The sequence below is a fragment of the Zootoca vivipara genome, chromosome 1 (genome assembly GCF_963506605.1).
Source record: "Zootoca vivipara chromosome 1, rZooViv1.1, whole genome shotgun sequence".
In the NCBI taxonomy this organism is placed as follows: domain Eukaryota; kingdom Metazoa; phylum Chordata; class Lepidosauria; order Squamata; family Lacertidae; genus Zootoca; species Zootoca vivipara.
In genome coordinates, this window is record NC_083276.1 from 34,488,191 (window position 1) to 34,560,279 (window position 72,089).

Below are 72,089 nucleotides of genomic sequence, written 5' to 3' on the forward strand. Positions count from 1 at the left end.
TTTCGCAACTTTATGAAGAATGGTTTTTTCATGTTTTTATGAGACCAGATAGGGGTTCCAACGAATAGCTCTTAACTATCAACAAGAAAACTACCATGAGGTAATTTAGTCCACATGCATTTTCCAGTTGCTTGGGTCTGCACCCACTGTTGGCAACTACCAGGAAGTTGCAGACAAACCTGAGTGCCCTGGGTCCAACCAAAGCAATAATTCATTCCTTCTGTCCATTCAGATGAGTGAACTTTTGATATTACATAATATGAGTGAGGGTACCAAACACGAAAGTAATAACCCAGCGAAAGTCATAACTAGGAAACTTGAGACTGATTTTCCTACTCAAAAAGACAAAGAGGGTAGGTCAGATTTGAAGGGACAGCCCTCCCCATTCCAGCCAATGTCAATTTGCAGCTTTCCAATTCCGGAGAAGGAAAAGCTGCCAAAGACAAGTGCATTTCTGCCATGAAAATTTGGGGGAAATAGCATGAGTTAGGCTAACACAGAATGCCAGAGAAAAATAAATAAATAGTGGCTAAACATGCAGAACCTCATAAGCCCATGAGCTCTAACTACAAATGTTAAAAAATGACATTTTTGCTTTATGTATCTATCAATGAAGCCACTACTTGCTTTGTGTATAAAAATTTCAATTATAAAAGTGAAATTATCTTCAAAGGTCTGCTGATTTTTGTATCACGGTTATTTCACGAATTAAAATTAAATGAGTGGAAATAATTTCTTTTTGGTGGACGCCTCACATATTGCAGCCTTAACAGAAAACAAATCTTCAGCAATGTGAAGTTTCAGTAGAAGTGTAAGAAACACAATCTAAAGTTTACATGAACAGAAATCCTATCCTAGTTAACAAGAATGGCAAATTTAAGGGATTTGTGTCATGTTTTTTCAACAAGTTATCAGGGTTGCATATACCCAAATAAATCATATTTAGCCTGTAACCTATTGGGTTGGATCCAGACTTACATGGAGCAAAAACAGGTGTTTCTGTGGGTCAAATGCAATTTTCTGGCTCTTCTGCAGGGACCTTGTATCTGCTAAAAGCATGCTATGGAGGGTTGGGGAACACTCAATAAAGTATGCGAGAGGGTGCTGGTAGCAGCTATAAGGAAGTGATTTCACAAATAGCAGCCCCTTTCCTCCAGTGGCAGGAAGATCCACTAGATCTCAAATGCTTTTATTTGTGGAACGGCAAGTCTGGATACACCCACTGTGTTCTCCTCTTCATTAACGTACGTATAATATACTGTAAATCTTGCTCATCTATATTAAAAAGTAGATATTCCTTTCTCCCCAAATTGTCATACTACATTTAAATAAAGTAGCCTAAAACTGTATTGGAAATGCTTTACAATTTGTTAAAAGTGAATTTCAAAAATACCCATTGCAGAATTTCACCATTGTTTGCCCTTCAGAAGTTGAATATGGAACTAAACATTATACACAGTAGGCATCTTAATGTTTTATTCATTGCATTCTGCATACAGATAAGCTTCACCGATATTTAATTCACTGTAGCATTCTGTAGGTGATGTGACAAGATTACATGAATTATAAAGAACTTTAAAAGTATATATATAGTCAGCTGATATAGCATCACAGTTACTGTAAAAAAAAATCACCATGGAAGCTAAGGCCTAATTTTTAAAGTTCTCCAATTAGTTCATTTCTTTACCATTTTAAAGAGAGATTAGAAACTAAACTCCAGTACAGTACCTCAAAAATAAACAAGTCAATGGTAGTTTCTAGCAACCAGTATTCAAGTAATGCAGAAAACATACAATGAGAAAAATTGTTGCTCTTCATTAAAGTTGTATACTTATTTACACTATGTTAAAATCCTTAAAGTTGAGTGTAATGTAAAAATAATCTGAAAACATCATTTAATATAAAATACCACTTATAATGTATTGTGTGAGACTAAACATACTCATAAAATGTTCAAATATGCATTAGACACACAACAGCATGAAGCTAAGCACAGCTATTTAGAAATAAGTCCCACCAACTTCAATGGGCCTTACTCCCTAGTAACTAAGCTCAGGATCATAGACTAAGGCTATAATCCATGTCACTGATTCTCAATGGAATTTGCTCAAGCACAACTGTGCCAAGGACTGTAGCCTAAACTGTTTATTTCAGAAACACACAGAAAATAACAAAGGTCAGTATGAAGCATGAGGAAATCAAACTGACAACTGTTGAGCACTGTTCACATTACTGTAACTGACCAAATTCACAATATCAACAAATTTTCTAGGACCTGAAACATGGGGGCACAGGGGGCGAAGAGTAAGCTATAAAGGATTGCTTCACTAGCCAAAATGAGCAAGCCAAACTGCGGGATGAGTAATCATTCTGTGTAGGTCAGCTGTTTATAACATCTATGACATGCATAGAATTCTCACAGAGTATGAGGGGCACTTGGCCTCCAAAGACCATGTGTGTCTGATTTGCCTCCTGTTTTCACTTAACAACCAAATGTTTTAAGCGGGTATGTGTGTATGAAAAGCTGCTAAAGCAAAAACGACAGGCAAAAGAAAAGTGGGTTGCTGAAAGCCTTCTGAGTGGCATCCTTAGCACTTTAATTTCAATGTAAAGATCACAGAAGGAAGAGCAAGTAGGTGACACGTGCAAGTATTTTCTGAAGTGTTAACAAAGCTTGCAACCTAAGGGCACCATTGAGTTTTACGTAGCAGCAGGGAGTGCTAAAGTTGCCTTCAGATTATGGGATATGCAGATACAGACATACTTGTGCATTGTTGTGTGCCCTGTGCATTGCTGTAAGGCTACCTTCTCCACCCCAATGCCCTGCAGGTATTTTGGACTACAGCTCCCACCATCCCTCATCGTGCTGGATGGGGCTAGTGGAAACTGGAACCCAAAACATCCTGGCAGGCACAAGGTTGCGAAAGGCTGCTTTGATGTGACAGCCATGACGGTGGATCATATTCTAGGCCAACTAAAGAGCAGCATTCTAACTGGTTATAGGATAAGCAGAAGTTCCTAACAAAAATAGGTTGTTTCAAATAGTTGTCTATAACGACTTGAAAACAAGTTCTGCAAACCTATCTGATAGGTAATAAAATAGTATAAGAACACGGTGAACTAAATTACACTAGCTTACAAAAAATGGAATTCTAAGTGGAAAAACAAATCTCAACTCTCATTCTGTTAGACAAATTCTTTAAATGGATATGAATGAAAAATGTAAGCCTACTTGAAATAGAAATAAGCTTTCTCTGTACAGTTTGATGCTTTTGTTTAAACCATCTATAGTAGAAAAATAAATTCTTTAGCAACCTAGAAACAGTTTATAAAACTCTTGAAGTTTAATTATTTTTTCTTAACATGCCTATGTTAAACTGATAGCTATAAATAAAAGCTATTTAGACAACAGATGTAATGTAAAACAAGTTAATGCTACTATGTTTATAGGACAAAATTTTATTCTTGTATTTATATCCTGTGTGCTTTGAATTTGAATAGAGGGTTTTTGTGGTGGTTGTTTAAAAAAGATAGTTGCAAGAATATAACACAAATATCAAGATAATTTATAATATACAAATACTTAACAGCAGCCTGTTTAAGGAGTCTTAGCTAGAATGATAAGCCAAGTCAAAATTGGAAGTACAATACCTAGGACATAACAATTGAAAAAGGCAATTTTTATTTTTGAGAAATGGAGCAAAACTCTTAAGAAACTTAATTCTTAAAATGAAAATGCAGACCAATTCTTAAGAAGCTTGAAATTCAAAACTGTTCTACTTGCTATATTAGATAGCAAACTGAATGAAAATTACAATAGTGTCTATAAGGTTTTCCCATCTACTCAAGATATCTCAGCAGCTGAAGAAATCAAGGGTTGTTGATTTTTTGAGCAAGAAAGAAACTCAAAAAAATATTTTTAGGATCTGCAATAATTTGTTGCATGACAAGTAGCCTTCTATCACATTTACTGAACACCAAAGATTAACCAAGGATGTTTAAATTAAGCAGCATTCTTTTACAGCAAAACTTGTACCAATGTAAAAGAAAAATAATTTTAAAATGGTGCAAAAACAGTAATTTTGAATTTTAGTACAACAGATCACAGAAAGAAAACCACATGAATACAAGTATCATTTTATGTACATATTAAGATGCTTCAGTACCCAAAGTATTTATTGCTATATATTAGCAATGCTTTTTATACCTTTAAAGGGCCACAGAAAAATATATATAGTGTATATGTTAAATTTAAGTCCTAAATCGTTTGGTTTAGCAAGTTTACACTACAACAAAATTTTCATTTATGTATGAAAAGTTATATAGCCTTATATGAAAATGGCAAACTATTTTCTATATACTAGATGAATTCCCAGTGGGAAAAATTAAAATTTCTAAAATATATTAGATTAAGTTTACAAGACCATCAATGATCTTTGAAACATGCAGCTGTTTACAGAATTAACAGTATTACAAAATAAGGGAAAAGTAGGTAATAGCAACATTTTTGCACAATGGTTAAACTCACTTTTACAATAAGCATGTCCTTGGTATTGTGCTGTAAGAAAAAATAATTTTATCAACCCCTCAAACAAAAATGTTCACAGGTTTCAGAAATGGAAGGTACAAGAATGTGGTATTTATAACAGTACAGCTTATGTTCTTTCTGAAACAAATTGTACTGTAGCATAAGTAGTTTGGAATTTACAAATAAGATACAACTCTATTTTAGCTGTCCACAGCAAAGGGTTAAATGGGAATGAAACTGCCAGGGAAAAAGGACATTAAATAACAAAAACAGCCCTAAAGCAGGCTGTAAGCATTGAATGTTCCATAAATGATTTATTTAATCATTACATTTCTATAGAAAAGTTTTATTCACAATATATTGTGACAAACCGTCACAGGAATGATAGTGATTGCAATAAATGTTCATGCAACAGCAGCTTTGCACTTTAGTTATTTCTGGTTTTGTTTTTTTAAATTAAACCGCTCCAGTCATGCTAATCAGATAATTTTGACCTGCAGTGTTTAAGAAACAAGGAGTATAGTATGACTACAACAGAAAGGTCTGAGTTGAATCCAGATGTTGTCATAAGTACTATCGTTGCTTTTGTATCTTGAAACATGCATGTCTAGTTTTCCTTTTCTATCCAGTGCCAAGCTGCCTACAATCATCTTCTTTTTGATATCAGTTGTTATATTTAAATAATCCCAAGAGGATCTGCTTGCAACTGTGGTTGTATCAACTGAGGTTGTAGAGGTGGCGGTAACTGTAGTGGTATGATAGGATCCACCATCTGCACTGGGTTGGAAGGTGGAGGCTGGTGTGCCAAAGTGTCAGAGGTTTCTAAAATTTCTCCACTATAGAAGAAAAACTGGCACTGTTGAATGAATGTCTCTATTACGGATTGAAGGATCTTGGTGGTTGATAGAAACTCTCTGTTTTCAAAATCAGGTCTCATTAATGTTGGCCAGAAACAGATAGATAAGTTATCTGCCGTCATAAGATTGGTTCTGCTTTGTTGACTAACCCTACAACAAGAATAAAAATGTTGAAAGCATTAATCACTCATAAATCAAAGTTAAGAAGATAAAAATAAGTGCATTTAAAAATATTCCACACAATTGCCTTAAAACATCCAGCAGCAGCAGCAACTTTTAGATATAGGATCTGGTTAAACATTACATCCAGAATGCAGGATGAAAGAGAACTAGTCTTGGACTTGTGTCTACCCACACCCATTCTCCCCAAGTGCACATTACTACCACATACAGTTTTACACAAGAACTCCATGGATCTGCTTTGTATCTGCTTTGTATCTATTAACATCTACCCAGAAAGAATGGGCTGGTGTTAATAAAACATGGAAATGTTTTTACCATGCATGCAAGTTTACACATCTAAACCCATAGCTCACAAATAGAAGTACACATCCACATACATCCATACAGAACACTAGTCACTAACAATGTGTTACAGGAGTACTGCAGACAAGGCTTTCTTGTGGCGTTATCAGTTTTCAAACCAATGTCGCATGTGGACATGGGTGTCATTGACGTAGACACAATCACAGAACAGCAGTTTAAACAGGGGGAAATGGCATAAATAACTATTCCTTATAGATATCAACAAACAGTGCAATCCTCTGCATGTATATTCAAAAGTAAGGTATTCACAACAAGGTATATGTGTAAAGGACTGCATCTTAAATTCTATTAGCAATCATTTAAATGGAAAATTTGAAAAACTAATACCTGTTCAGATGAGTTATTACATATCTGAAGACATCGTAGTTCACTGGATGGAATTTCTTCACAATTTCTTTTAATTCATAGAGCCTCTCTGTTTTATCAAGGATTTCTGTAGAAGAAAGGATTTTTTTGCCAAATATTGAAAAAGGCTTTGAATGTGAACAGTATTAACAACACTGTGAAGTCAACAATGGCCCTCTGCTGATCAAGCATTCTATGCTGTCAGTTTCTCACCCTCCTTCCTCAGACAGTGGTACCTTGGTCTAAGAACAGCCCTGTTTACGAACAATTCAGGATACAAGCGCCGCAAAACCGGAAGTAGTGTTCCGTTTAGCGAACATTACCTTAGTCTACGAACAGAAGCCGAATGGTGGAAGGCCACCAGTGGTGGGAGGCCTCATTAGCGAAAGCGCGCCTCAGTTTAAGAATGGCTTTGGTTTAAGAACAGACTTCCGGAACGGATTAAGTCCGTAAACCGAGGTACCATTGTATAGGCTAGTTTTGAGAGAGAAAGAGGGGCAGCAAGAAATGTTGTTTCAATTTGAAAAAGGTCAAAAATAGAGTCCCTCTCTCAGCTACTTCTAAAAACACAGCAAAGCAGTGTACACCATACAGAAGATACAATGAAATCAAAATATCAATAAAACATTTTAAAAATGCTTAAGTACTGGTTGCTGTAAAAGAAATTCACTTTTCAAAGGCAAACACTGCTTTTAGATACTGGTAATTCCTTTAAAAAAGGCAGGAATGATTCGTGTTCAATCTGTACTAGCAGGGAGTTTGACAGTAAAGGGCTTGCCACATTATAGGTCCTTAAAAGTATTTTGGGCCCAAGTTGTTTGGGGTTTTGTGTATTAACACAAGAACTTTGAACCCGGCCCAGTAGCAAATTGGCAACCAGGGGCAGCTTCTGTAATAGATACAAGGATAGTCCCACATAAAGAGCACTACAGTAGTCAATTTTGAGATTACAAATGCATGAATGAACATGTATTAAATGCTTTTATTCATTTACAGGAAGGCAATACTGAAGCCAGAAAATATTGTTACAGCATATATATTTTAGAGAACAAGCATATAGACAAGCAGGTGGATTTTCAAATGCAGGTAGCAACCGGGGTTCTTGCCTAGGGATTGGTGGGGCTGAGAAATAAGATGCTTGATTGGTACTCCAAATAATGTTGATAGGTTTTTGTGGGTACATCCAGGCAAGGGGGCAGGCAAGTTTCATAAAGTTTGAAACTATGTGTTACAGAATTTTAGAACATTTATTCACAGTGGAAAGTTCCACAAATGTGATTCTTATTCATGGATTAATGTATTAATTTCTTCAGATGATAAAAACTACAAAGCCTATTAGAAATCTCTCTAATTACTACACTCACTATTATAAAATGGCTGCATAAGTTATCTTTACAAATAAATTACAGGGAATTGTAAAATTCAGCTTTCTGGAAGAGCTGCTAGTGATGTTCTTAAATGCTTTAGTAGGTTGTGTTTTACTAACTCTTATTTTCAGTAAAATTCCTGTAAATGAAATCAGCAGTAAGTTATTCAGGAAGTTGCTTCCTCATGTACAGTAATTCTACATTTAGCTATAAAATGGCAAAGATCTGTGCTTTTAAACAGCAGGCATGGTTTTTTGCATGGGTGACAGAAGTTTTCACCAATCTTTGCTTTTCATAGAAGACAGCTGGGAATGCTACATGCTTATGGTTTTCTGAAGCGCAACCACTATGTTTTTATATAGCCGTAATAGAGAGACAAGGGACCCAGGTGGCGCTGTGGGTTAAACCACTGAGCCTAGGGCTTGCTGATCAGAAGTCAGCGGTTCGAATCCCTGTGAGGGGGCGAGCTCCCGTTGCTCGGTCCCAGCTCCTGCCAACCTAGCAGTTTGAAAGCATGTTAAAATGCAAGTAGATAAATAGGAACCGCTACAGCGGGAACCGCTACATGCTGGCCACATGACCTGGAAGCTATACGCCGGCTCCCTCGGCCAATAATGCGAGATGAGCGCACAACCCCAGAGTCAGTCACGACTGGACCTAATGGTTAGGGGTCCCTTTACCTTTTAATAGAGAGACAGCCATCACCAATAAATTTTACTTCAATATTTATCACTATAAACAGATTTTTCTATTTATTGGAATTTTCCAAAGATATTCAGAAACAAAATATATTCCAGAAGACTGGGAGTGGGTTCCAATCACTAACACTCCTGATAATGGACAGATAATTTTTACCAATTTGTGTTTCCCTCATGAGCTACTTGCACCCACAGAAGTAAAAAAAATCTGCTCTGCAGTGTGGTGGGGGCCTTTGGAACAACATGGGAGGTGGCTTGGAAGACTGCCAAGTGAATAGAAATCAGCAAAAATAAATCCCTGACTTCTATGAGCAGATCCCTCTACTGCATTGCTACTTCTTTAGCAAACAGCATGTTCAGAGACAACAAACAGGTTATCACAGTTATCTGAAGCAGCATAACACATTATTCTTAGAAAGTGATCAGCATAAAATCTTACATTTATTTCAATTATTTACATTTTCCCATACTTGGATTTAATGTTTTAACCAGTAATCTACAAAACACATGCCACGAAAGAAAAAAGAGAATTGCTTACTTGATGCTTCAACTAATTCTGGATGTAGTGAATAAGGAATTAAAGGATCTGGTAGATCTGCAAAGAAAGCTTTCAGAGCTCCTGCCACAGCATTTACTGTCACATCCATAGATTCCAGACTGATGTTATGATCTGTAAAACAACACAAAACAGTATTTTATTAATGAGAGCCATAACTACACATTTCTAAAAATGACGTGCTGAAATATAAATACAAATCAGCCACTGACCATTCAATTTAAATTACCCTGGAATAATGGGCTATTGTAGACTTGTCTGCCATAAGCACTAATCATAATTATCAATATTATAAATCATCTGTTCAGATGCTATGAAAATGACAGACTGCCCTGGGTTTTATACACTCACATACCAACCATAAGCGGCATTACAGTATTTCTCCAAAAATAAGACACTGCCTTATCTTTATTTTTCCTCAAAAAACACACACACAGTGGCTTATTTTCAGGGGATGTCTTTTTTTAAAATTAAGTATCACTATGGCTTATTTTTGGCGTATGGCTTATTTTCGGAGTATTGCATATTTTCGGGGTATGGCTTATTTTCGGAGAAACACGGTATCAGAATTTATCCCCCTTTCAGACTTAGGAATAGGGAATATATTCTTACACCATGCTATCAGCAGCCAAGATTATTCCCACAAGAGAACTGTACAGACTAAGGCTGAAATCCAACATTGTGCAAGCAGACATCTGCTTATGCGATGATACTTTGCATATAGATTGCTGTTCCACAACCCTACTGGATCTAATTTTGCGGGGAGGGGGCATGGGAGGGAGGCAGAGAGGAACACTAACTCCCATCATTTTGCTGAGGCATGTGTTAGGATTTTAGCTGTCCTTTGCTGCTTCAACAAGGATTGGTGTGTTTGGTATAAATCACATGAGAGTCTGAGAGTGTGAGAACGGAAGAAAGCATGGACACCACTGGATATTAGCCTAATTTATTTCCAAAGTTACACACTCTATTTATTTATTTATTGTGCAAGTAAACTCTAATCTGGTACTTGAGAAGAAAAACCTTGTGTTAAGAGAAAGGTGGCAATGGATTTATCACATCATCAAACTTCACACTTAAAACTGGTGAAGGAGGAGGAACCCACATATTCCAAAGTTATAGGATAACTTTTAAATAAATAATAAAGTATACAAGACTAAAGCACTGCCTTCTCTCCAATTCAAACCTTCTCCTTCTCCAAATATAAAAAGTGTATTTGTGCTAAGTTGCAAAAAATAATAATCACTTTTTCAAAATGTGACACTGTTACTAATTTTTTGATACCAGAACTGTTGCATCAGCAAAGTAAAATGTTTAGGATAACACATATTTGGTGGAGAGTTAAACCACAAACCTGTGCATCATTAGTAGAAGTGCAAGGTTTTGAGACAACATTAAAGAATTATCATTTTTTTGTAAAATGGAAAATCTGGAATAAATTACTGATTTACTCATCAAATCAGGAGTCCACAAATTAAATGTCCCTGACAGCCAACTATGATTTGCATTAACTAAAAACTGTGCCCCACTCCATATTCAAGGGTGGAAGTTTTGACTGAAACACTTAAATAAAGTTCAAAACAAATCTAATGTCATGCTAAGTTTTGTAGGCACTCAGAAGCAGAAAGTCTTCCTAATCTTCTGAGCTCAGTAACAGAGAACAATGGTTTGAATGCAGAAGGTTCCATGCCCAATTTCTAGCATTTTGAGGGAGGCCTTGGAAAAACTCCTGTCTGAAAGTTTGGAAATCTCATTTCCATAGAATGAATCTATTTCACTGTTAGAACCAAATTGACAGTTGTTACAGTAAAATTATGCTTTACTGCCTGTACAGCTCAGTTACAGATCAACCACTCTTTTTTGGGGGGGGGGGCAAGTAGGAAACGGAAGGAGTGGGGGTTTATTTAGATGCTGCTGTTTTTGATAAATTATTGTGACTTTCAAATTGAATTGGCTTATTTTACTGTAATCAACTTTGCTGTAATCAACTTGTAGAAAAGCAGGCTACAGATATAAACAGTAAATGAACAAATTATACAATTACCACACTGTTTACCACTGCATGTTATCTATACATTAACACGCAAATCGTAATTTGTACTTCATATAACTATATAAATGCACACTCTCCAGCTTCTATGATTATTTGTTTGGAATGCAAAAATTAGATTGCAGGGTTTTAAACAGTGTATACAAATCCAAGAGGAGACAATCAAATACACCAAAAATTATTTGTGATGTGCATCATGTTTTCCCTTACCTTGATCAAATTGCTTCTGAATGTTGTCTTGATCAGTTTTATTCCCACTAACACGATAGAGACCTTCAGTACATAGACCTTTGAGGGTGGAAAGCAAATGTCACATAGTTATATTTTGCTAACAAGAAGTTATTATTTCAGCATAAGTAAAATTCGTATTAAAATATTTAACTCTATCACAAACCTGAACATGGGTTCAACAAGTAGCCTGCCAAATGCTTTAATAGACTGCCTCTGCTATAGAGCAGCATTTCTATTCTGATACAGAGGAGGGGTCCATTTGGCTATTATGCCAGATGCAGATGAGAGATAGAACACTCCATTCCTCTTAGAGCACTCTACTCACGTGCCTGCATGAAACTCCATGTTCATATTTGCATGCAATTCCTTGTTGCCTACAGCTAACAGGCTAGGGTTTAAATACAAGATTTGCACCATTGATTTCTTCAGTTAATATGGTTTGGTTTCTTGTTTATTTGCAATCCTAAGAATGCTTTAAGGAAAGCAACCCTCAGCTTCAATTCAGTGGGGATTACTTCAAAGTAAACAATGGTTGTAAAAATAGTAAGCTAATTCTAATTCATACTGCGATTAATCATCAGACTCTTTTAAAAATAAAACATGCTATACTACTTGCTCTCACAGTTTTATATTTTAATCACCATTTAAAAAGAAAATGCATAAATAATTTACAGTATTAACGACTGTTATGAATAAGCCCTCGTGTCAATGTATGTGATTTGAATTCCCATAATCCCTCTTCACTTCTTCAATCCCACCCACACCCTCACTCATATAAACCTAGTCAAAGGTTTGATATTAGAAAAAATAATTGTCAGCATTTACTGGAATCTACAAAATCTTTTTTAGCAAAAACTTAACTAATACTGACAGGTGCTGGCATTGTAATGCCCCACAGGCAACACTCTTGTCACATGATTTGGTCTTCTCCTAAAGCCACAGTCTTTTGGTCAGAGGTCAGCAGCCACTTAAATATGGCTTTTGATACCTCCTTGCAATTTACAGGTGTTAATGTTCTATTGAATCATGTGTACCAGTCCTTTGGATCCTGACAAACAGACAATTTAGCTGGCTTGTAAGGGCACTCATGGTGACTAAATGTCTAATGCAGGGGTTCCCAACAAAATTTTCTCGAGGACCCCTAATCGAGCCGCTATTGTGACAAGGACCCCCATTAATTCCTAATCCTAAAATTAAAAAGTGAGAGCCAAATTAAGAGTCTTTTTATATTTTATATTTATACGTTTTTTACAGTTACAACAGAGTACTCCATCAGTATACAGTTAGTTTTAATTTTCAGTTATTAATGAGATGAACCACTTTTTAACTAACGGTCCATTTTTAACTACGCGAACTGTAGCTTCCGTGGAAAACAACGCTTTGTTTACAAACACTACTGTTTTGCAAAGAGGCAGCGCGCGCCAGGGAGGAGGGAGGGGAATGGAGAAGACAGAGTACCTGCGCAGTAGCGCACAAATGAAGCCGACGCGCGCAAAGCATCTTGGGGAGGTGAACGTTAGTAGAATGCGCGCGCTGCCTCTTTGCAAAACAGTAGTGTTTGTAAAGCGCCACCTAACGGCATACAGCAGAACTACTGCCTCTATCTAATTCTAGTTTTGCGCTAGACTCTGCTCATGCAGGAAGCGGCCAAAACAAAAAATCTGTTATCATACGTGTGAGGGACAGGGGATATCGCGAAGTCCCTCCCCTCCTGAGTTCAAGCCCGTCCCCGAGCAAAGGGGAAAGCAGGGAGAGTTCCGATTCCAGTGGGGAAGCAGGAAGTCGTGTCCGAGGCTCAGGCAAGGTAGAGGAGCCAGGGTCCCAGGTGGGACAGGAAGGGGCAAGCAAGGGGGGAAGACCCATCCCTCCAACTCCAGAATTACGCAGGAAGAGGAGGGGCAAGAGGATGGGTCTGCCAAAGCTTTTGTGTTGGAGAAAGACGCGCCAAAAGCCATTAGGAGGTTCTGAAACCGACTGACAACATCGCTCCGTGTAAATAGCAATGACTTGAGCACTGTAAATACGCAGCACCAATAAAAGAATAAAATGCAGAGCTGCGTAGCGTCGTTACTCTGAAGTAGTCCACTCCGGCCACTGTGACAGCAACCTCCTAATCATTTTTGGGCTACTTCGGAGTTGCCGGGATGAGCGTGTCCGAGGCGGAGAAGTGGCGGCAGATCGCTGAGCAAGCCCAGCTAGAACTGCAACAGCTGTCGCTGCAGGCGCAGGGAGAATTGAAGGCAGCTAAAGAGGAGACTAAGAAGGTCCAGGACGACCGGCTACAACTTGCGGAACAGGTGAGAGAGCTCCAGGAAAAAGAGCAGCATTTAAGGGCGGTGGCGGTAGACCTCCAAAACAAGCTGGATGCAGAGAAAAACAAGGCGGGAGGGGCTCCCCAAGTCCAAGTGCTGCCAGGAAGGAGAGCAGGGACCCTTGTAAGCAAGTTCAATGGAGACCCGAAGGAGTTTCAGGGCTTTGAGACTGAGATCGTGTATGCTCTTGAGCTGCACCAGAATGAGTTCCCCGATGATGAGCACAGAGTAGCGTTTATTGTGGAACATCTCACCGGAGCAGCCAGGGAGTGGCTAAGACCATTAATCGCAACCAAGAATCCTTGCATGAAAAATGTCCAACAATTTCTAGAAGGTTTGAGGACGATGTATTCGTCCGATAGTCATTTGGACCAGACTAAGGAGGAACTGCATAATTTACGCCAAGGAAATATGACAGTTCGCGCATATTGGGCGAAATTCACCATGCTGGTGCACAGACTGGGGTGGGTTTTGGATTCGCCTCCCATGCAAGCTGCGTTTTACTTGGGTTTGAGCGAGGAGGTGAAGGATGAACTCTCGAGAGGTCCAAAGCCCAGTACTATGGATCAGCTGAGCAAAGCAGCTCTGGCGGTGGGGGTGAGGCAGGAATCCCGGTGGAACGACAAGCAAGCGACGCGCGCAAAGCGGGCTTGGTTCCCACGGTCGCAGGAGAAGCCACTCCCTCAACAACCCTTTCAGGCCACGCCTGGAGCCAGCCAGGACCAGGAGCCCATGCAGATTGATAGCGCGCGCGCGCGGGCTTTTCAAACCCCAGCGGCGCCAAGACGCAAGGAGGGAAGGGGCGGGAATTGCTTTCTCTGCAACTCACCCCAGCATCTCGTCAGAGACTGCCCACATCGCAGGGAGTGGCAAGGAAAGGCGGGAACGGTGGTGCCCTCCCCCACTGACGCAGCACCACAGCAGGGAAACGGGAAAGCCTGGCTGCAGGAGACAAGGGGCAGCAGCCAGGCACAGTCAGCAGACAACAGCCCCAGCCCGCCCACCCGCACAGAGAGGTGCAGAGCCAGCCCACCCCTCCCAGAGCAGGAGTGGTTCTAGAAGTGACGCTAACGCTCCCAAATGGCTATCCCCTGACGGTCCTCGCCTTAATTGACAGTGGGGCGTCCGCCAACTTCTTCTCGAGAAGCTTTGCAGAAGAGCACCAAATCCAGCTTTTGCAGTTGGATTTTCCTCTGCACGTAGCAACCATTGACGGCAGGGAGCTGCTGGGAGGGGCCATCACACATCAAACCCCCCCCATGAGAATGACGGTGGGAAGGCACTCAGAGACACTGGCGTTCAACGTCACCACCATCTCAGACCCCCCCATCGTCTTGGGCATGAGCTGGCTGGCGCGCCACGACCCCTCCATCAGTTGGCACCAGAGGTGCATCACGTTTGGGTCAGACTTTTGTCTGGAACATTGCATGCAGCACCAACCAGGGGAGGGGCCTCCGATAGCCACGGTGGCCACCATGCATATCAAAGGGGGTGAGGCAATACCCAAGCAGTACTGGGACCTGCAGGAGGTCTTCAGCGAAGCGGAGTCCGACCACCTACCCCCGCACAGGCCTTTTGACTGCCAGATCAACCTGGTGCCAGGGGCGACGATACCCCCAGCCAAGCTGTACGCCATGTCAGACCAGGAGCTGGAGGATCTGCGCGCTTTCATCGACAAGAACCTCAAGCGGGGGTTCATAAGGGAAAGCAAGGCAGCAGGGGGCAGCCCGGTCTTCTGGGTGGACAAGAAAGACACGCAACAGCGCCGTCTTGTGGTGGACTTTAGACGGCTGAATTCGGTGACAGAGCCCGTGGCTTTCCCCATGCCCAGAGTGGATGATCTCCTGACAGCGGCACGCAGGGGCAAGATTTTCACCAAGCTGGACCTAAGGGGGGCGTACAACTTGATCAGGATCCGGGAAGGAGATGAATGGAAAACCACGATGTTCACGCCTCTGGGCTCTTTTGAATATCTGGTGATGCCCTTCGGTTTGCAAGGGGGCTCAGCATGCTTCCAGGCCTTCATGCACCACGTCCTGGGGTCCCTCCTCTTCAGGAAATGCTTGGTCTTCCTAGATGACATCCTTATCTACTCGAATGACCCAGTGCAGCATGTGAAAGATGTCAGAGAGGTGTTGCAACGCCTGAAGGAGAACCACCTGTATGTGAAGCTGGAGAAGTGCAAGTTTCACACCAAAGAGGTGGACTTCCTGGGCTACAAGCTGTCAGACAAGGGGCTGGCGATGGACAAGGACAAGGTGCAGGCCATCCTGGACTGGCACAGCCCCAGGACGCGCAAAGATGCCCAACGCCTACTAGGCTTCGCTAACTTCTACAGGAAGTTCATCAAGAACTTCTCTCGCGTTACGGCTCCCATCACGGACTGCCTGAGAGGCAAGCAGAAGTTCAAGTGGACACCAGAGGCGCAAGCAGCGTTCGAAAGCCTCAAGAGAGTGTTCGCCTCAGACCAAAACCTGTTCCATGTGGTGCAGGACGCGCCCCTACGCATTGAGACAGATGCTTCTGAAAAAGCTGTGGGCGCAATTTTGTTGCAACTGGACGCCAACAGGGAGTGGAGACCCTGTGCCTTCTTCTCCAGGAAGCTGACACAGCCTGAACGCAACTACACAGTGTTTGATAGGGAACTTCTTGCGATCTACGCTGCGTTCCAGCACTGGCGACACTTCCTGGTGGGCGCGAAGCACCCCATCCAGGTGTGCACAGACCACAAGAACCTGGAGTTCTGGAGAACTGCCAGGGTGCTCAACCAGCGGCAGATACGGTGGGCAGAGTTCTTCTCGAACTTCAACTTCTCCATCCACTACATCCCGGGGGAGCAGAATGTCAGGGCGGATGCCCTCTCCCGCAAGCCAGAGTACATGGAGGAGGAGGCGCCACCAGCCCCAAGGCACATTTTCCCCCCGTCGGCATGGTCCTGCGGAGCAGCTGTGGTGAGCGAGGCAGAACTCACAGCACTGACGGCAGCGGATGAATTTGCCAACCGCATCTTCAGAGAACTGAGAGGGGGGAGGGAGCAGGCAAAAGACTTTGCAGAACGCAGAGGGCTGCTTTTCTACAAGGGTGCGCTGTACCTACCCACCACCCAGCTTCGACGTACGGTCCTCAAGCAGATGCACGACAACCCTACAGCGGGGCATTTTGGAAGGGACAAAACCGCTCACCTAGTCATGAGACACTTCTGGTGGCCAGGGGTGCGGGAAGATGTTCGAGACTATGTACGGGGCTGTACCACCTGCCAGCGGGCGAAGGTGGTCAGAGCAGCGCCACCAGGGTTGCTGGAGCCCTTAGCCACACCACACAGGCCGTGGGAAGTGGTGTCCATGGACTTCATCACAGATCTGCCTTCGTCCAGGGGTAAGACTGCAGTGTTGGTGGTGGTGGACCTTATGTCCAAAATGTGTCACTTTATACCGTGTGCCAGGGCAGTCTCGGCAGAAGAGACAGCCAAACTGTTTGTTGATCACATTTTCAGACTGCATGGATTACCTTTAAGGGTTATTTCGGATCGTGGCCGCCAATTTGTTTCCAGGTTCTGGCGGCGGCTCATGAACCTCCTGCAGGTGGAGGTCAGCTTGTCGACGGCTAGACACCCGCAGACCAACGGACAAGCGGAGAGGGTCAACGCCATTCTGCAGCAGTACCTGAGATGCTACGTCAGCCAGCGGCAAACGGACTGGGTGGATCGCTTGCCACTAGCAGAATTTGCCTACAACAATGCAGTGCACGTCTCCACAGGGGTGTCGCCCTTTAAGGCCAATTACGGGCGCGACCTCAGATCTTTCCCAGAGAGGGAGAGGGAGGAGGAGGAGGAGGAGGGCCCACAGGCTGAGGATTGGGCAGAGGAACTGGAGACGGTGCACCAGCAGCTCAGAGAACACTTGGAGAGGGCCAAGGAAGCGTACAAAAAGGGGGCAGATCGCCACAGGCGACAAGGGGAGGTCATCAGGGTGGGGGACAAGGTGTGGTTGTCCTCGGAGGGCCTTCCCACCAGAGGGAGGTGCAAAAAGCTGGCACCCAAAAGGCTGGGCCCCTTCACGGTCACGCAACAGGTAAACCCGGTGGCATACAGGCTGGCACTGCCAGAGGACATGAGGGTGCATCCAGTGTTTCATAGATCGCTGCTGTCGCCGTACAGGGAAAGCAGCAGGCTCCGAGACGGCGAACAAACCCCCGAGGGAGGGGGGGAGAGGGAAGGCAGGGAGCAACTCAATGAGGCCACGGCCATCCTGGATTCAAGGTGGGGGGTGGGGGGACTGGAGTACCTCATGGCATGGGAGGATGCTCCACCGTCCCAGAATGAATGGGTCCCAGCCACTCAGATACAGGAGGAATTCTTGGTGGAAGAATTTCACGCCCTCTTTCCCCACAGACCCAAGCCCTGGCACGTGGAAAGGGAGGGGGAGGAGGAGGAGGCCCGGGAGAGCAGCTCACCATGGCGCTGGGAAGCGGAGTTTGAGGAACCAGAGGATGAGGTATGGGTGTCACCGAGATCCACCCAGTCAGAGGAAGGAGCAGATTGGCAGAACGTTTTTACCCCCACCAGCTCTGACGCCACGGACTTTTTGGGATTCCCGTCCGCCCAGGCGGAAGGGGGGGGCTCGCAGGACTGGGGGGAGGTATTCACACCAACGGGCTCGGAGAGCACTGAGTTCTTAGGCTTCCAGTCGTCACCGACACATGGGGGGGGCCTGGGGAGGGGTGAAGGAGAGCTTGGGAGGGGGGTGGATGTGAGGGACAGGGGATATCGCGAAGTCCCTCCCCTCCTGAGTTCAAGCCCGTCCCCGAGCAAAGGGGAAAGCAGGGAGAGTTCCGATTCCAGTGGGGAAGCAGGAAGTCGTGTCCGAGGCTCAGGCAAGGTAGAGGAGCCAGGGTCCCAGGTGGGACAGGAAGGGGCAAGCAAGGGGGGAAGACCCATCCCTCCAACTCCAGAATTACGCAGGAAGAGGAGGGGCAAGAGGATGGGTCTGCCAAAGCTTTTGTGTTGGAGAAAGACGCGCCAAAAGCCATTAGGAGGTTCTGAAACCGACTGACAACATCGCTCCGTGTAAATAGCAATGACTTGAGCACTGTAAATACGCAGCACCAATAAAAGAATAAAATGCAGAGCTGCGTAGCGTCGTTACTCTGAAGTAGTCCACTCCGGCCACTGTGACAATACGAAATATATTTAATATATTTTTTAGCATCTTGTGGACCCCTTTGGCATAGCTCGCGGACCCCTGGGGGTCCGCGGACCACCTGTTGGGAACCACTGGTCTAATGCTTCAATACTGGAAGAAGTCACAGATAGTGTCTATGAGAAAGTGACCCTCCATAAACATAAGAAAGATGAGAAATTCTCTGATATCTGGATACTTTATACATATTGATTTTTCTGAAATGTCAGAGCACCGTGTTGGTCTGGACTACCAACTTTTCTGCCCCATACTTCACATTCTCTCCCTTGTACACAAATAACATGTTGTATTGGTTTATAATGATTTTGTTTGTCTTGTTTAACTGTATTTGGTTATGTTTCATTTTGAAAAATTCAATAAAGTATTAATTAAAAGAACTACTCAAATAATAAGCCACCTCACTTTACAAATGCTCCAAACTCAACACATATCATATGCACTGAATCACAGAAGGAAATACAAGCTTCAGGGGGAAGAAAAGCTGTCAAAAACTGGACACAGGATAGATAAAAGATGCTTTTTTAAAAAAGACGTTTTAAAAATAATTACTAGGTGAAATATTCCAGATATAAAAATATTTGCCAGATAGTTAACCTCTAATTTGAGTCAAAGTATTATACTGTAAAATTGTAGAGTTGGAAGGAATACCAAGGGTCATCTAGTCTAACCCCTGAGAGTTGAGGGAACTCCTAGCATTGGAAGGAGAAGGGGGCATTCCATTGAACAAGAGTAAATCCTTCCACAAATGGAATGCATTACTTGATATACCATCCTTAGAAAACGTCAGAATTGGTAGGTATTTAAATGTTAACTATTACTGCAAGTGTAATAATATAAATGTTAGCTTTCATGCATTCTGAATGTTCTTAAAATTACTGACTCTACTTTAAAAAAAACCACGAGATAAAGGTTGCTGTTAAAACACTGCTGTGTAAGATAGTAAAGAAAGGTAAAGGGACCCCTGACCATTAGGTCGTCGTGGATGACTCTAGGGTTGCGGCGCTCATCTCGCTTTACTGGCAGAGGGAGCTGGCATACAGCTTCCACGTCATGTGGCCAGCATGACAGAGCCACTTCTGGCAAGCCAGAGCTGTGCACGGAAACGCCATTTACCTTCCCAGTGTAGCGGTACCTATTTATCTACTTGCACTTTGATGTGCTTTCGAACTGCTAGGTTGGCAGGAGCTCACCCTGTCGTGGGGATTCGAACCTTCTGATCGGCAAGCCCTAGGCTCTGTGGTTTAACCCACAGCGTCACCCGTGTCCCTTCTACATAAGATAGTATATGCTCTAAAAAAGCACCTGGGTCAATTGACGACTACAGCTTAATCCCAAATGAAAACTAATCCTACAGAACACTGTTAGAATCATTGTGTTACTTTTTGCTCAGGCCTTAGAAGCCAACTGAGTCCTGGGCTGTACATTCAACAAGTATACAATCTTTGCTCCTGTACACAGAAATAGTTGAGCTGCCCGCTCATTCAGTTATTCAAACATAACATTTAACAAGTGCACAAGGCAGCATACTCAGGTTTGCTGCCAGCTAAAGGAAACTATTTCAACAACACTTATTAAACGAGTCATTGAAGCAATTCCCTTTTACTGGCAACAAGGCAAGACATGCTGGGTCTGCTTTACTTCCTAAAACAGTTTCCCACCAAGGTTTACAATCAATGGAATGAGCTGTGACTGAAAGAGGAATGTTAAGTTTGTTCATTTTGGCCTCTGTTATTCTTAGAGAAGGTATTGTTTAATTTGATGTAGACATTCACATCACAACTCCATACATGTTTACTCACTAGTAAGTCCTAGTGAGTTCAATGAGACTTACTTCTAGGTAGGTCTGTATACAGGTATCCATAAATGTATTGAATGTTTATATATGAAATAAATGGGGGTTGGGAGGGATCAAAATCTAAGCCACTTAAAAGATTTCAGCTGAACTTTTTCGAACCTGCAGCACCTGCTTTAGTCTTGAAGGCATTGTACAGTACTGATATAATTTAATAAGCATGGTTGCACTCTTCTTATAACAAAAGGGGAATCCTGTTTGTGCAATGGGGCTTCCCACCCCTCCTCCAACTTTAGCATACTGCCCCCCCAAGCTTTTCTTGAGTTTGGGGGAATACTCAGGAAAGATCTGGGCTGCAGCACCATGGGTGGGGAAAGCTGCTGCTTCCTGAAGTGGGGCTAAATTACATTATTTTTTCATTACATTAAATTACTGCATGCAGGGGAGTATCAAAAAGTTCATCAGTAACATCTCTTTATTTCACAATATTTAGCTTTTATACAGCACTTTAGAACCAAGGTAAGCAGAAGATAGAAATCACACTAATCCTATAGATCCCAATTCAAATTTCATTGTAATCTTGCATGCTTACATTTGCATTAACATGTTTTAAAAGTTATTTTTCTGTATGTTAGATTTCAGTTTTTTCAGCAAACCTAAGTCTGTGGTTGAGGCCAACTGAGCCAAGTCAGGGAAATGTAGTCAGGTAAGGAGAGGAGACCACAAGAAAACAGAGAAAAGACCATCAGCAGCATGTACAGGAGTAGAAGAAATCTGCTCTCCTCCCAATTCCATATTCCAGGAGTCATAAGAACATTAGAAGAGCCTGCTGGATGAGGCCCATGACCCATCCAGTTTAACATCCTGCTCTCACAGTGGCCAACCAGATAACTGCCACTGGCATTCAGAAGCACACTGCCACCAACAGTGGAGGCAAAAAGTATCTATCAGATTTAGTCAAGGTTAGTTTTCATGAATTTGTCTTATGCTCTTTTAAAGTCATCCACATTGGTGACCATCACTGACCCCAGTAGAGGTAATGTCCATAGTTTGACTATGTATTACATTTATTATTCTCTATCCACTTTCCCTATGCCATGCATAATTTTACACACTGCTGCTCCAACCAAACCCTTGATCATTTTGGTTGGCCTTTTCTGAAGCTTTTCCAAATGTACAATATCCAGTTTGTGATGAGGCAGCTAGAACTGTACACAGTATTCCAAACAGTCACACAGTAGGTTTGCATAACAGCATTGTTATACTGGCAGTTTTATTTTCAATTCCTTTCCTATGATTCCTAGTGTGGAATTTGCCATTTTTTACATCTGCTGCACACTGGGTGAACATCTTCATAAAGTTATCTACTCCAACCCCAAGGTCCTGTCCAGAGTCAATATGATTTCAGATCCCATGAGCATATATGTGAAATTAAGGGGTTGTGGGTTTTTTAGTTCAGATATGTATCACTTTACACTTGTTTATAATGAATTGCATTTCCCATTTTACCACCAATTCCCTGAGTTTGGAGCTCTCCACGATCTTTATTTTTGTTTTAGTGACCCTAAAATTGTTTTAGTGACAATTCAGTAGCATCAGCAAACTTGGCTACCACACTGCTTACTCCAACTCTACAATATTTATGACTAAATTAAAAAGCACTGATCCTTCAAGGGTTTGCTTTGGTATATATGTGAAAGTATATAGTCCTCGGGGATGCGGGTGGCACTGTGGGTTAAACCACAGAGCCTAGGGCTTGCTGATCAGAAGGTTGGTGGTTCAAATCCCCATGACGGGGTGAGCTCCCATTGCTCAGTCCCAGCTCCTGCCAACCTAGCAGTTCGAAGCATGTCAAAGTTCAAAAAGATACAGTGGTGCCTCGCTTAACAAACAATTTTTCACAGACAAAATTTTCGCTTAAAGGAAGGATTTTTCTAGCGGAGGTTGCCTCGCTAGACAAATTCATTTTACGAAAAATTCATCTAGCGAATCACGGTTTCCCATAGGAATGCATTGAAATTCAATTAATGTGTTCCTATGGGCAAAAAAAAATATCAAAAAAATTCAATGCATTCCTATGGGATTCGCTAGACAAATTTTTCGTTATAAGAATAGACCCGTGGAACGAATTAAATTCGTCTAGCGAGGCACCACTGTAAATAGGAGCTGCTCCGGCAGGAAGGTAAACGGCGTTTCCGTGCACTGCTCTGGTTCACCAGAAGCTGCTTAGTCATTCTGGCCACATGACCCGGAAGCTGTACGCCGGCTCCCTCTGCCAGTACAGCGAGATGAGCGCCGCAACCCCAGAGTTGTCCGTGACTGGGCCTAATGGTCAGGAATCCCTTTACCTTTACACAGTCCTCAGCACACACTTGTTATTTTTGTTACCACATAGTATAAAATGATGAGAAGCTAACAAGACTTTTATAGTTAGCTACCAAGAAATAGTAAAATGCTATTGATGCTCAACTTGTGTCCTACCTGTGTCTTCAATGAAATCCACACACTTCTCAACAAAGAGTGGTATAGGTTTTTCAGGTGTAACCAGATCCTGCAGGGGCATTCCAAAGTAATTACTTTCCCAATTTCTACGAGTTGGTGGATTAAATGTCTTGGTTTTCTTTTTTTGCTACAACAAAACAACAGCATTCTTAGCCAAGTATTTCACTAATTAAAGTAAAAATTTAATAATATCTACATAAAATCATACTTGTAACAAAGGAATCTTAGTAACAGAATTAATTTTGAATATATTAATTTATAATGTATTCAATAAAAAGAGCAAACAAGCTTTTCAACATTGTTAAAATCTTTCTGCACTCAAATTCATACAAGATGATGAAAAGCTAAGCAACATATGGGAGGCTATCTTTGATTGTGCTGTTTTATGAAATTGCTTTTTTTAAGTTCCTTTGTAATATATGGAATATTACTTAGGTATATATATATGAAAAGCATGGTAATTTTCTATATTATGGTAAGTAATGTAAGTATTTTTTAATAACAATAAAACAATAAAGGGTAAATGAAATGTCCAAGAGTAGGCAGAAATGCCCCCACCCCTAGCTGCAGACACCTCATGACTGACTTATCTAAGTTGCTGGGCAACCTAGCAGGTAACACTGGGTAGAAAAGGGCTCAATCTCAGATTACAGCATTCATTGTTGAACAGCACAGGAGAATCTGTGGGAAACGTGGAAAAGACTATAGGAACAATCCTGTGAAAATGTGGAACACTTTGTGAAGAGCTCATTTGAAAGAAGCTGGACAACTTCCAAGACTTCTGGACTCAGAGAACTCTTGCAGGATTCTGTTGGCAACTGGACTTTGCACTTGCTACATGGACTTTGTTTCACTAAGGACTTTGTAAACTGGAACCATCTCTGGGCTCAGAGAGTGAGGACATCTTGTATGAGGTCTGATAGCTCCATTCAGAAGGGAAATACTTTAAACTGGTGAAGATTAACTATGGTTCCACCTTTTTTCTTTGCCACACTGTACAAAATAAAGTGCCCTCAAACAAATTAACAAAATGACGAGAGAATATTAAACTGTTTATAGTTAACCACAATGATAGCTATTTTAGAGAAAAAAACTATTTACAAAATTTCCTGCGTTCTCTATAATACAGTAAAGCAAGCTTTCCTTTAGAAATATTTGCACAAACATTTTTCCATTTTTGTGATTATTTTTTTAAAAGCTTCACTCTTTGAAATGATCAAACCTACTCATTTTGTTAATGTTGTAAGAAAGGGCATCACTCAATGTTACTGTTTGGTATAGGAACTGAAGGAGAACCATTTTGTTGTACTCATGTAGAAAGATCTGAGGCTCATAGATGTTGATGAGCCTATTGGTAGCTGCTGGGAGATTATCTCACATAGCTCAGAATGGCATTGCAGCAGGGACCACTAAACTCATATTTGACCTTTTTTGCATTTTGCTACACTGTGTGTCAAAAAGATTTGCATAAACAATTTATTAAAGTACTGTACAAGGCAGAAGTCAGGAAAGTTATTAATGATATGCCCGGATTTCCTCCTAATTCCGTGTTTCCCCTTTTTTAAGACACCGTCTTATAACTTTTTTTCCTCAAAAAAACACAGGGCGGCTTATTTTTGGTGGGATGTCTTATTTTTTTATTATGGTTTTTATTACCTTACGGTCTCCTTGGCCGGGCCAGGCCGCTGGCTCAGGGCGCTGCACACAGCGCTGCTGGGCTCTGTCCTACCTGACAAGGCTGTTGTATGTATTAGAACAATACAATGTATGCAAAAATGTAGTTTGTTAAGGGTTGGCTGGGAACTGTAAATTTATGAGGAGTAAACTACTGTATAATGCCCAGAATTCTTTGAGGGAAAGCAAGTTCTTTAAATGTGCATGAGATCTGAGTTAATGCTGCAGTCTACTTTTGCAGTGGGAAGACTTTCCTAGGAAATAAAGATCAGACAGAAATCTGTCTATTTTCTGCTGATGTAGCTTTTCTCTCATTTATTTCTATCACCTACCGGTAAAGCAGAGGATATGCTGTTGACAGGATGGGCGTATGGGGAAAAAAAGAGAGTGAAGAAGAAGAAGAAGAAAGGGGCAAGGGTGCTCCGAGCTGCTGAGCACTCGGTGCGCTCCAGCAGCTGGTTCAGGGTGGCGGGCCGCTCCGCCTGGCGCTCCGCCTGGCGCTGCTGCGCGCTCGGCGATGCCGCACGCTCGGCGATGCCGCACGCTCGGCGATGCAGCAGCGGCGGTTCTGGGCAGCAGGGAGGAAGGCTCCTCGGCCGGGCTCGGCAGAGGCCCGGCCGCTGGTTCTAGGGCTCCGCTTGGCGCTGCCGCGCGCTCTGAGTACTCAGCGCTGCCGCAGCCGCCGGTTCCGGGCGGTGGGGTGGAAGGCTCCTCGGGGCTCAGGGGCTCCGCTCGGCGCTGCCGCGCGCTCGGCACTGCAGCAGCCGCCAGTTCTGGGCGGCGGGGTGGAAGGCTCCTCGGCCAGGCTCAGCAGAGGCCTGGCCACAGGCTCAGGGGCTCCGCTCGGCGCTGCCGCGCGCTCTGAGTGCTCGGCGCTGCCGCGCGCTCGGCTCTGCAGCAGCCGCCAGTTCCGGGCGGCGGGGTGGAAGGCTCCTCGGCCAGGCTCGGCAGAGGCCTGGCCACAGGCTCAGGGGCTCCGCTCGGCGATGCCGCGCGCTCTGAGTGCTCGGCGATGCCGCGCGCTCGGCACTGCAGCAGCCGCCGGTTGCAGGCGGCGGGGTGGAAGGCTCCTCGGCCGGGCTCAGCAGATGCCCGGCCGCTGTTTCAGGGGCTCCGCTCGGCACTGCCGCGCACTCCAAGTGCTCGGCGATGTCGCGTGCTCGGCGCTGCAGCAGCAGCCGGTTCCGGGCGGCGGGGTGTAAGGCTCCTCGGACAGGCTCGGCAGTGGACCAGCCGCTGGCTTGGGTGCTCCGCACGCTTGCTGCTGCAGCAGCCACCAGTTCCAGGCCCTGAGCTGGCAGGAACGGAGGTATGTCTTATTTTCGGGGTATGTCTTACATTTTACAAATGTTTAAAATTGCTGCCCTGGCTTACTTTATGACTACGTCTTAAAAAAGGGGAAACACGGTTTTTACTCATTCAAATAACCTCCTCAGTAAATCATTTGCAAACCAACTGCCCTCTCCCTTTCCAGCCCTGGGAGGAGCGCGGGGAGCATTTGCGTGACACACTACATCTGAGTGTTTGCCTGCACTATATAGACTTTTAGAATTATTACTCTAAACAATATTTGATCTTTTTAAAACTGCTTTTCCATGCACAGGAAATATTAGAAAAACCAGAACTAATCCCCACAAAAGTCCTTCGGGGCCAATATTTTTTTCAAAACTAACCATACAAGCTATTAAAACATGTAGAAAGCTAGCAAAACGTTTTATCTGCAATGCACACTTTTATTCAGTAAAGTTCTTCAACTGCTTGTGTCAAATAATTATCTGAAGAGACAGCTAAATAGTGTCATAGGCAGGTTTTGATGCAGGGGCTCCTCCCTGCACAGTACTCTTTTCATACAACACTCTTTCCAAAAGTGCAATCACAGAAGTTTCACAAGTTGATTGCCCAAAGATTGCACAACAACCTACTATGGCCAATGAAAATATACATCTATATAACAACACTGTATCCTGGTGATGTATAAGACTCACAGCTGGCCACTGCCAGGACAACACAACACTGGACTAGATCTGATCTAACACAGCACAAGACCATAAAGGAATATCTGATAATTTCCAAATAACTGTATTACAATTTAAAGGAACAATTTCTCCTCCCACCCTTTAAACATTCAACATACAAAGTTCACAAAACAGTTATTTCAAATGTTGACCTCAATGACATCTGAAACACTACATATTTATTATCTTTACAATGGTCAGTAATAAAACACTGAATATGCTAAACCTGCTGTGCACTGAATACATGCCGCTTTCTAATTAAAAAGCAAATCAAAAACCTGAGCCCAACAACAGCAGTGCATTCAGCATTAAGAGAAAGCAGAATTATTCCTACATGCTGCAATAGTTTTTCTACCTTACCAATAGGAGTAACATTATCCTAGTCACTAAAATATGCCATTCTGAATAGCCTTCTATATAAATTTGTCAAATCTAACCAGAAATATAGCTGACATTCCTGGAAAGATTCTGCAATATGAAACAAAGGCATTGGGTCGTAACCAACACTGCATGAGCTGAAAAGATCTCTCCCCCCCCCTATACCTCTGAAAAGCTTCTTCGGGCATCATGGGGATCTACCAAACAAAGCACTCTGAATCATCCAAGGAAGAGAAGGGAAATCACCCCAAATCAGACTGAGGAATCTTGTGTTCCTTTGATGCAAGATCCCTCCATCCAATTTTCCTTGGGGCCTTTTCCCAGCCAGACAATGCAATCAACATTTGATAAGGCCAACTTGCACAACTCCAAAAACAACTTAATGCATCGTTAAAATAAAAGAGTAAGTTTAAAAAATGTCTTACTTTTTTGTCTTCTTTTACTTTCTGAGTTTTCTTCTTCAACTTTTTGTCATCTAACTCTTGATCTGATGTAATAGCAGGGTTATCAATGCCTCCTTTCCAGGTTTCCACTGGGGACAGAAGGGGATCTTCTTCACTGCCACGATGTCTTCCTTTTCTTTTAGTTTTAGACGTTGTAAAAGCTTCATCATCACTTGCATCTGAATGTGCTCTCCTATAATAAGATTTGGCTTTGATGAACAGTGTTTTAGATTTGTATTTGTATTTTGAAGGTCTTCTTTCGCTATGGGTCTTTGACATTCTGTCAGGAAATCCATTTTCTTCATCTCCTTGGGCATTATTTATAGTAAATGAGTTTCGAATTTTAATCATGCGATTCTGACTATCATCTGGAATTGCGTAGATATCATCAGTAACACCTCTGTGCTTGAAAATGGTGTCTATAGGTTCTGCATAATTATCAGACTGATCTAGATCATCAGATGGTGCCAGAGTTGTTCTAGTTTTTCTTGGTTTGCCAATACCTGCCTCAATAGTTTTTAACAGGTTTGGATCTAGTTTTTTCACATTGGGCTTGAGCGCAACTGGTTTTGGCTTTATTGGAGGAGGCACTTTATGGTTGCGTTCATGATCGTGACAGTTAAGTGGTGTGCTATGAATAGGGTATTCATTACCTTCCAAATCGAATCGATCTTTTGGGATAAGCTGTACATCATCCCCCATAGGGCTGTAAGGAGGTGGGGCTTCAGTATCATCTTCTGAATCTGGATAGTAATTGTACGTAAGAGCACCTCCTCTGGGAGAATGCAGGAAAACGTCCTCACTTGTATGTGTTGCTTCTCTTGTACTATCAGACATATAAGAATTTTCAATCATGTTTTTCTTCTCTAAAACATCACTGAAGAACAATGTGAAAACCTCAGTCTGACGATGATATTGAGATAAAGAATACAGAGCTGTAAATTTAGCTGTAATCTCAGTAGCTATATGTTCACCTTCAGTCATTAATTCTTTGATAGCCTCAATCTCAAAAAAGTCTGCCTGACTATCAGTAACAGCCACCAATTGGACAGGAATAGTATCTTGTACTTCTGAAAGAAATGCTCGAAGCATTCCCATAGATGCCTTCCGTTTAGCGGAGTAAACTAGTATATACCCATGAACAAGTTCATCTTTTCTTACACCGATTGAAGAATGATATGATAATATTGTTATCTGTATTCGCCTCCGTTTTTCACCTATAATTTTATCCAGCATGAGGGAATTATTCTGGCCAGCCTGAGCAGCACTACAAGAATGAGAGTCAAGAAAGGGTGAAAGAATAAGATCTACACTGAATGGATCTCCACACATGGCACACATGACAATTCTCAAATCAGCTTCCGAAAGGTCTTTAATTGTAGGAACAGGACTCACAACATCAAAATTGTGTTTAACTGCTTCCAGAACTCCCCGCAAAGCTTGTTTTATTTGAGCCTCATTAAATTTACGTGGGTAAGTACCAGCAGGCACATCTATAAAAGGACACTGCAACTTGTTTGCCAATTGCTGTCCTTGGTGTCTCAGAATCGGCAAGTGCTTGCTAGCACTGTCTCTTTGATTAGCCAGTATTAATGTAAATGGAAGACTGGCCATATATTTGTCTCTTCTTATCTGAGATGCTTCGGTCCTGATTTTAGCAATCGACTCTCCAATAAAAGTGAGTGATTCAATTGAATTAAACACACAGAAACATCCATGTGGTTTGAAGGCAGAAGTCCATAAGTGACTTAGAAGATAAGGTGATTTTGCATCAACTGGCCTAAGATCAAGTTCATATATCTTTCCATCTAAGGCATACTCGTCATCCGTTGATTGAGTCCGAATCTCATTTGCCAGCTCTTGCGCCAGACCATCTTTACCCAAAATGAAAATATTAACTTTATCAATATTGGCACTATCGTGATATAAATTTAAGCGGCCATGGTCCAATTGCAAGAGACTTCTGGCAAGCAGCTGTTCTACTTTAATGTCCATACAGTTTTGGCCACTGAGACAGGTTTCTTTAGTGGGATGATACACAAACCCTATGTGTTTTAATAGAAGAGATTCTCTATCAGGTGCAAGTTTCTGTAAAGCTTTGTATCTAGGCTCTTCACTCAGAACTGCGTGAATTTCACTCATTTTATCAGAACTAGGTGTTGCATTCAAATCCAGGTCATAAAACAGTTCTGAATGCTCAAAAAGCATTTCCTGAAATTCCTCTTTGGCTTTTTCAACAATTTCCCGTTGATGTCTACTATATACTTCTCTACTATCTGCCTCTGTAATATATTTAAAAGCTTCATCCTCCATTACAAAACACATAACTTCTTCCCAGGGTTGCCCAGGAGAAATGAACTGTATTTTTTCAAGTGTTTTTTTGAACTTCTCCTTCATTTCAACTCTCCTTTTTTCTGATATTAGATGCTGCACGTGGTTTTGATAGACTTTTTCCGCTTCTAGCGTGCTCAAAAGGTCAAATGGAATTCTCCTGTCATTCACTTTATCTATGTGATCAGTTTCATCCCAGGGTGTTTTCTCCAGCACCACAAAACATAGTTGGAAATCTGCCCTTTTTTCCATTAATTTCAAAGCTTCAGACCAGCTCAAATGCTCAATCTCTTCAAGATTTGACAGAAGTGTGTTAAAAGCTCTTGGTAATGTATTAATGTATTCATCTCTTCTTTTTCTTATATGCTCTTGCTTAAGCTGCTCTATGTGTTTTGAAAATGTATTTTTGGCCTTTTTTGTTCCCTCTAAATTAATGTATTCTTCATAATCTGGGTGATTTTTCAGTTTATTACTAACAGTTTTCCAAGTGGCATGATAGTCTCTCACAGTCTGAACAAGTTTCTCAAATTTATCCGTTGAAGTCACAACAAGTTGCCTCTGTGTTTTATAGGCATCCAGATAGGGAATTATTTTAGGCTTACCCCGGGTTTTATCCATCATTTGTACCAGTGCAGTAAAACACGTCTCTACGTTGACATTGAATCTTGCTGATGTTTCTACTACCAGAAGGTTCTTCTTATTTGAAGCAAATGCCTGAACCTCTCGTAAATAGTGTTCCACACATTCATCACATTTAGTTGCTGCTATTATTACAGGCTTTTTAGATTTTGATAGCTGAACATAGAGGTTATTCACAAATTTAAGTTGGTCATCAAACTTCCTATTGCATCCTTGACTTACATCAATGCATAATAAAAATCCATCAATGTTCAACTTTCCTTCAGGCATTTGCTTTTGCTCAAAGTCTTGCTCCAATCCAAGCTGATCTGTGCAAATATACATAAGTTTCTCTGCTGACTGCAATTTGGTTGCAGCTGCACGCTTTATATATGGTTGTAAGTTCGTACTCCGATGAGGCAGAAAAGTCTGATCATCAATGAACTCAGTCTGTTCAATAACATGAATCTTGCAATCTATTCCATCCTCTCCACATTGTATTACGTCACCCCAGTACAAAAAGTGATCATTATTAACAACTCGTCCACCAAAGTCAATTGTGCTAAGCACAGAGGTATGTTCGGGGTAATATTCATCTGCTTCTGAACGCACAAATCTATTGCACAAACACGATTTCCCAACTCCACAGTTCCCCTTATCCTTTTCAGTCCCCGAAAGTCCAATCACACTAATAGCATAGGAAGGGGGACGAGGCTCTTTGTTCTTTGCCATCATAGTGTTCTTCTCATCCTTCTGTAGTTACCAACACAACCAGCTGTAGTGTTCATTCTTAAAAGTGCTTCTACGCACTAAAAAATTATCTCCAATTTTTAAAGGTATTTTCAGTTCTTCTTGGATTCTCATGCTTGCAATAAACTTATATGTTCAAATGAAGTGGTCCATATTTCTGAAAGGGAAAGAAGAAACACTCTGTCAATTACTGTTACCTATAGGTCTACTTTCAATGTTTCAATAAATTCAAACACACACACCTGATGCTTTTAAGTAAGTAAAGGTAAAGGGCCCCCTGACCATTAGGTCCAGTCGTGACCGACTCTGGGGTTGCGGCGCTCATCTTGCAGTATTGGCCGAGAGAGCCGGCGTACAGCTTCCAGGTCATGTGGCCAGCATGACAAAGCCACTTCTGGCGAACCAGAGCAGCACACAGAAACGCCGTTTACCTTCCCGCTTGGAGCGGTACCTATTTATCTACTTGCGCTTTGATGTGCTTTCAAACTGCTAGGTTGGCAGGAGCTGGGACCGAGCAATGGGAGCTCACCCCGTCGCAGAGATTCAAACCGCTGACCTTCTGATCAGCAAGCCCTAGGCTCCGTGGTTTAAGCCACAGCGCCACCTGCGTCCCACTTTAAGTTAGAATAAAAAAATGTGTACAACTGTATGTAGTTCACATGTCCACAGTTAAATGCACCTTACATGCATTTAGTGCTCTTATTTTAAGCACATTTACATGAAAAATATGTTCCATAAATAACAGATTATTAAAAGGGTCAGATGTTTATGGAATGAAGAGGCTAATATTGATAATGATATCAAATATCTCAGTGTGTATATTCATCTAAGTGGTAATTGTTTCCACATACTGGCCACAAACCACAACCTGTGTTTACATAGGGCCCCCTTGTCAACAATGGAAAATGTTCTCTCCATTTCCAGAATGAAATCTAGGGAGCTCTGCTGTTCCTTGAACTGCTTCTCCCAACTATATTTAAGGTGATATTCAGATTGTCAGCCTTTTCTCCATAAATTCAGAAGATATTACAATTTTCTGTAAATAGAACTTCTCGATAAATGTTTTCTCTTTCCTGCTCCTCTATCTTTAAAAGAAAAGTCAACTAATATACAATGTATAGAATAGTTAATATATAGGATTATATGAATTAGCAATAAATACTTTCCATATCACTGAAAATAATTACAAGGAAGTACCTTTATAACAGCACAGAGCAGAAATTTTTAAAACTATTGTACTGTAGACCACTGTTCTAGTTTGCTTGCTCTTACTAATCATAGAACCTACGTAATGGCACTTAAGTAGACGACTATTCCAAGCTTCTTCCTAATTAAAATGCAGGCTCCTCTGCATTCTGATGCAGCTGTACTGCACTCTAAATGCAAAAGAATGAACACAAAGGGGGTGAAATTATTCTAAGCAGAGGTAAGGTACTGTTAGTGGCAGAGAAAAGGGACAAATCTGAGAAGTTTTAGCATTCAAAACATTACTATTCAATGTAAAGGTAAAGGTAAAGGGACCCCTGACCATTAGGTCCAGTCGTGACCAACTCTGGGGTTGCATCGCTCATCTTGCTCTATTGGCCGAGGGAGCCGGCGTACAGCTTCCAGGTCGTGTGGCCAGCATGACAAAGCCACTTCTGGCGAACCAGAGCAGTGCACAGAAACGGCGTTTACCTTCCCGCTGTATTACCTATTTATCTACTTGCACTTTGACATGCTTTCGAACTGCTTGGTGGGCAGGAGTTGGGTATTCATAGAATCATAGAGTTGGAAGAGACCACAAGGGCCATCCAATCCAACCCCCTGCCAAGCAGGAAACACCATCAAAGCATTCTTGACATATGCCTGTCAAGCCTCTGCTTAAAGACCTCCAAAGAAGGAGACTCCACCACACTCCTTGGCAGCAAATTCCACTGTCGAACAGGGTGGATAAAAATCAATGATTTTTTTAAAAAAAAAATCAGATTTTTTTAATTTAAATCGGATTTTTTTAAATAAAATGCTTTTTGAGGAAAATATATTACCATCCAAAGGTTATTCCATCATGAAATAAAGATTAGTTTTTTAATTATGTAGAATAAGGTTGTATATGTTTAATTTTTTGGGTAAATAAATTCCATTAATCCATTCACAATGACATGCTCTTCCAGAGGTTTTTGTAAGATTATTGGGCAGTTTCTCTGCCTACAAGATATTATCACAGATGCTTGGCTTACTTTTGCAGTTCTCAAAACTGAATTTGACTCAACAGAGATCACATGCCTCTTCTTCACAGCAAAAATGTTATAACATGAACAGAGTTGAGAAAAAGACCTTAATCCTATTGTTCTACAAACCTATGAATACAGAAACAACCCCTTCAGTGCTAAGTTTCAAGAAGTTCAGTGAATAGAATAGAAACAATATTTTTCTGATTGTTTGTAGTGGACAGTATTTAAGTTTTTCATGTGTAGGCTGGGCTGACAGTCTAAATTTATATATATATATATATATATATATATATATATATATATATATATATATATATATATTGTTTTTGTTTAGCCAAATTAATTAACAAGCATGGATGTTTGTTTAAGCAAATAACATATGCTGTAATGTTATTGTTTCAGTTGAATAAATCTATTTATATTGTTATTATTAAGGTAATGATTATTTTTCTCCTTCCTAAGTACAACAGTAAAGTTGTCCAAATATGAATGATTAACCTATTAAACTGGGGATAAAAAACTAATATGAAAAGTTGTTATTCTAAAAATCTTCATCTACTTGCATATTAAAGTTATACCAGCAAGAATAAAGTCTTTATGTAGAAAACTATGATTTAAATCAAGCCTTACTGACTAGTGATTTAAATTGTGATTTAAATCAGTTTGATTTAAATCAGATCTACCCTGCTGTCGAACAGCTCTTACTGTCAGGAAGTTCTTCCTAATGTTTAGGTGGAATCTTCTTTCTTGTAGTTTGAATCCATTGCTCCGTGTCCACTTCCCTGGAGCCACAGAAAACAACCTTTCTCCCTCCTCTAGAACCACCGACCTTCTGATCGGCAAGCCCAAGGCTCTGTGGTCCCTGCCCGCGTCCCTACTATTCAATGTAGATTCCTATAATACAGCCATAGCATTGAAGGATGAATGAGAGACTGAAGGACAGTGACTGCTCCACAAGGCAGCTGCAAAGAGAGCCACTCTTCAACTTTTACTGACCCTGCTGAGGGCCAACTAGCTCATGATTTTATTATAATGCACCAGAGATAAGAGAATGAATGAACAACCAAGCACTGCCTAATATATATGTGGGTCCAATGGACCCCAGTTCCCATGATCAAGATTCCATCTACACGACACTCCAACTGGAGTGAGGAATGGGAGGCACACCTTGCATATTCTTCTTTTCCCCTAGAGTCCTCTATCTCATAAAAATCTGCTCTGGGAGGTTTGGAGACCCCCCAGAAATGTGTGAGGAGTGGTGCCAGTGTGTCGAGGCGGGGGAGGGCTACTGGTCCCTTCCATTTGCAAAGGCCAAGCCTGAATCCAACCCTCTATGCTTAGCAGCTTTGAGCTACCTTAGAAGTAGGAAAGCAGGACAGAAATGTTGGAAATAGAATCTTCATGTGTGACTTTTAAATTATTTAAAAAATGCTGAGTATCCACATACAATAGGATCCAGAAAAGTACACGCAGAGCTCTTCCAACCCTTTCCCTGCTGTAGACTCCCATGTTTCACAGGCATCTGAATTTAAGAATCAGTGGACCCTCTGGACAGAACATGAGAGGCTGCAGTGGAAGGAAGGGAATTAGCAGAATTCAAGAGTCCCCTTGTAAAGTAGAAATACATTTCTGATCACACATGGTACCTCAGGGTCCAACCCAAGGAGTTTTTTGTTTTTTTAAAAAAAATTAATTTAGTACATGTGTTAATTACTTATAGTGGACATAAGCAAAGATAAGCCATAAGATTGAAACACCAAATTGGGGTTTTAATTTGGTAACCTGACTCCAGTAATATACCTATGCATATATGCCACAAACAAAAACTTAGAGCAAGTCTCTAATTGACTGAGAGCATATACCCATCAAAACCAATGTCCTAAATTGTAAATACTGTATTATGCCTGCAATACCATAAAGCTAGAGTCAAGAATTCAATATGTATCTCGAGTTTTCTTTAATTTCAATATGTATCTCGAGTTTTCTTTAATTTAAATCCCCACTGCCAAGGCAGGAAAATATTGCTGTTTAAAAACCATCTTGCCTTGGTGGCTGCATAAACCACTGCACAGAAAACATACACTAATGAATACTTAGTGCTCATCTGCACAAACGTGTAACTTCTTTTGATTGGGGCCTTTATCTGACCCACATTTTAGTTCATTCCCTCCTCTCCTAAAATACACTGAGTCACTGGCATAATAATAGTTTACAATCAACACTATCCTTTGTATTAATGAAATACATGGTTAATTTTAATCTAGTGCCTCAGCAGTTGTCTACTGGGGTATTCAAATGATTTTTTTTTCTTTCTGAAACAAATATTTGGAGAACAATTACTGTTCTGCTCGAATTTACATTTGAAATCATTTTTTCCTAAAGAAACTTGCTTGATGTTGTGTTTTCATGGTTCAGAGACTAATTGCCATATTTGTAGTGAGGAAGGACAGATGTAGTCTCCTGCATGACAGATGGCCTGGTGACCATGGAGGGCTGTTTTGTCTTCCTCTGTAGAATGGAGTGTTTTTACTGAAACATATTTCTCAGCCTCTAGCAAGGCATAATTTACTCATTCCTGCTTTCCTGTTGTGGCACACAATCTGGATTATGTTGGTTAATCTGCTCAGAATATCTGAAAGCATTCCAGTCTGGCACAGTTGTGATATGCAGTTTTCTTTTTAACCCTCTGACCTTGAAAGCTTAAGGGATGCTCCATATATACCACCCCAAACTTGGTAACATAAAAATGCAAATGTCCTTTAACTACCACACATGATTTGCTCCTTTAGCAAGCATCCTCTTTGGCCAGTCTAGTGTGACGCAGCTGCTACTCACTTTCAATTCTCAATTTGTTTGGGCCTTGCCCCCTAGACACAGGTTGTGGGAAGAGCCCAGAGGCACTGGGCATAAAGAAGCAGTAGTTGTAGCTGCCTCACATCCAGTACTGTAAAGAAGCAAGCTGGGACACACAACCACCACACATTTCCTTATTATTAATCAGAAGAACCGACACTCAAGTAGTCAGTGGCAGCTGTCTAACATACAGTGTTCTATTTACAGCACAGGGTACAACTAAATCTGCAACTCATGTCCTTATTTTTTATATCTCAAGGACAAGGCCCAGAAGAACTGAGAATAAGGAAGTGAGTGCCAGCTGAATCTGCCTCACCATTACTGCTAGGCTCCTGAGGAAGTACCAGGTAGTTAGAGATGGCTGCCCTTGCTACTTGCCAACACCAGTCCCCTGTGCTGTTTGCCAATGCTATTGGTCACCACCCATCACGATTCTGCCTAACCAAGATCCAGGGGAGACTTTCTTGGAGGAAGAGACATGGAACTCCATGGAGAAATACAGCCCTAGCTAAAAGGACCAGTGGTCAGGGATGATGGGAGTTGTAGTCCCAAATTATCTGGAGGGCTGAATTTGCCTATGCCTGGACTAGGATGAGCCCCAAATAGTCATAAGAGAGCCCCAAATTTCAAGTACTATGGACATCTCTCCTGACTACATCCAAATCCTGCCTTTGATTCTCCACCACGAGCTGAAAAGCAAAGTCAGAAGTGGACCCAATGGGAGGTCCAGAAAGGAGGGAAAGTGTCATATTAGTGCCACATTAGCTCTTTGGAGAAAAGATGGTATATACATGTATGTATGTATGTATGTATGTATGTATGTATGTATAAATAACTATAATCATCTCCATCTCTCCTACATTCTTCCTAGTATAATAAGTTCTGAGCAAGCTCCATCTCCCCCTCTTGTTCTACTCCAGCACCAGGTGCTGGTCACAGACATCACACCATTGGTGCCCATCTACTCCAATAGTGAGGGGAATGTTCTAGAGACCCTACTAGGGAACCTTGCCCAAGACACTATCAAACCAGGTGCTGAATATCAACCATAAAAATGGGGCTGGTGAAGGAGTGGGTCTCCTCTCATAGGCTACTGAGTTTCTAACCTTCAAAATGTTTTTCTAGCCTGTTTTTTACTCATAAGAAGGATTTGGCAAACACGTAAGAAAACCACAAGTTTAAGGACTGGGGCGGTGGTGGCATATCACCCAGCAAAGAATAGTCTGATATCTTGGTTTGACTAAGTACAGTTAAAATAAACAGTAATTTCATACATAACAGGAAACTTTAGATGAAATCAATTCTGAATGAAAGCTGAAGTTTTTGCCCTCTTTCTCTTATGCTGAGAGAGAAGGAATGTGACTCCAAGACTCACCATGGCTCATTTGTGATAATTTAAAACATGATGTAGATGCTTGGCTGGTTTAGATTTCAATTTATTTTATAACATTTTGGGGTTTTTTGCTGCAGCAAAAAATCTCAAACAATGTGGCTTTCACCAGTGCAGACAATGAGACTACTTGTGACCACAAGAGGGCACTTTTGCAAAAACCAAAAAACACCAAAGCATATCCTTCAGGAGGCACTATTACAGCATGTAAAGGCAGCTTTGGGGACAAGAAAGACAGGCATATAATCAACATGTCAAGCAGCACACTGGTACCTGAAAATGTGTTGGAGACTATTCTCTTGTGAGATATAGGTACAGAAATAGAAAGAAGTTATGAAGGAGTTCATATTCCAGCATGAGTAATCAGTAGAATGATGTTTGAAGAAAGCAGAGATCTAGGTGAGGCAAAAAGAGGGCAAGTCAGTAGTTAAGCTCCAAGACTGGGCATCTTGAGTGAGTAATATGCAACAGGGATACAAAACAAAAAGTATGTAGTCTAAACCATAAATCAATCACTTTTAAAACAGGTAACAATTCTGCTTTTTCTGAATGAAAAGCAACCATCATTTGAATCAACACCCATCACTGTTTCCTACCAACTGTTATGCCTGCTCCTGACTGATATTTGCCACCAAATGTGCTATTTACTCTCAACAGCACCTTCAGGGGCAAAAGTCAGTTGGGAAGAAGGCGATTTCAGCAGAAATCCATCACAGGGGCCCTGTTCCAGATCAGGATTATGGCACTGGTGTGCTCCAGTATTAGACACGGCTTTTTAAGTGTGATTAGCATAAATTTTGGCCCTGTGATATAAGACCAGGGCAACAGAAATTAGAATGGTCACTCAGGCAGGACTGGCCAGATATGGCATGATCTAATAATGTGGGTTATTCTAGTTTTGTTTTTTATTCTATCCAGTTTGCAGTGGTTTCTTCTGGTACCCCAAAAGGCAACTCTTATATTCTTGTGTGGGGAAATGGAAAGGAATCATTTACCAAGTTCGCCAACTTGGTATTCTACAATATTTTATTAGTATATCATGTTAAATGGCAAAAAGCATTGTTTATGCAATGTTAGGTAGGTCTACTAGTTTTTTTTAAAAAAAATCAAAAGCTCTTAGTTACATGTACATAAAATCATGCAAGAAGACTAATACTTTCTATTCTATTCTATTATCTTCTTGGCTGCAATGTCACACATTTAAACAATCCTCAAATGTTTGCTGGTCTTTGGTCTAAACCTGTTGGGCTGGGGGACTGACAAAACTTCCCTGGAAGTTCATTCCATAACCTGATCACCATAACTCAAAAGGTCTTGTCCATAGTAGCTTCCCACCTACTCTCTAGCATGGGTGGCACCCAGAACAAGACCTTGGATGAAGATATGAGCATTCAGGAAGATTCAACACCAGTCCTGACTTACATACAGAAACCAACTGGAAATGACGTTTGAGCACTTCTCTTATGTTCCCAAAACAGCAGGTAGCAGTTATTTTGGATAAAATTTAATTTTTGAATACGTTTCAACAACCCCAACCCAAAGTACATTGCAATAATCAAAACATTATCAAGACATGAGTGACAATGGCAAATCTGTAACCTTCCAGAAGAGAATGCAGCTAACATACCATTGGAAGTTAGTGAAAAGCCAGTTCTGGTCATGTATATCAACTATGCATCCTAAAACAGAGCTTGATCTAGGAGTATTCCTAGATATTTAACTGATTGTTAAAAGCGAGTGTTTATCTAATCCAGAAAAGGACATGAACTCCAGAGTCAACAGACCTCCCACATCAACAATATATCAAACTTCTCTGGACTGAGTTTCAGTTTATTCACCCACATCCAGTTCAATAGTGCCCTCAGACATCAGATTAGAACAATTACTCCACCTGGACTAGGTGAAAAGGTGTTATCCAATACCAGTTATTAATGTCACTAGCTTTTAAACCCATAGTGTATCCAATGTTATGCGAGCAGAAGGGCAAGGTCATGAAACTGACCTTTCCCCGCCTCTTCTTCCCCCTGTAACCCCTGATCTGCCTCATCTGTAAATTTGGGAGGGGGCTACCAAACATTGTGGGCTGTTTTATAGGATTGCAGTGGGAGGCAGAATCATCTGATACCTGAAACCTAGTGAAAGCGGTGCAAGATTCGTCCACATGATTTAGGGCAGGATTGTCCCTCACCATATCATATCCCAAGGTGGGTTGAGTTTGCAGCTCTGCATTTATACAGTTAAAAGTTTCTCTGGTAGCCCTCTTTTTAACTATACATTTTGGAGAAACAGCTTGTGGATGAAAGGCTTGATTATCAATTGTTTCACCAACATTTTGTTGTCCATGCTATTGTATTTGGATCAACCTGGAATGTAACTTAGCTAGTTTGGTGAGAATGTCACTTTGCTCGTTAACAGAGATGTTACACTAGAATTTGTCGTCTTGGTTGCCAATGGAGTTTTATGGAAGCCACTTGTTAAATTTAAATAATTCCCAACTCTTGACATTCAAGGTCTCTAAAATAAGTCTCAGTTGTTAATACTGTGTATTAAGCATATAGGATGAGCATATGAGCACAATCATAGTTAGCAAGGTAGCAGCATCCACTGAGCACAGGCCAAAGGCTTTCCAAAGGCAAGTTTCCTTAGGAGCCTTTACTGATTGAATCCTCCTGAAAAAATGTTACTGAGTCCTCCTCCAAGATGACCTGCAGAATCTAAAGAAATTAATTGTCATAGATAATTCAGTCACTAATTATAAATTCCCTCCTTACCTTATGATATACTGCAAGTTGATGAGAGTTGCAACAATTATCTGAATATGATAGCTGCTGCAAAATTTGTTTTCTAATCAAACTCTAGCCATATTTCAAACTGACCATATAAAACTTAGGGCAACATCACCTTCACAAGAAAAGAAGTGTGATATATGAATATTAACTGCCCAGTTCCTTGGGGAGGTCAGAACCCCCAGAACTGCATGCAAGGGGAGGAGAGCAGGATCATTCCATCTACCAAGCTGTGATGTTGCTTGCACAGGCAGAACGACTGGAAGAGTGTGACACTGAATTCCACCCATAAATGTGAATTTATGCAAAGACCCCCATGAGCAAGAGAAAAACTTGTACATTAAAGCTGCACTCACACAATCAAAGCCCTGCTACCTGCCCCTTTGCTGCAGCTTTTCTCCTCACACAAGCTGCAAAACAGACCAGGAGGCCAGAGTTAACCAGAGCTTCCTGTTACATGAGTAGCAGGAATTATGGTTAATGGCTTCCAAAGAAGATTTATAAGCCAACTTTCTTGGTTTGTTTCACCAGTTGCACAAGGGGAGGAGCAAAGCAGCAGTGAGGGGCCAGTATTTAAGTGGCCCTACGGCAACCATGCTAGAAAGAAGCCAAGAATATAAATTGTTGAAATGATTGCATACTTCACTAACAATCTTTATCCTATGTGTTACTTACTGAGTAAAATAGGGAATAATTTCTTAGAATTTATCAATCAGGGTAACATTAATTGTTCACCAACACTGATTTTTTTTTTTAAAAAAAATAGATGTCACTAAATAAATCCTAGGTATAAGTTAGCAACCAGGTACAAAGACTCAGTTATACAGCTATTGCAAATATGATGCTTAATGAAGGCTAAGCAACTGGGAGGAAACTGCAGAAATGCATGATGTTTCACTTATCCTACTCTTCTGAAGAACATTTTTTCCCTACCAAGCTTAACCACAGTTAATCATTATGTATATCAGCAGCAATGTTAGCTGTGAAGACAACTAACCAGATTCCTTCTTAACCCAAGATGTAGATCTACATACTAAGACATTACTGTATGTTTTACTCAAGCAGACTACAAATACTGACCGATCCATGTTAACTTTTTCAGGCATTAACATGATCAATAGGAGAGTTCTGGTGTCATAAAATGCAGTTTGGGAAACAGACATTTTGCATATATAAATATGCTGATGATTTTTGCATTGTATTAAATTTTTTGCTTTGTATTAAATAAAGTTTTATTGGCTTAAGAGGAAGAATATGAATAGCTAGCCCCAGATTAAATCAGTCTCATTGAAATCAATGGTGTTTAAGTTTGTTATAACTAACTTGTCCCATTGATTTTAATAAAACTAAAACATGACTAACTTCCTCTGAATCAAACACTAAAATATTTAACCAGATAGCTTAATCAGAAGCTACTGTTTTATTCTAAGATGAATGCCATATTTGAGCTGCTGGGTATTTCAAACATTCAGTTTTCAAATGAAACAACAACCATGTTCAAGCACGCAAACTCTGTATCAATAGACAAGGGCACACATGCAAGTCCCATCTCTAACAAACCCAACTGCATCAACTCTTAATGCTTAATTCTCTGCAGAGAAGCTGAATGAATTCTTTGCAACAGTCCTCACAGCAGAAGATGGAGGACAGATCTCTGTGCCTCAACTAACTTTTTATAGGAATGGAATCTGAAGAACTGAGGCCAAGGGTGGTGACAATATACATGTTCCTGGCCTTAATGTTAAATTACAAACTTACAAATCACCATGTCTGAATGGCATTCACCTTAAAGAACTCAAATGTGAAGCTGCTGATCTTCTAATGAAAGTATGTAACTTGTCCCCAAAATCAGCCTCCACACCAAAGGACTGAAGAGTGTATAATTTAGCTCTTTTTTAAAAGAGGATGCAGAAAATTACAATCCAGGTATCTTAACATCTGTTCCAAGAAAAAAAATATGTAAAGCATAATTATAGTTACCAGGCATATCAAAGAACAAGTCATGCTAACGCAGAACTAGCATGGCTTCTGCAAGGAAAAGCTCTGCATCGGTTTTTAGAGTTCTATAGACAGAAGTGAGCCCATTGATACTGTGTACTTAAGACTTTCAAAAAGCTTTTGATAAAGCACCTCACCAAAGACTCCTAATAGAGGTGTTTAAGATTATGCGTGGTTCTAATACTAGAACCTGGGGCCATCCTAGGAAACTGAATGTTGAAACATTCAAGACAGACCTAAGAAAATACTTCTTCACAGAAGCACTAGGGATTCACTCCAATGAGATTAAGTGATGGCCACCAATGTTGGCAGTTTTAAAAGATTAGACCAATTCATGGAGAACAGAGCTATCAATGATGACCATGGTCTACCTCCACGGTCAAGAAGTGTTCCTTTGAATACTAATTGCTGGAAACTGAAAAATAGGGAGAGTGCTCTCTTGCTTGCAGACTTCCCATAGGGATCTGGTTGGCCACTATCAGAACAATATGCTGGGTTAGATGTGTCTTTGGTCTGATCCAACAGGGCTCTGTCTTAATCAAAATCTCCCGACATCAAAATATAGTTGTCAGGATTCTCTTGAAAGAAAGAATGCAATTTTTTAAAAGTTGTGGATATAGCCATAAAATCATCTAGGGCTTTTGCTTTTGATTCCCAGTTCCCTGTTTGAGTAGCTTGGGATTACAGTCTCCCCACCACCCCTGGTCGCAAAAACAAAAAAAAAACCCTTGATGGAAGCTGGTGTTCTTGGCTTCGCTGCATGCTGGGTCATGTAGTTTCGTTCCTCCTGTTTGCACAGCAATGAAGCATTCCCCCAGTGTTACATTGTGAATCCTTGCTCGTGACACCTATGGACAACACCATAACCCCACCAGCAATACAGCTGTGGCATTATACATATATTTTGTTTGTGCAAATTCAACTCAACAGCAGGACATCTGTTGTTCCTGCAAGAGTGGCAAGGAACCCTGTTGTTTTCCTTACTCCTCCGCCCCTCTACTAGGATCCCACTCACCCACCCAAAGGTCCATTCCAGCCTTTTTCTTCTCATCTCCAGGACCTGCCAGCCTTCATCTCTTCCCCCCCCCGCCCCACCGCCTCTTCTTCCTTGTTATTTTTTATCATTTCCTGGATTCTTCCCCTTGAGGAAAGCTCTTTCCTCCAGCTGGAGAGGAGCTCTCTAGGCTCATACATGGAGGAGTGGGGGGGGGGAGGCAGCAGAGAGACTAACGAATGATATGACCCAGTGGGAACCCAGACCACCCATTGGCACTTCAAAAAGTGATGATGCCTCACAGCCAGAACAGGGAAAGGTGGGGAGTTAGTCACACAAATAAATCACCTGGTGAAAGATTTGACTGTAACATATTCCATTTCCTTAGTAATCAGCTGTGGCTGCCTTCCACTGTGCAAGCCCCCATCCCATCCCACCCCTAGAACTTGTGCTGGTTAAGAAGGTGACAGGGTGACAGAGCCAAACAGGCCCACTACAGAGCATACTGTGTTTGGGTCAAAAGCTGTAGAGCAGGTGACTTAACTTGCGACCCTTCTCTGTTTCTATTTGGTGTCCTACTATCACTGAGAGTTGGTAGGGGAATAGGAAGCAGGGAGAGGAAAGGTGCTGCGGGATGCAGACTCCCACCAAGATTTCTGATATGAGAAGCCCAAGGCTTACAGGTGTGACGGGCCTAAGTCAGAGAAGGGGAACCTGTCACCCTCCAGACATTGCTGGACTTCAGCTTTGATCAGTCCTGACCTTTGGTCATGTTGGCTTGGGTTGATCGGAGTCCTGCAGCATCTGAAAGGTGACAGGTTCCTAATCCCTGGTCTAAGCAGTATGTACATATTGAACATAATTGCCATCAAGCATAATAAAATGTCTATCATTAACAAATACATTCATGAGCCTTTGACCTAATCAAGTAGGGCTCTTCGTATTATCTTCCCTGTGTGGAGGTCTGTGGGCTTTTATTCACATTTGTTTAAATGCAAGAAGAATATCTGACACTATGAGGGAGCCTGGTAAAGCTCCTTATTCATGCAAGGCATTTAAGCAAGCCTAAAAAAAAAAATCCTCACATATCTTGCCCATTTAACATGGAGGAAGAGCACCATGGGCAGCTGGAACACTGGGAGCAGGGTTTACATGCCCTTGCTCTCATACAGCATTCACCTATTGAGACAAATGTCTGAACACACCTAGTGTACAGACACAGTTTTTTACAGCAAGTACATGCAGAACACAGTCTGGGTTAACTAATGATGCAGAACACAGCCAGAGTTAACGAACTGCAGCAACTGTTGCAATTCATGAGCACATACTGTCATAGCACGGGTTGCGTCTGCTGCAGGTTGCATACTTTCAGGATATGAATGCGGCAGACCTGGAAGTGTTTACTTCCAGGTTACGCCACACATGCATGCGCAGAAGCGCTCTATTGGCGCTTTGCACGTGCACGGAAACGCCGCTCTGGATACGTACTTTTCGGGGTGAGAATGGCACCCTGGAACGGATCAAGTATTTATCCAGAGGTACCACAGTATATGACTAAATATGTTTGTACACAGTAATGTTGGGATCCAAAATGTCATTCCCAGGTCCATCAGTGCTAACCACTAGTGGTAATCTGCTGGCTGCTCATCCATTCTCTGAATACACTGCACAAGGTGAGACAGCCCCTTACTCTTTTCATAACTTTCCCCTGCAATGAAGGTAACTTGAAAGGAGAAGGATCCCATTTTGTGTATGGCATGAGAACCCAGCCTACCCTACTCCATGTGTTTTTGCAGACAGAGAGAATTTAGGAGGGGGTAGGTGCTGTGCTTAAACCACAGAGCCTAGGACTTGCTGATCAGAAGGTCGGCGGTTTGAATCCCTGTGACGGGGTGAGCTCCTGTTTCTTGGTCCCAGCTCCTGCCAATCTAGCAGTTCGAAAGCACATCAAAGCGCAAGTAGATAAATAGGTACCGCTCCAAGCGGGAAGGTAAACGGCGTTTCTGTGTGCTGCTCTGGTTCGCCAGAAATGGCTTTGTCATGCTGGCCACATGACCTGGAAGCTGTACGCCGGCTCCCTCGGCCAATACTGCAAGATGAGTGTCGCAACCCCAGAGTCGGTCACGACTGGACCTAATGGTCAGGGGTCCCTTTACCTTTACCTAGTCTCATCTTTCACTTCTCATCAGGCTTTGTATTTAAAAAACAACTCAAAGAAAACCCTCTGTTTGAGTTGCTCTTGCTGCTTCCAACCTTCCACCCAAGCCTAGCATGAATAATCATATCCTTCTTCACACTAAATATTGATGAAAGTTGGAAGTAGCAAGGAGAAAGTCTAACAACATGCTGGGAAGTAAAATCCTGGCAAGTCTACAATGCAGAATGCCCCAGAAAGACAAAATACTCAAGCTCACACATTGACTTGTGTGACCTCAACAGGTTACAGATTTCATTACTCAGTTTCTAAGCTTCAAAATATTTGTACAGCAGATTCACAGTGGAAAAGACTCAATCCTTTCCCAACTACTGATTCCATATCTAATGCAGGGAAACCAGGTCACTTAATCATGTGTGAGCCACACATGATTAATAGTGTTGTGCAAATATTATGGGAGCTTTCTTGATTTTTTAAAAGTTTGAATCAACTCTTAAAATAAGGAGACCATATGTTTAAAGATGCTGAGAATTAGTATAGTTTTGAATGTTTTGCTTATAAGTAAAAAAAATAAAAATCAACAAATGAATTATTGGGATTAAAAGTAACTTTTCAAAATAAATATTATCAGTTTCAATGACTATATATTGCCAATGTTAGTGTTTGAGCATATTGTCCTATAAAATATTCCATACAACACACTGTCAAAGTCCTTCCAACAAAATAAGTACAGTGGTACCTCATGTTGTGAACGGGATCCATTCCAGCGGCCTGTTCACAACATGAAAAGGCCGCAACATGAATTGCTCCATCTGCGCACGTGTGTGACGCAATGTGGTGCTTCTGCGCATGTGCAAAGTGCGATTTAGTGCTTCTGCGCATCCGCGCAGGTCACAGATGCACCGAATCCGGAAGTAACCCGTTCCAGGACTTCCAGGTTCGGCACATCCGTAACCTGAAAAGACACAACATGAAGCGGACATATCCTGAGGTATGACTGTACTCCCTGCAGGAGAAATTTGTTGTATTATTTGATTTACTGTGGATATGTATACATTGTTGTCAAATATACAAAGAATCCAAGTAGTTATTTCCTTTTCCTTTCATAAAGTTAGGGTTGAAAGTAATTAAGGCAACCAGCTAAGTTATAAATATTAAACACCTCATATTACGAACACCAGCTAACTTAAATAATGCGCCAGCTCACTTGATAACATTAAATAAATTTTGCTAAGCCTGACTATTTCAAACCTATCTTCTAATGAAACAGATATTAGAAGTGAACATGAACAGCAATGTTCCAAGATGTTTCATAAACCCATGACAAACTTTACTTATATCAGTGTTCCATAAAGTATACAGACCTCTTATAATACTATCAGAGAAGCAATGCAACAAATCCTTAGTAAATACACCAGAACAACTATATAAGAACTTTTTGATGAAGCTGTGTGTGTGTGTGTGTGTACATGTAAATGTATATATAAAACATGCACATGCTTAGAAAGTGAAATCTTATTACATTCCTTAAGATCATCATCTGTTAAAAAGTTACATTAGACTATTAGCACTAGACTATAAATAAAGAACTCATCTAGAAATAACAATACTGTACAGTACTAAATCTTCAATACAGGTCTTTCGCTAAACTGTTCTGAAGCTAGTGGTTTATGGACTACAGAGTATATTATTACTGATTAAAATAGGCTCAGTGGGAGGAAAGATGTGATGAGTTATAAACAGAAAACAGAAACAAAAGAATTCAATAAAATTCCACAACCTGGAGATTGAATAAATTCTTGAAACACATTTAAGATGCTGAATGATGGTATTTGCACTACTCTACTAGAACTCGCAGAAGGAAAATCTTGTACAAAGGAAAATGCGTAAATGGTCTTAGCATTTGCAAACCAATCCACAAATGAAGGCTGAATACCTGGATTAAGTTTTAAATCATACTTATATATGTATGTATATGTAAAATCAACTACTTCCTCTAAAAATGTGAAATCTAATGTTGCACAAGTGGATCACTCATGCAGCAGCCTCTCCCCAACAGCCCCCCTGTCTTCAATCTGCTCCTCAATTCTGGAAGCGGATTTGATAGTGAGCAGAGGGCTGTAGGAGGAAGGGGAGGAATAGGTCCTCTTGCACAAGCGGAAGTCCATTCTGCTGGTGAATGAACACGATTAATTATCACTCATAATAACCATTTACTTAGCTCATTACATGCCAAATAGCTAATGATTTTTAACATTAAGTTAGAATTAACTAGTGAAGCTTAGAATTAACTAGTGTTTACTCCAAATTTGGGGCATATGACATGACAGAGTAGCATTTTAAGAGTTGAAGGCTACAAACCTATGCATACTTGCCTGAAAGTAAGTCCCATTGAATTTAGTGTGACTTCTGAGTAAACATTACAGGACTGCATTCAATCCCAAGCATTCTTACTTAAGATTTTTTAAACTCATTGGGACTTTGTACAAATCATGCTTAGGTTTGCACTATAACTGATGTATCATGGCACTAACTTTCACAGGCAATAGTCTTTATACGGTACTCACAACTAACTTTACCAATTAAAAACTTGTGGACTGAAATCATTAATATTCTGAAACAAATATATACTACATAAAAGAAAATAAATACATATACTTGATTGTAAAAAAATACATAGTTGTCCATGCCAGAGAGATTCTATTATGAACTCTCCATTCATTTTTAAATGGTGATCACAAATATGAATTCCATAATTCCTTTCAATGAAAACTGTCTAAACAGGCAGCTAAAATGAATGTGCAATTGATCCACAAATGTTTGGATCAATTGTACTGCCTTATTTATTGTGCAGTATAGACTTAAGAAATCTCTGCCAATTGCAGTATCTAAGCAAGAGGGAAAATACACTAATTATCTCCAAAAGCCTAAACTTAACATGCACACCCACCCACTGGCCTATTTTAGTCTGGATTTAAAACATTTCCCACCTACTTTTCAGGCAAATCTGCGGCACTGGAGTTGCTGAAAACCCTCATGCACAAAAGGCCATATGGGAAGGTTTCCACACTTTCCCTTTCTTTTCACCCTCCCACTGAAGTTATTGTGCATCTTTCCCACTTCGAACTGTCACTCCCAGACTCCCATCTAGAGCTTTTCCTTGACAAGAGGAAATCCGGGGTGGTTTTTTTTTCTTTTTTCTTTACAGAGGCAAGAAAAAACACTTAAGAATTGCAACCAGCAACACACACAGCCCCCGCCTCCTACTGCCGTTTCCAAAAGTCCTCCTATCCACCCGATGGAGTTGGGAAGGGTTGGAGGGGGAAGAGGAGCAGGCCACTCGCGCCTGAGAGGAAAGTTTGCTATGGCGAGATTGCGGGGGGGGGGGAGAGAGAGAGAGAGAGAGAGAGAGAGAGAGAGAGAGAGAGAGAGAGAGAGAGAGAGAGGACCAGAAAGAAGAGAAACGGAGGGTGGGGTGCGGGAGAGAAAGGCAAGAACAGAAGACCTGCGGTTATTTATTTATTTTAAAAAGCAGAAAGAATGGAAGGGGGGGGTCAGGCAGAGAAAGAAAGGAGGAGGTAGGTTGCCCCTTTCCTAGCCGTCTCATCTCCTCCTCCTCCCTCGCTGGGGGAGCCGTGACCAGCTGGCAGCAGCCGCCGCCGCCACCACCACCAGAGCCTGGTAGAGCAGGCTCCGACCCTCCCCGCCGGCTCAGGCCTTCATCACCTGTCTGGGACCAAAGCAAGCAAGGGAGGCGTCCGACCATTCCCCCTCCCCCTCTCCCTCCGCGGGGTGTGTAGGTATGGAGCAGACTCGGACGAGGGAGGAAGGAAGGAAGCAAGCAAGCGAGGAAGGAGGAAAGAAAAGGCAGCTCCGGTCTTCCCAGTTCTCTCACTCACTCACTCAGCAGTTCCTGCTCCTGCTGCTGGCGGCGGCCCCAGCCCTCCTCGGAACTGGCGGCAGCCTCCACCTCTCCGGCGGCTGCAGCAGCAGCAACCGCCCCGACTCCCGAGGGCCAGCGCTGCTGCTGCTGGCGGCGGCGGCGGCGGCGGTGCGGCAGCTGATGGGGCTGGGTGTAGTTGGGGGGGGAGGGGGGGTTGGAAAGGAGGAGCGGTTTCTTCCTCCTCACCTCAGTCTCCGGCTCTCCAGCGGCACCATTCCCGGGACTCTCGCTCAGCGCCGGCGGCTCGTCGTCGTCCCCTTTTCGGACCCGCAGCTCCCTCAGAATAACTCCCGGCGGCCTGGCCCCATCTCTCCTCCTCCTCCTCTTTCTTCCTCCCCCTCCCCGGTGATCTCGGCTTAGTAATGGCGGCGGCCGAGCCTCCCCGGCACTGGCTTCGCCGACGGAGCCGCTCGCCCGTTCGGTCCCTCGCGCATACGCTCCGCCGCCGCCCCCCCTCCTTCCCTCGCTCCCTTGTTTCCCCCGCCCCCACCTCTAACTTTACCTCAGCAGCTTTTCCCTGCCTTTTCCCTCCCTCCCCCCTCCTCCCAGTTCTCGCCCCGCTGCCGCGGCTCAGCGCGCGCGCCCCCGAGGCCTTACCCGGGCTTTGCGCGTGCGCGGCAGAAGGACCTTGTGTAGAGAGACGTTTCCGTTCCTTCCACGGGGCGGACGTCGCGAGGCTCCTCCGGTGAAGCCCTGCCCACGCGCCGCCGCCGCCGCCGCCATGCGCGCGACACAGCAGCTTCTCGGGCGCGAGCCTGGCCGGGTTGTATGTGTGTGTTTTCCTTCTTCCCTTTCCCCTCTGCTGGCCGAAAGCGCCGTCAGGAGGAGGAGGAGGAGAGGAGGAGGGAGAGAGGAGGCGGTCCATAGTCCCCACCTCAGCCCCTGGGATTTTTAAAGGAGTGTGTGGAAGTGAAGAAGGAACATTTTTGGGACATGCACACACGCCCCGCGCGCGGTTTACGCCCGTAGCCGTGGTCCTTGGGAAACCTGCGGTGGCATCCGCGACTCTTTTTAAGGGAAGGAGTGGGCGATCGCATCGCCTGCGAAATGTGCCCGCGACTGAAGAGAAAAATCCAAGTGGGCAGTTAACTAAAACTCCATACTTGAAACTCCAGTTGCTCCGAATTAATACCATTATTATTATTATTATTATTATTATTATTATTATTATTATTATTATTATTATTATTATTATTATTATAGCCATCCACCCAAGGGTTCAGGACAGACACTGCAACAAGAGACTTAAACAAGGCTAGTCGATATACTAGCCAAAATGGAAAGGGGAGTTGAACCTTCCCATCTGAGCTAAGCTCGAGAAAGGTTAGCGACACGTGTATTAGGACTTTGGGCAAAGTGCCCTCTGGCAGGTCCCCTCCTTTTGGGGGGTTTGGGGTTGAAATGTACTCGGAGTCGAGAGTGAATTTCATGCTCTTTATTCAGCTCATAGTCATCAAGGAGAAGAGGAGAAGAAGAATGGCTCTTTTCCCAAAACCATCTGCTTATATACATTATTTACACAATGGGCCTTGCGTGATTGGCTACTTCAGGGCTACACCTGTGGGCCAATTATATTGTGGATTGACTTCTGCCTGCAGCCTGATTTTTTTGAAGCTCAACATCAAAAAAACCAAGATCATGGCCACTGGTCCCATCACCTCCTGGCAAATAGAAGGGGAAGAAATGGAGGCAGTGAGAGATTTTACCTTCTTGGGCTCCTTGATCACTGCAGATGGTGACAGCAGTCACGAAATTAAAAGACGCCTGCTTCTTGGGAGAAAAGCAATGACAAACCTAGACAGCATCATAAAAAGCAGAGACATCACCTTGCCGACAAAGGTCCGTATAGTTAAAGCTATGGTTTTCCCAGTAGTGATGTATGGAAGTGAGAGCTGGACCATAAAGAAGGCTGATCACCGAAGAATTGATGCTTTTGAATTATGGTGCTGGAGGAGACTCTTGAGAGTCCCATGGACTGCTAGAAGATCAAACCTATCCATTCTTAAAGAAATCAGCCCTGAGTGCTCCCTGGAAGGACAGATCGTGAAGCTGAGGCTCCAATACTTTGGCCACCTCATGAGAAGAGAAGAATCCTTGGAAAAGACCCTGATGTTGGGAAAGATTGAGGGCACTAGGAGAAGAGGACGTCAGAGGACAAGATGGTTGGACAGTGTTCTCGAAGCTACCAACATGAGTTTGACCAAACTGCGGGAGGCAGTGGAAGACAGGAGTGCCTGGCGTGCTATGGTCCATGGGGTCACGAAGAGTCGGACACGACTAAACGACTAAACAACAACAACAACAACAGGCCAATCAGGTAGCAGATTCACTTCTGCCAGCCGCCTGATTGGCTGCTCCAGCAGGCCAATCAGGTTGCGGATTCACTTCCACCTGGAGTTGGATTGGGTAGCTCCCGCTGATTCTGAATCCTATTGTTCTAGGATTCAGCTCAGTACATAACAGGGGTGGTGGTAGCATATTTACCTGGCAGGAAGAGGAGGTGGAGTCAGCCATGGGCATAGCCAGGAATTTTTTGGGGAGGGGCTTTTGTTGGGGGGGGGCATAACCTCAGTTAGCTATGTATTTTTAATTATTTTTCATGATTTGGGGAGGGGCAGCTGCTCACAAACTCCCAATTACCATAATTCTGGAGTCCAATGCCATGTCTAATACAAGTAACACCTACTTGGCCACTAATCTCCCACTGAGAGTATATGGTTCCTAGGCAGATATCAGTTTATTTGTAAATTTTCTTGCACATTGAATTCTTGGATTTCTCTGTTGATTTCTATGGCTTTCACTTCCTTTCTTGTGGCCATTTTAAAAAGGGGCGGGGCTTCTGTCTGCGAACCACAGTAACCTATCCAAACAATCTGAAGTATCTGAAGAAGTGTGCATGCACAGGAAAGCTCATACCAAGGACAAACTTAGTTGGTCTCTAAGGTGCTACTGGAAGGAATTTTTCTATCCAAACAATGAGAGAGTTCTCTGTTCCCATTTTATAATTGTGTTTCTTCCTCTTTCTTGTTCTTGATGTTCCCACCCCCACCACAGTTACTCTACATTTCATGCTCATTGAGCATGCATGCTCAGTCAGGGGGGAGGGGTTCTACCTTAGGGTTTTCCTGCTTGGGTTTTGTGTACTTCTGCAAACCTTGTCATTCCTCAGAGTCTGTCAATATCCCCTTGTGTTGGGATAGTATTGTTTTGGCTACATAAGCACGGACACTGTCCCCTGAAGATCAGAAACAGAATATTAAGTGGAAATACTGCATTCCATGGAGAGTGTTTCAGCCTAGCCTTCTCCTGACACACTAACTTCTCATGTGCAGATAATATTTAACATGACAGAATGTTCAGATATATTAAATGTACATTTATAAGCAACAGGTCTTCCTGCATGCCAGAGAGTGGCATGCAAAGTTCTCCTTCAACTAGATGGTTGGTGTTGTCAGCTTGTTTCCCAGGGAGAGATGGAAGAGAAATCCTTTAAAAAGTCCCTCCACCACCCGGCATTATTGGAACTACAATATAAGTGCATGGGATACTAGAGTCCTGTGTATACACATCTTAGTCCTGGATTCAAGGAAGTGGAGTTCATATGCATCAACCATGTATGAACAGAAAAACCAATCACAAAACACCTTCACTTGCAGATTTCTTTTGCTAAATCACTATTAGATTATTGAAATTAAACTCATCAATGGAAATAAGTGTTGTTCTCTTTGCTGCCAGAGGCAAAATAGCACATGGCACACTGCCCCCCCCCCAACCAGCAGCATACATACCATGCATTGAAAGTACATTTCCCCCCCCCCACAAAGAATCCTGGGAACTGAAGTGTGTTAAGGGTGCTGGGAATTGTAGTTCTGTGAAGGGTAAGCAACAGTACCCAGCCCATAATTTTGGAAACTAGGGCAAAAAATACCAGAGGTATTTAAGTGGAGATGTTTCCTGATGTTACTGGCCCCCCTCCCCCCACCAGTAAAAATGCAGTAATAACAAATTAACAATTTGCTGACATTTCATGACATGCATAATTGCTGCCTCATTCTGCCTAATGGTAGGACCACCCTGTCCCTGAGAAAGATGTGACCATTCATGGTGAAATGTTTGCAACAGCAGTCATACTTAATGGGTTTATTTAATGTGCTTCAAAGATGGTGCAGAATAAATTTGAAAATCCCTATCCATCATTTGCAACACCAGTGTTATTCTATTGTGCTTCCCTCAGTTGCATGGGCTGTGTCCTTTTACCTGTTTGTTCTACTGCTTTTGATTTATGTATTTTGTATTTTCATAATATAAATATTTTAATTTTAATTGTAAGTTGCTGCAGGAAGAGTGTGCTCTTGAAGGTATGAGATACAAATCATCTAAACAATTAAATCCAGGGGTGCACCAGTGGGATAGGATAATTACAAGTATCTCTGGAATGGGTGCTACCTAGTCAGTGCCAGCGCTGCACATGATGGAGGTGTGGAAGCATAACTACCTGGGTACACAAGCTACTCAAGTGCAGTGGGCAAGGCCTTAGTTGCCGTGTACGAGACAGGCAAGGCTGGAAGGGAGAGGATGGAGCAATAGAATGCTAGTAGCATTTGCTCCCATGAAAGGATGTTTGCCAAAAATCCGAGTGGCAACTCCAGACACATGAAGCTAACATCAGGGAATATCACCACAGAAAAAACAGTGATCACAATCCAGACACCACCCCACAACATCAAAGTGTTATGTGCAATTATACTCTTCTCTGCAGTGGTTAGGGAAATCAATGCAATATTGATGGGATTGATCTACAATGTCACCTTGGCATTGTCTCAGCATTATTACAGTGGGCCCCCAGTTCCTTCACTGCTCTTCCAATCTATGAGGGAAGGCCCCTGAACACCAAGGATAGAATACAATTTGAATGGCCAACACTGAACATATGAGAAAGTATTATAGGATCTTGACTAGACAGGTTGAAAGATGCAAAGGTCCAAGAATAATCTTAGTAGCACATATTTTAGATCAGGCATCCCCAAACTGCAGCCCTCCAGATGTTTTTGCCTACAACTCCCATGATCCCTAGCTAACAGGACCAGTGGTTGGGGAAGATGGGAACTGTAGTCCAGAACATCTGGAGGGCCAAAGTTTGGGGATGCCTGTTTTAGATGGACTTCCCAAATGAATAGTATGGGGATCCATGCTTTTTAACTTGCTTATTCACAATCTAGAGCTAAAGATGACTAGTGAGGTAGTGGTGAAGAACTCCATAAAGTTCTCTTAGTAAAGAACTCCATAAAGTTCTCTTAGTAAAGTGGTAAAGGAAAAAGGCTATGGATATAGAGGATAGCTAAATGTAGATGTCAACCCAGTGCAGGCATGTCAAACCTGCGGCCCTCCAGATGTTTTGGACTACAATTCCCATCTTCCCCAACCACTGGTCCTGCTAGCTAGGGATCATGGGAGTTGTAGGCCAAAACATCTGGAGGGCCGCAGGTTTGACATGCCTGACCCAGTGTGTGGCAGCTTTGAAAAAGTTTAGTGTCGTGTTAGGGATCATTAGGAAAGGGATTGAAAATAAAACTGCCTATGGTAAGGTAAAGATAAAGGACCCTGGATGGTTAAGTCCAGTCAAAGGTAACTGGTGTGCTGTGCTCATCTCGCTTTTCAGGCCGATCTGGCGCTTGTCCACAGACAGCTTTCTGGGTCATGTGGCCAGCATGACTAAACCACTTCTGGCACAATGGGACACTGTGATAAGTGCTAGAGCACACGAAACACCGTTTACCTTCCTGCCGCAGCTGTACCTATTTATCTACTGTACTTGCACTGGTGTGCTTTCGAACTGCCAGGTTGGCAGAAGCTGGGACAGAGCAATGGGAGCTGACCCTGTCATGCGGATTCAATCCTCAGTGGTTTAGACCACAGCGCCACCCACATCCCCATAAAACTAACTATATCATAACACGTTATACAATCTATGGTGCAGCTGCACGTGGAATACTGTATGCAGTTCTGGTCTCACCTCACCTCAAAAAATATTGTAGAGTCGGAAAAGGTTCAGAAAAGGGCGACCTAAATGATCATGAGTCAGCAACAATTCCATTATAAGGAAAGGTTGTGGCATTTAGTTTAGAGGAACAAGTAAGATGATACAGGTGTACAAGATTCTACATGTTGTGAAAAAAAAGTACATAGGGACCCCTCTCATAATACTAGGAAAAGGCTACCAATAAAGCTGAATGTTGGCTGATTCAGTACGATACTTCATACAGCTTGGAATTTGTTCCCATAAGACAGGGGTGGCCAACTCCCAAGAGACTGTGATCTACTCACAGAGTTAAAAACTGGCAGTGATCTACCCCCCCTTTTAAGGAAGTAGGAAGGCCCATTTGGGGGGGGGTTGGGGTCAAAGTTGTTGAGTTTTTTCAGGGAGGAGGTAAAATGTTGAGCTTTTTTTAGGGGAGCCACAGTTGTTCAGCTTCTTTGGAGGGAGCCAATGATCTACCAGTGATCTACCGCAGACGTCCAGTGATCTACCGGTAGATCACGATCTACCTGTTGGACGTGCCTGCCATAAGATATGATTGCCACCAACTTGGTTTTACAATGATATTAGACAAATTTGTAGAGGATAAGGCTATCCATGATTAGTGTCCATTGCCTTTCAGCAGCAGTATGCTTCTGAATAGCAGTAGCTGGCTATCATAAAAGGGGAGCGTGGTTACACTCCGGTCCTGCTTGGAGGTTTCTGGTTGGTCACTGCAAGAATAGAATACTGGACTAGACAGACCAGCAGAGCTCCTTTTAAAGGATCAGATTGTAAGGTGCTGAATTTTTTGAATAAAGTTATCTTTCTCCTATTTTGATCTAACACTGTTGGGGGCATAGGCCGAAAGAATACCTTTCACCATTTATAGCACAGGAAAATATGCAATATGCATCTTGCTTCATAACAGTGATTTACAAGAGAAGATCACTGCCATCATTTAATCACTGAATGATTTGTTTTTCCAATGTACTGCTTCACAATGATTTTGGCAACTGTGATAACAGAATGATGATCACTCTTTCTCCACCATTAATCTTTCTAGAGGAAGAGTCAATATTTGCTCAGAGAAAACCCATGGCTGTACCTTATTTAGGCACCAGTGGCATGGAGGCACACTTCAACACAGAAAATGAAGGGATGGAAAGCGTCTGAAAAAAGCAACTTCAGTTTTATGAAGGTTTCAGACAAAATGCTAAATGGTATGAAGAAAAGTTCACCTGTACTGCTGATTCTCAGGTATGGATTACGGTTGCAGCTCAAAACTGTATGACTGACTTCATGCTGGCATTCCGCCACTTATTAGAGGTCTCTGCTATCAAAGCCCAGAATATGAAGTAACAGAACCATTCAATTATTTTACCACTCTGTCTAGACTAGATTCTGCTGCCAGTCAGAGCTCTTGATGGAGTTCCTCGATTGTGTGCTATTGAGCTTCCACCAGATCTCTTGAGCAGAAGATTATTTTCTTTATTTATGTAGTGATATCTATGCACATGGCACTTGACAAAAAGCAACAAAAGCTCAACAGATCCCTCCCCCAGAAAGCTTACAAATGGAGGAAGGAAAGAAACAAACGGAGGCATGGATGGGTCGGCAGGGGAGGAATTACCTCAGTTACACATACTTTGGCTTAGTTACAATACGGAATCGGGGAATGATCCAAAGGCTTCCCAGAAAAGGCGCATGTCGAGGAAATAAGAGAGGTGATCACATGGAGATTTACAGCCCTACTCTCCAGATACAGCTGCATCTAAGCATATGCTAATAGTTCAAGGGGCATCCGAAACATTCTTTCCAACCACTTGGTGAAATCTGCTTCCAAATGCTGCCTCTGCATAAACGCAATTTAACTCACCCAGCCCCACTGAAGTAGCGCTCCATTCCTCGTGCTAAGCTCTTGGGAACATAAACAACTTCCTGTGGGCAGGCTGCCAAATATTATGACATATCCAGCCAATACGCGAAAGAAAGAAATTGGAGAAGTTATTACACATTTGTCATTCATATTTTGTAAATTTTACAGGCACTAGAATGGCCCTTTACGATTGTGTAATACCCTCCCGCCCCCTAAGCCGGGCTTCTGCAGACAATCCTTTTTCCCATAACACTACCATAGCTGTAGCTTTGATCTTACAGCAATAGTGTTAAAACTCTTCAGAGTGGTGGAGGGGAAGGAGATAGCCTTGCTATTGGGGGTATATGTGGGGAGAAACAGAAGTAAAGAAACCCAACCTATGGAAATGGTGGGGCATTGCTGCGGGGGGGGGGGGGGGGTAGCTTGCAATAACAGCTTTCTTTCAAAGAACTATATGAAGAAGAAGAAAACCAGTTTAAAATCAAATTTAAAACTCCTCTTATAAACCAAAGATGCACAGGCATGGCGAGTGCATGTTGTGTCTCTTGTCAGTGATTGCATGGGCACTATCCAAAACATGCCTGCAGCCATGTACAGATAGCATTTTAACAGCAGCAGAAGCATTGGGCTGAGGAGAGAATTGCATCTAGGCCTGGTTCTAGGGGTAGTCCCTGTGGCGCGGGGCGCCAGGGCGCCGGGGCCGGCAGGGGGGCGCTGCGCGGCAGGGCGGGGGCACCGGAGCGATCTGCGCGCCAGGGCGCCCAACCTGCTTGAGACAGCCCTGATTGCATCTGTCAGAGGGCCTGGTATGGCTACTCTAGAGTAACGACTCCAGCATGGTCTTTTAAGGTTTTTATTAAGTGCTGATTATTTACAGTGTTCAGAGCAGTAAAAATGCATCCTTAAGGTGAGGTGTCTGAACTCCCGAATGGCGATTGGCGCGTTTTCTTCCAGCACCACAGCTTTGGCAGACCCAACCTCTTCCCCCTACGTTTGCGTCGCAATTCGGGAGTTGGGGGAATTGGCCTCCCCCCTGTGCGTCCTACTTCCTGTCCCACCTGCGGCCTGGGCTCCACAACCTTGCCTGAGCCTCGGACACCACTTCCTGACTCTCCGCTGGAGGCAGAGCTCTCCTTACTCTCTCCCGCGCTTGGGGATGGGCTGGAACTTAAGATGGGAGGGACTTCCCTGTATCCCTCGTCCCTCACATCCATCCCCCTCCCAGGCTCCTCTCCCCCCCTTCCTAGTGGCTCTCCGCTTGCTGGGGACGAGTGAAACCCCAAGAAGTCTGTGGCATCCGAGCCTGTGGGTGTAAAAATTTCCCCCCAATCCTGCGATCTTTCTCCTTCCCCCTGAGAAGACGGGAATCCCAAGAAGTCAGTGGCGTCAGAGCTGGTGGGAGTAAAAATGTTCTGCCAGTCCTCTCCTGCCTCTGACGTCGTTGACCTCGGTGAAACCCACACCTCTTCTTCCGTGTCCTCAAATTCCGCTTCCCATCTCCATGGAGAGCTGCTGCCTGCTATCCCTTCCTCCTGCCCCTCCCCCTCTCCCTCCCTTTCCATGTGCCAGGGCTTGGGCCTGTGGGGGAACAGGGCGTGGAACTCTTCCACTAAAAATTCCTCAGGTACTTCTGTGGCCGGTATCCACTCATTGTGGGACGGCGGAGTGTCCTCCCATGCTATCAGGTACTCCAGTCCTCTCACCCCTCTCCTTGAGTCTAAAATCTCAGTTGCCTCATTGAGCTGTCGGGCGTCTCCCGTCTCCCCCCCTCCCTCTGGAGGCTGATCGCTGTCCCTGAACCTGGTACTTTCCCTGTACGGCGACAGCAGCGATCTATGAAACACTGGGTGCACTCTCATGTCCTCCGGCAGTGCTAGCCTGAAGGCTACCGGGTTGACCTGTTGCGTGACCGTGAAGGGGCCCAGCCTCCTGGGTGCTAACTTCTTGCATCGCCCCCTGGTGGGAAGACCTTCCGAGGATAACCAAACCTTGTCCCCCACCCTGATGACCTCTCCCGGTCGCCTGTGGCGATCTGCCCCCTTCTTGTACGCTTCCTTGGCCCTCTCCAAGTGTTCTCTGAGCTGCTGGTGCACCGTCTCCAGGTCCTCTGCCCAATCCTCTGCCTGTGGGCCCTCTTCCTCCTCCTCCCCCTCCCTCTCCGGGAAAGATCTGAGGTCGCGCCCGTAGTTGGCCTTAAAGGGCGACACCCCTGTGGAGACGTGCACCGCATTGTTGTAGGCAAATTCTGCCAGTGGCAGGCGATCCACCCAGTCCGTTTGCCTCTGGCTGACATAACATCTCAGGTACTGCTGCAGAATGGCGTTGACCCGCTCCGCCTGTCCATTGGTTTGCGGGTGCCTAGCCGTCGACAAGCTGACCTCCACCTGCAGGAGGTTCATGAGCCGCCTCCAGAACCTGGAAACAAATTGGCGGCCACGATCCGAAATAACCCTTAAAGGCAATCCATGCAGTCTGAATACGTGGTCAACAAACAGTTTGGCCGTCTCTTCTGCCGAGACCGCCCTGGCACACGGTATAAAATGGCACATTTTGGACATGAGGTCCACCACCACCAACACTGCGGTCTTGCCCCTGGACGACGGCAGGTCTGTGATGAAGTCCATGGACACTACTTCCCACGGCCTGTGCGGTGTGGCTAAGGGCTCCAGCAAACCAGCTGGTGGCGCTCTGACCACCTTTGCTCGCTGGCAGGTGTCACATCCCCTTACATAATCCCGAACATCCTCCCGCACCCCTGGCCACCAGAAGTGTCTCATGACTAGGTGAGTGGTTTTGTCCCTTCCAAAATGACCCGCCGTTGGGTTGTCGTGCATCTGCTTGAGGGCCTTACCTCTCAGCTGTTTGGTTGGCAGGTACAGGGCTCCCTTGTAAAAAAGCAAACCCCTCCTTTCCTCAAAGTCTTTGGCCTGCTCCCCCCCCCTCTCAGTTCTCTGAAGATGCGGGTGGCAAATTCATCAGCTGCTGTCAGTGCTGTGAGTTCTGCCTCGCTCACCACTGTTGCTCCGCAGGACCATGCTGATGGGGGGAAAATATGCCTGGGTGCCGGTGGCAACTCCTCCTCCATGTACTCTGGCTTGCGGGAGAGGGCATCCGCCCTGACATTCTGCTCTCCCGGGATGTAGTGGATGGAGAAGTTGAAGTTCGAGAAGAACTCTGCCCACCGTATCTGCCGCTGGTTGAGCACCCTGGCAGTTCTCCAGAACTCCAGGTTCTTGTGGTCTGTGCACACCTGGATGGGGTGCTTGGCGCCCACCAGGAAGTGTCGCCAGTGCTGGAACGCAGCGTGGATCGCGAGAAGTTCCCTGTCAAACACTGTGTAGTTGCGTTCTGGCTGGGTCAGCTTCCTGGAGAAGAAGGCACAGGGTCTCCACTCTCTGTTGGCGTCCAGTTGCAACAGAATCGCTCCCAGAGCCTTGTCCGAAGCATCTGTCTCCAGGCGTAGGGGCGCATCCTGCACCACGTGGAACAGGTGCTGGTCTGAAGCGAATACCCTCTTGAGGCTTTCGAACGCTGCTTGCGCCTCTGGTGTCCACCGGAACTTCTGCTTGCCTCTCAGGCAGTCGGTGATAGGAGCCGTGACGCGAGAGAAGTTCTTGATGAACTTCCTGTAGAAGTTCGCGAAGCCTAGTAGGCGTTGGGCATCTTTGCGCGTCCTGGGGCTGTGCCAGTCCAGGATGGCCTGCACCTTGTCCTTGTCCATCGCCAGCCCCTTGTCTGACAGCTTGTAGCCTAGGAAGTCCACTTCTTTGGTGTGAAACTTGCACTTCTCCAGCTTCACATACAGGTGGTTGTCCTTCAGGCGCTGCAACACCTCCCTGACATCCTTCACATGCTGCACTGGGTCATTGGAGTAGATAAGGATGTCATCCAGAAAGACCAAGCAGTTCTTGAAGAGGAGGGACCCCAGGACGTGGTGCATGAAGGCCTGGAAGCATGCTGAGCCCCCTTGCAACCCGAAGGGCATCACCAGATATTCAAAAGAGCCCAGAGGCGTGAACATCGTGGTTTTCCATTCATCACCCTCCCGGATCCTAATCAAGTTGTACGCCCCTCTTAGGTCGAGCTTGGTGAAGATCTTGCCCCTGCGTGCCGCTGTCAGGAGATCATCCACTCTGGGCATGGGGAAAGCCATTGGCTCTGTCACCGAATTCAGCCGTCTAAAATCCACCACCAGACGGCGCTGTTGCGTGTCTTTCTTGTCCACCCAGAAGACCGGGCTGCCCCCTGCTGCCTTGCTTTCTCTGATGAACCCCCGCTTGAGGTTCTTGTCGATGAAAGCGCGCAGATCCTCCAGTTCCTGATCTGACATGGCGTACAGCTTGGCTGGGGGTATAGTTGCCCCTGGCACCAGGTTGATCTGGCAGTCAAAAGGCCTGTGTGGGGGTAGGTGGTCGGACTCCGCTTCGCTGAAGACCTCCTGCAGGTCCCAGTACGGCTTGGGTATTGCCTCACCCCCCTTGACGTGCATGGTGGCCACCGTGGCTATCGGAGGCCCCTCCCCTGGTTGGTGCTGCATGCAATGTTCCAGACAAAAGTCCGATCCAAAAGTGATGCATCTCTGGTGCCAACTTATGGAGGGGTCGTGGCGCGTCAGCCAGCTCATGCCCAAGACGATGGGGGGGTCTGAGATGGTTGTGACGTTGAAAGCCAGTGTCTCTGAGTGCCTTCCCACCGTCATTCTCATGGGGGGGGTTTGATGCGTGATGGCCCCTCCCAGCAGCTCTCTGCCGTCAATGGTGGCCACGTGCAGGGGAAAATCCAGTTGCAGAAGTTGGATCTGGTGCTCTTCCGCAAAGTTTCTCGAGAAGAAGTTGGCTGAGGCACCACTGTCAATTAAGGCGAGGACTGTCAGGGGATAGCCATTTGGGAGCGTGAGCGTGACTTCTAGAACCACTCCTGCTCTGGGAGGGGTGGGCTGGCTGTGCTCCTCTCTGTGCGGGTGGGCGGGCGGGGGCTGTTGTCTGCTGACTGTGCCTGGCCGCTCCCCCTTGTCTCCTGCAGCCAGGCTGTCTCGTTTCCCTGCTGTGGTGCTGCGTCAGCTGGGGAAGGTACAACCGTTCCCGCCTTTCCTTGCCACTCTCTGCGATGAGGGCAGTCTCTGACGCGATGCCTGGGGGAGTTGCAGAGAAAGCAATTCCCGCCTCTTCCCTCCTTGCGTCTTGGCGCCGCCGGGGTTTGAAAAGCCCGCGCGCGCGCTCCTCCGATCTCCATCGGTTCCGGCTCTGGGCTTGGCCTGGGCGGGTGTGGGGGCGGGCCCTGGGGTGGGGTTTGGTGATGTGGTCTGTCCTGGGAGCGTGGGAACCAAGGTTTTGCTGCGTGCGTCGCTTGTTTGTCATTCCATCTGGATTCCTGTCTCACCCCCACCGCTAGCGCCGCTTTGCTTAACTCATCCATAGTTCGCGGTTTGGGACCTCTTGCCAGCTCATCCTTAACGTCTGCGTGCAAACCCATGTAGAAGGCTGATTTCACTGGCTCACTTTGCAGATCCCACCCCAGTTTGTGCACCAGCATGGTGAATCTCGCCCAGTAGTCCCTAACTGTCGATTTTCCTTGTGTTAAGTTATGAAGCTCCTCTTTAGTGGCCTCCATTTCACTGTCACTAGCGTACATTATTTTTAAAGCTTCTAGAAATAATTTTGCGTTCTTCATGCAAGGATTTTTTTGCGCGATGAGCGGTCTTACCCATTCTCGGGCGGCCCCCGTCAAATGCTCTATGATAAAGGAGACTCTGTGCGCGTCATCTGGGAATTCTGCTGCATGCAATTCCAGCGCTTAATTTATTTCTGTCTCGAATCCTAGGTACTCCCTAGGGTCGCCGCTAAACTTGGTGACTAGGCTCTGTCCCCTTCTCACTTGGACTAGCTGCGGCTGGGGCACCCCCCCACCTCTAGCGGCTTTCTCCTCTTCCAACTTCTTCTGTAGGTCCAAAACCATCACCCTTAGCTGTTTCTCAGTCTCCTCTTTTGTCCTCACCTGGTCCACCAGCTTGTTCAGCTCCTCCTGCGCCCCTCGCGCTTCCTCCTGAGCGGCATGCAATTGCTGCTGTGCGTGCGCTGTGAGGTTCTGCAGCTCCTGCTTCGCTGCTTCGGCCTCCAGCCTCCAATGCTCAGCCTCTTGAGCGCTCATCGCTGCACTCCAAAGTAGCCAAAAAAAAGATTCGGGAGTTGCTGTCAGAGGGCCTGGTATGGCTACTCTAGAGTAACGACTCCAGCATGGTCTTTTAAGGTTTTTATTAAGTGCTGATTATTTACAGTGTTCAGAGCAGTAAAAATGCATCCTTAAGGTGAGGTGTCTGAACTCCCGAATGGCGATTGGCGCGTTTTCTTCCAGCACCACAGCTTTGGCAGACCCAACCTCTTCCCCCTACGTTTGCGTCGCAATTCGGGAGTTGGGGGAATTGGCCTCCCCCCTGTGCGTCCTACTTCCTGTCCCACCTGCGGCCTGGGCTCCACAACCTTGCCTGAGCCTCGGACACCACTTCCTGACTCTCCGCTGGAGGCAGAGCTCTCCTTACTCTCTCCCGCGCTTGGGGATGGGCTGGAACTTAAGATGGGAGGGACTTCCCTGTATCCCTCGTCCCTCACAGCATCCAATCTTAGCAATGCCAATTTGCTGTGTGAGGGCTAAGAACAGGAAAACAGAGGCACACCTGTGGGAAGGACTTTTCATTTCATGTAGCCTCATTACCCTGAAAAGGAATAGATGTGCAAGCCAGACATGGGTGTGGCAGTGACGATGCATTAATTTATCAATCAATTAAACTGGAGACCTTGCAGTAGTGTTAGCATAAGGAGCAACAGCCTTATAATCTGGGCACAGGAGGATCCTTGAGCACGGTGAAGTTGTACGTATGGAAGACATTTGCTCGCCCAACATTAGATCACTCATATATCAGCAGAGTCGTGCCTCTTTACCTGAACCTTGCAAAGGCCTCTTGTGGAGACCTGCAATTATTTGGATGCAAACTCATAAACACGGTATGTGAGGTGTATACTATAATTTTTATAGAGAGAGTAGTCTCAGGGGCAGAAAGCTTTGTAAATAAACCTTTCATTGGTTATTGAATCAATCAATGAGACACTAGGGGAGCTGCTAGAGGGGAGATTAGATTTATCACATGAACACAAAAGGGGCTTGTGAGAGGCAGATGCCAGCAAAAAGTCCCGGAGACAGAGCATGAAGGAGGAGGCTGGCTGGTGCTGTGCCTGTCACCATTCATGCTCCTCCTTCCCTCACCGCTCTCAAGCCATTCTGCTTTGAAATGCATTGATCTGCTTGGGGCAGCACTGAGGGGAGAGGTTGGGGAGGAGATTATTTCTATGATGGCTTTTTGTAAAATAATTGGACGGTGCCAGAACACTTCAGCGCCAGATGCCTCAGGGATATTTGAGAGTATGGAAAACGGGGGGGGGGGGGAGAGGGAGAGAGAGAAGGCAGATTCCTGTTTATTTTAAGGCTACAATAGATTTCTCTTTCTAAAAGGGAAAGGTGTGAAACGTCTTGGCAGAAGTGGTGAAAAATATTTTGACACTAGTGAAGATGATTGCAAACAATATGAAGCAGCAACAAGTGTATCTAACATTAGTAAGCGTCCGTGGTGACAAAAATTCCTCAATTTGACACACACTTTGTGGATTAAAAATCTGAATAAACTTGAAGGGGGATCTTTAGAATTTACGAGAATTTGTTGGCAGCTGGAAGTTTGCCAGGCATAACAAGAATATATACACACACACACAATATGTTAATATAAGTTTGATTCGAGTATTTGCCTGTGGGTTTTTTTTAAATAATAAAAAGTTACACAATCAGCTATTCAATGGGTTAAGGGTTGCACCTTTTATGTGAGGGATTTGTTTTGGAGCACTGAGGAAAACAACATGAGGGGTTTTTTGCTGATATGGAAGTGCTGCACTTGCAACAGGACTTTGTGGAATCTGCACCACTGAACTCAGCAGGACCTCTCAGTAAAATGCATATTTTTGGACTAGACAACATCAAAATTCCCTGGTGAGCAAACACACCATTTTCACTTATCTCTTTTCAATTGAAATTAAATCAATTTGACCACAACTCGAATGATTTCTCATGGTTCAGATTCTGCAATTTCGCATTTTGGAGCCAAGGAGAAGGCTACATGTCACGTTAGTTTCTATCATGCCACAGCAGCATCACAATCCTAGTTATGATCTTGTGCCCAACCAGTAGCAGAGTTAACGGTAGAACAAAAGCTATTGAAACCATAGCTAATGTAGCATCTGGCAAACCTGGTGCCACCAATTAATCACAGCACTGCACACCAACAATACACGTAATTGCCACACAGAGAAAGCACTGGCCTCAATGCACGGCAACAGCCGAGGAACCTCCTGCTATCATCGAACCAAGAATACACACTGACACAATACACAACCATGCTGCCAGAAAGGAGACCCAAATACCTTCCTACCAGCACAAACTGCCACAGATATGAGGCCTGCATGGAGAATCCAGAGGCAGAATCTCTGTGTTGTGTTGTGTTGTTGTATTGTGTCTCCCATGGACCAAGTCCCTATCCCCCACACACACTTCTCTCCCTCAGTGGAATAGCACCACTTTGACATACAGTACAAGAGGTGCAAAGTTTAATCCACAGTGGCAGTCTCCCAGACAAAATGGGTTTATAACTGATGTGAACACATTTGGAAGTGGGATATCTTCCAAATATAGTTTTATAGTTAAAGCTATGGTTTTCTCAGTAGTGATGTATGGAAGTGAGAGCTGGACCATAAAGAAGGCTGATCGCCGAAGAATTGATGCTTTTGAATTATGGTGCTGGAGGAGACTCTTGAGAGTCACATGGACTGCAAGAAGATCAAACCTATCCATTCTGAAGGAAATCAGCCCTGAGTGCTCACTGGAAGCTGAGGCTCCAATACTTTGGCCACCTCGTGAGAAGAGAAGACTCCCTGGAAAAGACCCTGATTCTGGGAAAGATGGAGGGCACAAGGAGAAGGGGACAACAGAGGACGAGATGGTTGTACAGTGTTCTCGAAGCTACCAACATGAGTCTGACCAAACTTCAGGAGGCAGTGGAAGACAGGAGTGCCTGGTGTGCTCTGGTCCATAGGGTCATGAAGAGTCGGACATGACTAAACAACTAAACAACAACAAATCTTCAACTTCTTTTATACCATTCAGCCACAGGCCCTTATGTTCATTAGGATAATTCCCAGTTTCCAGTCCACTTGATTTTGGCTCATCTTACCTACAGTAACCAGAAGGAAAGGGGGCATCAGAAATACATTGAATATTGGGAACTCCTCCCTTCCTGCTGGTCCTCCAGAGGAGAGGCCAATCTTATACTCCAATGCAGCCAACTTGGGTGGAGAAGGATGAGGGGAAATGTGTAGGACTCTTCAAGAGCTTGAACCCTAACATCCCTTGAGCCCTGCAGCCCCCCATTCCTCAAAAAACCTGCAGGGAACCCTCCAGAGCAACATGAGGGCTGCAGGGGGAATTAGCAGAAATCTACTCCACCTCCCACCAATGGAAGCATCTATTGGGCTGTAGCCCATTCCGTGAACAGAAAAACTTCTTCCATTCACAAAAGGGCAACTCAGGACTCAAGCCGCCCATTTGGATGGAAATGTTAAAACAATGCCCTATCATTTGCAGGATTAACATGCTGTCATTGGAAGCAGAACCAGCCCCGTGTGCGCAAAGACTTTTAACTATGCTCCTCCCTTGCCACAACTCAAGTCTAGCCGATTTCCCCCTTGAGCTGGTGGAGTCTTGGCAGCTCAACAGTATTGCTATGCTGATCATTTCTTCCTCTTCAGCAGAGTGTTGTGCTTCAATGATGCATGGAGTTGTAGAAGTGGTCCTGTGTCTCGTACGTGAGCATAACCTGAGGACAGGTTCTCTCTGTCTGCTAAGCTCCCAGAGCACAATAATTTGGAAGGCGGCTCCACTACACTCAGTGGGACTGCTTTCCAAATAAATGCGTTTAGGATTGAGTTATTAAGCGTTTTAGGCACCATTACATCATTTCTTTATTTAAGAAGCTTGGAGGCCTTAGAAAATGCCTGGCCATAAGACCAAAAGCATGCTGCCCAGCATGCAGGCATCCCTATTCTTTTTAAGTGGAGAAGTGCTGGAGCTGGCCAGATGTTCAGCATTCTTTCTGTTCCTCCCTGATAGGTCATGGAAATGAGTAACTCTTCCCTGCCCCCCCCCCCGGGCCTCTCAGTTCCCCGGAAAAGAAAAGAAAAGGGTGAAATGTGCAAAATATTAGTTTTGTCTTTGATGAAATGCCTAGATTAAATCAGATAGTCTTTCCCCCAATCAGCACTTCTATAAAGCAAGTAAAGGGAACAGTCCCACTCATGTATAGCTTGTTCCATTTTCACTTTTCAAACTTCTGTTCATTTCTGCCACAGCAAATCTTTCTTCCTCAATTTGAGGCTGCTTCAAGTGTGGGAAGGGAGTTTCCACAGCCCAGACTCTGTCCCAGAAATTGCTGAAGTGCAGGCTGGTGTAATGACATGTACTTCACATCCTGCGTTTCAAGGGACGTAACGTTTTCAGACTTGCCTGGTAATTGATCAGAATGTGTTGGAATACATGTTGCGATCCTATGTGTATTTGCTTGGGGTTAAACCCCACTCCATTTGTTGTTGTTGTTTAGTCGTTTAGTCGTGTCCGACTCTTCGTGACCCCATGGACCATAGCACGCCAGGCACTCCTGTCTTGCACTGCCTCCCGTAGTTTGGTCAAACTCATGTTCGTAGCTTCGAGAACACTGTCCAACCATCTTGTCCTCTGTCGTCCCCTTCTCCTAGTGCCCTCAATCTTTCCCAACATCAGGGTCTTTTCCAAGGATTCTTCTCTTCTCATGAGGTGGCCAAAGTATTGGAGCCTCAGCTTCACGATCTGTCCTTCCAGGGAGCACTCAGGGCTGATTTCCTTAAGAATTGATAGGTTTGATCTTCTAGCAGTCCATGGGACTCTCAAGAGTCTCCTCCAGCACCATAATTCAAAAGCATCAATTCTTCGGCGATCAGCCTTCTTTATGGTCCAGCTCTCACTTCCATACATCACTACTGGGAAAACCATAGCTTTAACTATACGGACCTTTGTCGGCAAGGTGATGTCTCTGCTTTTTAAGATGCTGTCTAGGTTTGTCATTGCTTTTCTCCCAAGAAGCAGGCGTCTTTTAATTTCGTGACTGCTGTCACCATCTGCAGTGATCAAGGAGCCCAAGAAAGTAAAATCTCTCACTGCCTCCATTTCTTCCCCTTCTATTTGCCAGGAGGTGATGGGACCAGTGGCCATGATCTTGGTTTTTTTGATGTTGAGCTTCAGACCATATTTTGCGCTCTCCTCTTTCACCCTCATTAAAAGGTTCTTTAATTCCTCCTCACTTTCTGCCATCAAGGTTGTGTCATCTGCATATCTGAGGTTGTTGATATTTCTTCCGGCAATCTTAATTCCTGCTTGGGATTCATCTAGTCCAGCCTTTCGCATGATGAATTCTGCATATAAGTTAAATAAGCAGGGAGACAATATACAACCTTGTCGTACTCCTTTCCCAATTTTGAACCAATCAGTTGTTCCATATCCAGTTCTAACTGTAGCTTCTTGTCCCACATAGAGATTTCTCAGGAGACCGATGAGGTGATCAGGCACTCCCATTTCTTTAAGAACTTGCCATAGTTTGCTGTGGTCGACACAGTCAAAGGCTTTTGCATAGTCAATGAAGCAGAAGTAGACGTTTTTCTGGAACTCTCTAGCTTTCTCCATAATCCAGCGCATGTTTGCTATTTGGTCTCTGGTTCCTCTGCCCTTTCGAAATCCAGCTTGCACTTCTGGGAGTTCTCGGTCCACATACTGCCTAAGCCTGCCTTGTAGAATTTTAAGCATAACCTTGCTAGCGTGTGAAATGAGCGCAATTGTGCGGTAGTTGCAGCATTCTTTGGCACTGCCCTTCTTTGGAATTGGGATGTAGACTGATCTTCTCCAATCCTCTGGCCATTGCTGAGTTTTCCAAACTTGCTGGCATATTGGGTGTAGCACCTTAACAGCATCATCTTTTAAAATTTTAAATAGTTCAGCTGGAATATCATCACTTCCACTGGCTTTGTTATTAGCAGTGCTTTCTAAGGCCCATTTGACTTCACTCTCCAAGATGTCTGGCTCAAGGTCAGCAACCACACTACCTGGGGTGTACGAGACCTCCATATCTTTCTGGTATAATTCCTCTGTGTATTCTTGCCACCTCTTCTTGATGTCTTCTGCTTCTGTTAGGTCCTTACCACTTTTGTCCTTGATTATGGTAATCTTTGTACGAAATGTTCCTTTCATATCTCCAATTTTCTTGAACAGATCTCTGGTTTTCCCCATTCTATTGTTTTCCTCTATTTCTTTGCATTGCTCATTTAAGAAGACCCTCTTATCTCTCCTTGCTGTTTTTTGGAAATCTGCATTCAGTTTCCTGTATCTTTCCCTATCTCCCTTGCATTTTGCTTGCCTCCTCTCCTCCGCTATTCGTAAGGCCTCGTTGGACAGCCATTTTGCCTTCTTGCATTTCCTTTTCCTTGGGATGGTTTTCGTTGCTGCCTCCTGTATAATGTTACGAGCCTCCATCCATAGTTCTTCAGGCACTCTGTCCACCAAATCTAAATCCTTAAACCTGTTCCTCACTTCCACTGTGTATTCATAAGGGATTTGATTCAGATTGTATCTTACTGGCCCAGTGGTTTTTCCTACTTTCTTCAGTTTAAGCTGGAATTTTGCTATAAGAAGCTGATGATCTGAGTTACAGTCAGCTCCAGGTCTTGTTTTTGCTGACTGTATAGAGCTTCTCCATCTTTGGCTGCAGAGAATATAATCAATCTGATTTCGATGCTGCCCATTTGGTGATATCCATGTGTAGAGTCGTCTCTTGTGTTGTTGGAAGAGAGTGTTTGTGATGACCAGCTTGTTCTCTTGACAGAACTCTATTAGCCTTTGCCCTGCTTCATTTTGAACTCCAAGGCCAAACTTGCCAGTTGTTCCTTTTATCTCTTGATTCCCTACTTTAGCATTCCAATCCCCTGTAATGAGAAGAACATCCTTCTTTGGTGTCATTTCTAGAAGGTGTTGTAGGTCTTCATAGAATTGGTCAATTTCACTTTCTTCAGCACCGGTAGTTGGTGCATAAACTTGGATTACTGTGATGTTAAAAGGTCTGCCTTGGATTCGTATCGAGATCATTCTGTCATTTTTGAGATTGCATCCCATTACAGCTTTTGCCACTCTTTTGTTGACTATGAGGGCCACTCCATTTCTTCTACAGGATTCTTGCCCACAGTAGTAGATATGATAGTCACCCGAACTGAATTCACCCATTCCCTTCCATTTTAGTTCACTGATGCCCAGGATGTCGATATTTATTCTTGTCATCTCATTTTTGACCACATCCAGCTTACCTCTATTCATGGTTCTTACATTCCAGGTTCCTATGCAATATTTTTCTTTACAGCATCGGACTTTCCTTCCGCTTCCAGGCATATCCGCAACTGAGCGTCCTTTCGGCTTTGGCCCAGCCGCTTCATCAGCTCTGAATCTACTTGTACTTGTCCTCCGCTCTTCCTCAGTAGCATGTTGGACGCCTTCCGACCTGAGGGGCTCATCTTCCAGCGTCATAACTTTTATATGCCTGTTGTCTTTGTCCATGGAGTTTTCTTGGCAGGGATACTGGAGTGGCTTGCCAGTTCCTTCTCCAGGTGGATCACGTTTAGTCAAAACTCTCCACTATGACCTGTCCATCTTGGGTGGCCCTGCATGGCATAGCTCATAGCTTCTCTGAGTTATTCAAGCCCCTTCGCCACGACAAGGCATTGATCCATGAAGGGCCAGATTCCATTTAGCCAGATTCAATTTTCCCAAGCAATCATAGAATTCTGCTGTACAAAGAGAACATTCAGACCGCTTTCCCAACTTCTTCCCAATGGTCAGGCCAACATGCTACCACTGTTGCCCTCTCATTACTGTACATGGCCAGTAACATCCAAAAATGATGTAGCTGGAAACTTTCTGTGATGTTTAAACCATTGCCCAGAGACTTTAGCTTTACATCAAGATGCAAAGTTTCTTGATTTGTTAAGTTTCTTCCTTTGTTAACATTATTTTGAAGCAAATTATTCTTTTGGTAATAATTTACAATAAAATTCCCAATGTGGATAAATTCCCCACTTTTATTTTAGTGATTAGTTCTATTTATGAAGCAATCCATCAATAGGTAAAAAGCACAATTTTGCCCTTAAATATTGACTGCATCAGCGCAGTTTAGAGTTAGGGAAGCATAACAGATTTTTATAAGCTATATCTGCATCCAAACGATGTACAACTGTGCTTCACACATTCCTTACAAAAGCTATCATCACCTTTTCTACTTCAATCCTTTGTTTCCTATTGTGCTGGAAGGGAAAGATGATTAGTTCAGAAATGAAATACATTATACAGTAAGAGAGAAGTCAGAACAACAAGGAACCTTTATTTTCTTTTAAGAAAAATATTTAGCAATGTTTCAGCATAGCGGGAAGTGCAAATTAGAACAACCTTGGAGTGATTTATTAGTAAATGCATTCCAAGATATAAATGAATCATGCATATCCTTCTCCGGAGC

General features: G+C 43.6%; 1 protein-coding gene across 4 annotated transcripts; it reads right to left on the reverse strand.

The window, feature by feature from the left end:
* Positions 1-1,461: 1,461 nt before the first annotated feature.
* Positions 1,462-50,248, reverse strand: ARHGAP5 (Rho GTPase activating protein 5). Of its 4 annotated transcripts, none has more exons than XM_035109792.2 (8): positions 50,121-50,217; positions 37,921-38,042; positions 27,475-31,348; positions 22,962-23,109; positions 11,158-11,235; positions 8,880-9,011; positions 6,259-6,364; positions 1,462-5,535 (listed from the first exon to the last, which is right to left on the reverse strand). In XM_035109792.2, exons 3-8 carry the CDS (start codon positions 31,174-31,176, stop codon positions 5,205-5,207), a joined length of 4,497 nt encoding a protein of 1,498 aa, XP_034965683.1. In that variant the 5' UTR covers positions 31,177-31,348; positions 37,921-38,042; positions 50,121-50,217; the 3' UTR covers positions 1,462-5,204. The 4 variants fall into 4 exon arrangements, with proteins under 4 accessions (XP_034965683.1, XP_034965665.1, XP_034965711.1 ...); XM_035109774.2 differs by lacking the exon at positions 50,121-50,217 and adding an exon at positions 49,710-50,017; XM_035109820.2 differs by lacking the exon at positions 37,921-38,042 and having other exon boundaries at positions 50,121-50,248.
* Positions 50,249-72,089: the final 21,841 nt, after the last annotated feature.

What these genes read in the sequence shown, in the direction of transcription:
- ARHGAP5 (XM_035109820.2), bottom strand. Translation starts at nt 31,176, where the DNA reads ATGATGGCAAAGAACAAAGAGCCTCGTCCCCCTTCCTATGCTATTAGT. An exon ending in GGATTTCATTGAAGACACAG is followed by an intron (nt 11,236 to 22,961) that starts GTAGGACACAAG and finishes CCACCCTCAAAG; the next exon opens with GTCTATGTACTGAAGGTCTC. An exon ending in TCAGAAGCAATTTGATCAAG is followed by an intron (nt 9,012 to 11,157) that starts GTAAGGGAAAAC and finishes GTTGTTTTACAG; the next exon opens with ATCATAACATCAGTCTGGAA.